General features: G+C 53.0%; 1 protein-coding gene across 4 annotated transcripts; it reads left to right on the top strand.

The window, feature by feature from the left end:
- Positions 1–8,210: 8,210 nt before the first annotated feature.
- LOC140492567 (protein mono-ADP-ribosyltransferase TIPARP-like) lies at positions 8,211–43,953 on the top strand. 4 transcript variants are annotated; one of them, XM_072591533.1, is made up of 6 exons: positions 8,211–8,436; positions 19,504–20,204; positions 29,080–29,242; positions 33,455–33,645; positions 34,680–34,946; positions 39,890–43,953. In XM_072591533.1, the coding sequence occupies exons 2-6, from the start codon at positions 19,519–19,521 to the stop codon at positions 40,338–40,340; spliced, it is 1,758 nt and encodes a 585-aa protein (XP_072447634.1). In that variant the 5' UTR covers positions 8,211–8,436; positions 19,504–19,518; the 3' UTR covers positions 40,341–43,953. The 4 variants fall into 4 exon arrangements, with proteins under 4 accessions (XP_072447634.1, XP_072447636.1, XP_072447637.1 ...); XM_072591535.1 differs by having other exon boundaries at positions 8,219–8,268; XM_072591536.1 differs by lacking the exon at positions 8,211–8,436 and adding an exon at positions 8,972–8,993.
- Positions 43,954–55,702: the final 11,749 nt, after the last annotated feature.

Here is a 55,702-nt window from a genome sequence, read left to right as displayed (position 1 = left end):
CCATCCATCGGCACTCCCTCAGCACTGACCCCTCAGACAGTGCGGCACTCCCTCAGCACTGACCCTCTGACAGTGCGGCACTCCTTCAGCACTGACCCTCTGACAGTGCGGCACTCCCTCAGCACTGACCCTCTGACAGTGTGGCACTCCCTCAGCACTGACCCTCTAACAGTGCGGCACTCCCTCAGCACTGACCTTCTGACAGTGCAGCACTCCCTCAGCACTGACCCTCTGACAGTGCGGCACTCCCTCAGCACTGACCCTCTGACAGTGCGGCACTCCCTCAGCACTGACCCTCCGACAGTGCGGCGCTCCCTCAGTACTGACCCTCTGACAGTGCGGCACTCCCTCAGCACTGACCCTCTGACAGTGCGGCACTCCCTCAGTACTGACCCTCTGACAGTCCGGCACTTCCTCAGTACTGACCATCTGACAGTGCGGCACTTCCTCAGCACTGACCCTCTGACAGTGCAGTACTCCCTCAGCACTGACCCTCTGATAGTGCTGCACTCCCTCAGCACTGACCCTCTGACATTGTGGCACTCCCTCAGCACTGACCCTCTGACAGTGCAGCACTCCCTCAGCACTGACCCTCTGACAGTGCGGCACTCCCTCAGTACTGACCCTCTGACAGTGCAGCACTCCCTCAGTACTGACCCTCTGACAGTGCAGCACTCCCTCAGTACTGACCGTCTGACAGTGCAGCACTCCCTCAGTACTGACCCTCTAAAAGTGCAGCACTCCCTCAGCACTGACCCTCTGACATTGTGGCACTCCCTCAGCACTGACCCTCTGACAGTGCAGCACTCCCTCAGTACTGACCCTCTGACAGTGCGGCACTCCCTCAGCACTGACCCTCTGACAGTGCGGCACTCCCTCAGCACTGACCCTCTGACAGTGCGGCACTCCCCCAGCACTGACCCTCTGACAGTGCGGCACTCCCTCAGCACTGACCCTCTGACAGTGCGGCACTCCCTCAGCACTGACCCTCTGACAGTGCGGCACTCCCTCAGCACTGACCCTCTGACAGTGCGGCACTCCCTCAGCACTGACCCTCTGACAGTGCGGCACTCCCTCAGCACTGACCCTCTGACAGTGCGGCACTCCCTCAGCACTGACCCTCTGACAGTGCGGCACTCCCTCAGTACTGACCCTCTGACAGTGCGGCACTCCCTCAGCACTGACCCTCTGACAGTGCGGCACTCCCTCAGCACTGACCCTCCGACAGTGTGGCACTCCGTCAGTACTGACCCTCCGACAGTGCGGCACTCCCTTAGTACTGACCCTCCGACAGTGCGGCACTCCCTCAGCACTGACCCTCCGACAGTGCGGCACTCCCTCAGCACTGACCCTCTGACAGTGCGGCACTCCCTCAGCACTGACCCTCTGACAGTGCGGCACTCCCTCAGCACTGACCCACTGACAGTGCGGCACTCCCTCAGTACTGACCCTCTGACAGTGCGGCACTCCCTCAGCACTGACCCTCTGACAGTGCGGCACTCCCTCAGCACTGACCCTCTGACAGTGCGGCACTCCCTCAGCACTGACCCTCTGACAGTGCGGCACTCCCTCAGTACTGACCCTCTGACAGTGCGGCACTCCCTCAGCACTGACCCTCTGAGTTTGCTTGGCATCAGCAAGTTACAGTGATAAGGAGGCAGTGTCGGGGCTGATGGAAATATTTTATTGGTGTGTTGGTGGGATATATTCATTGCTGGTTAGGCCAATGTTTAATATCCCTTCCTAACTGTTCAGAGGGCAGTTAGGACTCAACCACATTGCTGTAGGTTACCAATAGGTCTAACTGGTTAAGGACAGTAGGTTTCCTGACTGAGGTGGATATTTTCAAAATGACAATCCACAATAGTCCCCCCTGGACTGACGTTTCGATTCCAGATTTTTACCCAGTTCAAAATTCCTCAGCTGCCATGGAAAGGTATCTGGGTGGGGATGTGAATAGGAAGGGTTTAGAGGGATCTGGGCCAATTGGGACTAGACTGGGTTGGGATATCTGGTCGGCATGGACGGGTTGGGCTGAAGGGTCTGTTTGCGTGCTGTACCATCTCTGTGAGTCTATGCCCCAATGTGCCCAGCATATGGGCCTAGGGTTCTGGATCGCAGAGCCACGAGATCAGTCGCATGTCGATGTTTTCACATCCCTGCAGAGGTAAGGAGGGACACAGGGGGCAGGTGGAGTGGTGCAGGGCAGTGAGGCGAGCCCTAACAGGGCAGTGCGAAGGGCACAGGGGGAGTGGAGGGTTTCTGCTAGGATGGAAGGGCGATGAGCGGGGTGGAGGGTATCAAGGGAGGGCAGTTCAGGGGGAGGTTTATGGAGTGGGGGGTTATGGTGAGGAGAGAGGTTTAACACAAGGGCAGTCTGTGGGGGGGCGGGGGTACAGTGAGGGATAGCACAGGGAGGTATTGGGATCTTGTGTGCGGGATATCTGTCGAGGAGGGGGTATCTATCAGGGTGGCTCGGCCGTGCTAAATTGCCCAGAGTGTTAGGTGCATTAGTCAGAGGGAAATGGGTCTGCGTGGGTTACTCTTCGGAGGGTCGGTGTGGGTTTGCTGGGCCGAAGGGCCTGTTTCCACACAGTAGGGAATCGAATCTAATCTAAAAATCCCACAACACCAGGTTATAGTCCAACAGGTTTATTTGGAAGCACTAGCTTTCGGAGCGACGCTCCTTCATCAAATGATAGTCACTTTCATCAGGAGCAGCGCTCCGAAAGCTAGTGCTTCCAATTAAACCTGTTGGACTATAACCTGGTGTTGTGGGATTGTTAACTTTATACACCCCAGCATGTATAAACCAGATACCCTTCTCACAGATACCCCCCTCACTGTCAGTCGGCATCTGGGTTATACAGGCTGACTGTAAGGGTGGTATTTGTGAGGGGGGTACCTGGGGGATACAGGCTGACTGTGATGGGGTTATCTGTGAGGGGGTATCTAGGTGATACAGACTGATTGTGACGGGGGTATCTGTGAGGGGGTTATCTGGGTGACCCAGGCTGACTGTGAGGGGGGTATCTGTGAGGGGGGTATTTGGGTGATCCAGGCTGACTGTGAGGGGGGTATCTGTGAGGGGGGGTTTCTGGGGGATACAGGCTGACTGTGAGGGGGTTATCTGTGAGGGGGTATCTAGGTGATACAGGCTGACTGTGAGGGGGGTATCTGTGAGGGGGGTATCTGTGAGGGGGGGTTTCTGGGGGATACAGGCTGACTGTGAGGGGGTTATCTGTGAGGGGGTATCTAGGTGATACAGACTGATTGTGACGGGGGTATCTGTGAGGGGGGTATCTGTGAGGGGCGTACCTGTGAGGGGGGTATCTGTGAGGAGGGTATCTCAGTGATATAGACTGACTGTGAGGGTAATGGTGAGGGGGGTACCTGGGTGGTACAGGCTGACTGTGAGGTGGTATCTGGGTGATACAGGCTGATGTGAGGGGGGTATCTGTGAGGGGGGTACCTGGGTGATATAGGTTGACTGTGAAGGGGTATCTGGGTGCTACTGGCAGACTGTGAGGGGGGTATCAGTGAGGGGGTATCTTGGTGATACAGACTGTCTGTGAGGGGGGTATCTGGGTGATACAGGCTGACTGTGAGGGTGGTATCTGTGAGGGAGGTATCTGTGAGGGGGGTATCTGGGTGATGCAGGCTGACTGTGAGGCGGGTATCTGTGAGGGGTGTATCTGTGAGGGGGGTATCTGGGTGATACAGGCTGACTGTGAGGGGGGTATCTGTGAGGGGGGTATCCAGGTGATACATGCTGAATGTGATGGGGGTATCTGTGAGGGGGGTATCTGTGAGGGGGTATCTGGGTGATACAGGCTGACTGTGAGGGGGTATCTGTGAGGGGGTATCTGTGAAGGGGGTATCTGGGTGATCCAGGCTGACTGTGAAGGGGTATCTGTGAGGCCCATACCTGTGAGGGGGGTATCTGTGAGGGGGGTATCTCAGTGATACAGAATGACTGTGAGGGGGGTATCTGTGAGGGGGGTATCTGGGAAAAACAGGCTGACTGTGAGGGGGGTATCTGTGAGGGGGTATCTGGGAAAAACAGGCTGACTGTGAGGGGGGGGTATCTGGGTAATACAGGCTGACTGTGAGGGGGGTATCTGGGTGATGCAGGCTGACTGTGAGGGAGGTATCTGTGAGGGGGGTATCTGGGTGATACAGGCTGACTGTGATGGGGGTATCTGTGAGGGGGGTATCTGGGTGATACAGGCTGACTGCGAGGGGTGTATCTGGGTGATACAGGCTGACAGTGAGGGGGGTATCTGTGAGGGGGTGTCTGGGTGATACAGGCTGACTGTGAGGGGGGTATCTGTGATGGGGGTATCCGGGTGATACAGGCTGACTGTGAGGGGTGTATCTGTGAGGGGGGTATCTGGGTGATACAGGCTGACTGTGAAGGGGGTACCTGTGAGGGGGGTATCTGGTTAATACAGACTGACTGTGATGGGGGTATCTGTGAGGGGGGTATCTGGGTGATACAGGCTGACTGTGAAGGGGGTACCTGTGAGGGGGGTATCTGGTTAATACAGACTGACTGTGATGGGGGTATCTGTGAGGGGTGTATCTGGGTGATACAGGCTGACTGTGAGGGGGTATCTGTGGGGGGATATCTGGTTAATACAGGCTGACTGTGAGGGGGGTATCTGTGAGTGGGGTATCCAGGTGATACAGGCTGACTGCAAAGGGTGTATCTGGGTGATACAGGCTGACTGTGAGGGGGGTATCTGTGAGGGGGGGTGTCTGGGTGATTCAGGCAGACTGTGAGTGGGGATCTGTGAGGGGGGTAACTGGGTGATACAGGCTGACTATGAGGGGGTATCTGGTTATACAGGCTGACTGTGAGGGGGTATCTGTGATGGGGGGATCTGGGTGATACAGGCTGACTATGAGGGGGGTATCTGGGTGATACAGGCTGACTGTGAGGGAGGTATCTGGTGATACAGGCTGACTGTGAGGGGGTATCTGTGAGGGGGTATCTGGGAATAACAGGCTGACTGTGAGGGGGGTACCTGGGTGATACAGGCTGACTGTGAAGGGGTATCTGGGTGACACAGGCTGACTGTGAGGGAGGTATCTGGTGATACAGGCTGACTGTGAGGGGGTATCTGTGAGGGGGTATCTTGGAATAACAGGCTGACTGTGAGGGGGGTATCCGGGTGATACAGGCTGACTGCGAGGGGTGTATCTGGGTGATACAGGCTGACTGTGAGGGGGTATCTGTGAGGGGGTGTCTGGGTGATACAGGCTGACTGTGAGGGAGGTACCTGTGATGGGGGTATCTGGTTAATACAGGCTGACTGTGAGGGGGGTATCTGTGAGGGGGGTATCTGGGTGATACAGGCTGACTGTGAGGGGGGTATCTGTGAGGGGGGTTGTCTGGGTGATTCAGGCAGACTGTGAGAGGGTGTCTGTGAGGGGAGTATCTGGGTGATACAGGCTGGCTGTGAGGGGGTATCTGTGCGGAGGGTAACTGGGTGATACATGCTGACTGTGAGGGGGTATCTGGTTATACAGGCTGACTGTGAGGGGGGTATCTGTGATGGGGGGTACCTGGGTGATACAGGCTGACTGTGAAGGGGTATCTGGGTGACACAGGCTGACTGTGAGGGAGGTATCTGGTGATACAGGCTGACTGTGAGGGGGTATCTGTGAGGGGGTATCTGGGAATAACAGGCTGACTGTGAGGGGGGTATCTGGGTGATACAGACTGACTGTGAGGGTGGTATCTGTGAGGGGGGTATCTTGGTGATACAGGCTGACAGTGAGGGGGTATCTGTGAGGGGGTATCTGGGTGATACAGGCTAACTGTGAGGGGGTATCTGGGTGATACAGGCTGGCTCTGAGGCGGTTATCTGGGTGATACAGGCTGACTGTGAGGGTGGTATCTGTTAGGGGGGTGTCTGGATGATACAGGCAGACTGTGAGGGGGTATCTGTGATGGGGGGTCTGGGTGATACAGGCTGACTGTGAGGGAGGTACCTGTGATGGGGGGTATCTGGTTAATACAGGCTGACTGTGAGGGGGGTATCTGTGAGGGGGGTATATGGATGATACAGGCTGACTGTGAGGGGGGTACCTGTGAGGGGGGGTATCTGGTTAATACAGACTGACTGTGATGGGGGTATCTGTGAGGGGGGTATCTGTGAGGGGGGTATCCGGGTGATACAGGCTGACTGCGAGGGGTGTATCTGGGTGATACAGGCTGACTGTGAGGGGGGTATCTGTGAGGGGGGGTGTCTGGGTGATTCAGGCAGACTGTGAGAGGGTGTCTGTGAGGGGAGTATCTGGGTGATACAGGCTGACTGTGAGGGGGTATCTGTGAGGGGGGTAACTGGGTGATACATGTTGACTGTGAGGGGGTATCTGGTTATACAGGCTGACTGTGAGGGGGGTATCTGTGATGGGGGGATCTGGGTGATACAGGCTGACTATGAGGGGGGTACCTGGGTGATACAAGCTGACTGTGAAGGGGTATCTGGGTGACACAGGCTGACTGTGAGGGAGGTATCTGGTGATACAGGCTGACTGTGAGGGGGTATCTGTGAGGGGGTATCTGGGAATAACAGGCTGACTGTGAGGGGGGTATCTGGGTGATACAGACTGACTGTGAGGGTGGTATCTGTGAGGGGAGTATCTAGGTGATACAGGCTGACAGTGAGGGGGTATCTGTGAGGGGGTATCTGGGTGATACAGGCTAACTGTGAGGGGGGTATCTGGGTGATACAGGCTGGCTCTGAGGCGGTTATCTGGGTGATACAGGCTGACTGTGAGGGTGGTATCTGTGAGGGGGGTATCTGGATGATACAGGCTGACTGTGAGGGGGTATCTGTGAGGGGTATCTGGGTGATACAGGCTGACTGTGAGGGGGGTATCTGTGAGGGGGTATCTGGGTGATCCAGGCTGACTGTGAGGGGGGTATCTGTGAGGGGTTTATCTGGATGATACAGGCTGACTGTGAGGGGGGTATCTGTGAGGGGGTATCTGGGTGATCCAGGCTGACTGTGAGGGGGGTATCTGTGAGGGAGGTATCTGGGTGATCCAGGCTGACTGTGAGGGGGGTATCTGTGAGGGGGGTATCTGTGAGGGGGGTATCTCAGTGATACAGAATGACTGTGAGGGGGGTATCTGTGAGGGGGGGGTATCTGGGTGGTACCGGCTGACTGTGAGGGTGTGTCCGGGTGATACAGGCAGACTGTGAGGGGGGTATCAGTGAAGGGTATCATGGTGATACAGACTGACTGTGAGGGGGGTATCTGGGTGATACAGGCTGACTGTGAGGGGGGTACCTGTGTGGGGGTATCTGGAAAAAACAGGCTGACAGTGAGGGGGTATCTTGGTGATACAGACTGACTGTGAGGGGGGTATCTGGGTGATACAGGCTGACTGTGAGTGGGTATCTGTGAGGGGGGTATCTGGGTGATACCGGCTGACTGTGAGGGGGTATCTGTGTGATACAGGCTGACTGTGATGGGGGTATCTGGGTGATGCAGGCTGATTGTGAGGTGGGTATCTGTGAGGGGGGTATCTGGGTGATACAGGCTGACTGTGAGTGTGGTATCTGTGAGGGGGGTATCTGGGTGACACAGGCTGACTGTGAGGGGGGTATCTGTGAGGGGGGTATCTGGGGGATAGAGGCTGACAGTGAGGGGGGTATCTGGGGGATAGAGGCTGACAGTGAGGGGGGTATCTGGGGATCCAGGCTGACAGTGAGGGGGGTATCTGGGGGATAGAGGCTGACAGTGAGGGGGGTATCTGTGAGGGGGGTATCTGTGAGAGGGGTATCTGGGGGATAGAGTCTGACAGTGAGGGGGGTATCTGGGGGATCCAGGCTGACAGTGGGGGGGGGGTATCTGGGGGATAGAGTCTGACTGTGAGGGGGGGGGGGGTATCTGGGGGATAGAGTCTGACTGTGAGGGGGGTATCTGGGGGATCCAGCCTGACAGTGGGGGGGGGGTATCTGGGGGATAGAGTCTGACTGTGAGGGGGGTATCTGGGGGATAGAGTCTGACTGTGAGGGGGGTATCTGGGGGATAGAGTCTGACTGTGAGGGGGGTATCTGGGGGATAGAGTCTGACTGTGAGGGGGGTATCTGGGGGATCCAGCCTGACAGTGGGGGGGGGGGGGGGTATCTGGGGGATAGAGGCTGAGCCGCTCTCGGTTTCAGTGTGAAATCTCCCGGAGGCGGAGACTCTGCTCTGTCTCGGTATAAAAGCGCTCGGAGGCCGGGAACCAGGCTCTTAGGAAAAGGTTGGTCTCTCCCGGGCACCGAGCCACAGGCACGGAGCAGGATCCTGCCCTGGAGTGGACATACCCCGGCTCAGAGAGAGAGGGGGGGAGAGGAGGGAGAGGAGAGAGAGGAGGGAGAGAGTGTCCCTGCTCATCTGGAGATCGGAGTGACCCAGACAGACAAAACAGGTGAGAGACAGGGAGCGACAAAGGGGGGGAACAGAGACAGAGACAGAGGGTGAATGGTGAGAGTGAGAGATAAAGAGAGACCTCATCGGATGAGAAAAGGTGATAGTTTTAATGGGAGGAGGATAACTTGAGGAATAGAAAAGGGAAATGGAGGAAGAGAGAGAGAGAGAGAGAAACAAAGAGAGAGAGAGGTCTGATAGGAAGAGAGACAGAGAGGTAGAGTCAGAGAGGGGAGAGAGAGACAGAGGGGTTTACTGAAAGGGTCGTAGACTGGGTGGTCCATACGGGGTGTCAGAAGGGGGTACTGGATTCATTGAAGAGAGTATTCCCCCCCCCCCCGCCATATATTCCAGCTCCCTGTTCATTCACTGAATTCCACTCTGAGTCATCGGTCTTGTTCCAATCCCAGGCCAACAACAGGATCTCCTCAGTCGAAACAAAACTGGATTCCTTTTTCTTTAGAACATAAGATTTCCCCCTCCCCATCCCTCCTCTCCTCTCCCCTCCCCACCAGAGGGACTGGGCAAAGCTGGGAGGGCATTGAGAGGGCAAGAGAGGTATTGCCTGTGGGATATGGGAGGGATAGTGTCTGTGGGGTAATGGGAGGGATAGTGTCTGTGGGGTGTCGGGAGGGATAGTGTCTGTGGGGTGTCGGGAGGGATAGTGTCTGTGGGGTAATGGGAGGGATCGTGTCTGTGGGGTAATGGGAGGGATCGTGTCTGTGGGGTAATGGGAGGGATAGTGTCTGTGGGGTGTCGGGAGGGATAGTGTCTGTGGGGTGTCAGGAGGGATAGTGTCTGTGGGGTAATGGGAGGGATCGTGTCTGTGGGGTAATGGGAGGGATAGTGTCTGTGGGGTAATGGGAGGGATAGTGTCTGTGGGGTAATGGGGAGGATAGTGTCTGTGGGGTAATGGGAGGGATAATGTCTGTGGGGTAATGGGAGGGATAATGTCTGTGGGGTAATGGGAGGGATCGTGTCTGTGGGGTAATGGGAGGGATCGTGTCTGTGGGGTGTCGGGAGGGATAGAGTCTGTGGGGTGTCGGGAGGGATAGTGTCTGTGGGGTAATGGGAGGGATAGTGTCTGTGGGGTAATGGGGGGGATAGTGTCTGTGGGGTGTCGGGAGGGATAGTGTCTGTGGGGTGTCGGGAGGGATAGTGTCTGTGGGGTAATGGGAGGGATAGTGTCTGTGGGGTAATGGGGGGGATAGTGTCTGTGGGGTGTCGGGAGGGATAGTGTCTGTGGGGTAATGGGGGGGATAGTGTCTGTGGGGTGTCGGGAGGGATAGTGTCTGTGGGGTAATGGGAGGGATAGTGTCTGTGGGGTAATGGGGGGGATAGTGTCTGTGGGGTAATGGGAGGGATAGTGTCTGTGGGGTAATGGGAGGGATAGTGTCTGTGGGGTGTCGGGAGGGATAGTGTCTGTGGGGTAATGGGAGGGATAGTGTCTGTGGGGTGTCGGGAGGGATAGTGTCTTTGGGGTGTCGGGAGGGATAGTGTCTTTGGGGTGTCGGGAGGGATAGTGTCTGTGGGGTAATGGGAGGGATAGTGTCTGTGGGGTGTCGGGAGGGATAGTGTCTGTGGGGTAATGGGAGGGATAGTGTCTTTGGGGTGTCGGGAGGGATAGTGTCTGTGGGGTGTCGGGAGGGATAGTGTCTGTGGGGTAATGGGAGGGATAGTGTCTGTGGGGTAATGGGAGGGATAGTGTCTGTGGGGTGTCGGGAGGGATAGTGTCTGTGGGGTAATGGGAGGGATAGTGTCTGTGGGGTAATGGGGGGGATAGTGTCTGTGGGGTAATGGGAGGGATAGTGTCTGTGGGGTGTCGGGAGGGATAGTGTCTGTGGGGTAATGGGAGGGATAGTGTCTTTGGGGTGTCGGGAGGGATAGTGTCTGTGGGGTAATGGGAGGGATAGTGTCTGTGGGGTGTCGGGAGGGATAGTGTCTGTGGGGTAATGGGAGGGATAGTGTCTTTGGGGTGTCGGGAGGGATAGTGTCTGTGGGGTGTCGGGAGGGATAGTGTCTGTGGGGTGTCGGGAGGGATAGTGTCTGTGGGGTAATGGGAGGGATAGTGTCTGTGGGGTGTCGGGAGGGATAGTGTCTGTGGGGTAATGGGAGGGATAGTGTCTGTGGGGTAATGGGGGGGATAGTGTCTGTGGGGTAATGGGAGGGATAGTGTCTGTGGGGTGTCGGGAGGGATAGTGTCTGTGGGGTAATGGGAGGGATAGTGTCTGTGGGGTAATGGGAGGGATAGTGTCTGTGGGGTGTCGGGAGGGATAGTGTCTGTGGGGTAATGGGAGGGATAGTGTCTGTGGGGTAATGGGAGGGATCGTGTCTGTGGGGTGTCGGGAGGGATCGTGTCTGTGGGGTGTCGGGAGGGATAGTGTCTGTGGGGTAATGGGAGGGATAGTGTCTGTGGGGTGTCGGGAGGGATAGTGTCTGTGGGGTGTCGGGAGGGATAGTGTCTGTGGGGTAATGGGAGGGATAGTGTCTGTGGGGTAATGGGAGGGATAGTGTCTGTGGGGTAATGGGAGGGATCGTGTCTGTGGGGTGTCGGGAGGGATCGTGTCTGTGGGGTAATGGGAGGGATCGTGTCTGTGGGGTAATGGGAGGGATAGTGTCTGTGGGGTGTCGGGAGGGATAGTGTCTGTGGGGTGTCGGGAGGGATAGTGTCTGTGGGGTGTCGGGAGGGATAGTGTCTGTGGGGTAATGGGAGGGATAGTGTCTGTGGGGTGTCGGGAGGGATAGTGTCTGTGGGGTGTCGGGAGGGATAGTGTCTGTGGGGTGTCGGGAGGGATAGTGTCTGTGGGGTAATGGGAGGGATCGTGTCTGTGGGGTGTCGGGAGGGATCGTGTCTGTGGGGTAATGGGAGGGATAGTGTCTGTGGGGTAATGGGAGGGATAGTGTCTGTGGGGTAATGGGGGGGATAGTGTCTGTGGGGTGTCGGGAGGGATAGTGTCTTTGGGGTGTCGGGAGGGATAGTGTCTGTGGGGTAATGGGAGGGATAGTGTCTGTGGGGTAATGGGAGGGATAGTGTCTGTGGGGTGTCGGGAGGGATAGTGTCTGTGGGGTGTCGGGAGGGATCGTGTCTGTGGGGTGTCGGGAGGGATAGTGTCTGTGGGGTAATGGGGGGGATAGTGTCTGTGGGGTAATGGGAGGGATAGTGTCTGTGGGGTAACTGGAGGGATAGTGTCTGTGGGGTAACGGGAGGGATAGTGTCTGTGGGGTAATGGGAGGGATAGTGTCTGTGGGGTAATGGGGGGGATAGTGTCTGTGGGGTGTCGGGAGGGATAGTGTCTGTGGGGTAATGGGGGGGATAGTGTCTGTGGGGTGTCGGGAGGGATAGTGTCTGTGGGGTAATGGGAGGGATAGTGTCTGTGGGGTAATGGGGGGGATAGTGTCTGTGGGGTAATGGGAGGGATAGTGTCTGTGGGGTAATGGGAGGGATAGTGTCTGTGGGGTGTCGGGAGGGATAGTGTCTGTGGGGTAATGGGAGGGATAGTGTCTGTGGGGTGTCGGGAGGGATAGTGTCTGTGGGGTAATGGGAGGGATAGTGTCTTTGGGGTGTCGGGAGGGATCGTGTCTGTGGGGTAATGGGAGGGATCGTGTCTGTGGGGTAATGGGAGGGATAGTGTCTGTGGGGTGTCGGGAGGGATAGTGTCTGTGGGGTGTCGGGAGGGATAGTGTCTGTGGGGTGTCGGGAGGGATAGTGTCTGTGGGGTAATGGGAGGGATAGTGTCTGTGGGGTGTCGGGAGGGATAGTGTCTGTGGGGTAATGGGAGGGATAGTGTCTGTGGGGTAATGGGAGGGATAGTGTCTGTGGGGTGTCGGGAGGGATCGTGTCTGTGGGGTAATGGGAGGGAGAGTGTCTGTGGGGTAATGGGAGGGATAGTGTCTGTGGGGTAATGGGGGGGATAGTGTCTGTGGGGTGTCGGGAGGGATAGTGTCTGTGGGGTGTCGGGAGGGATAGTGTCTGTGGGGTAATGGGAGGGATAGTGTCTGTGGGGTAATGGGAGGGATAGTGTCTGTGGGGTGTCGGGAGGGATAGTGTCTGTGGGGTAATGGGGGGGATAGTGTCTGTGGGGTGTCGGGAGGGATCGTGTCTGTGGGGTAATGGGAGGGATAGTGTCTGTGGGGTAATGGGGGGGATAGTGTCTGTGGGGTAATGGGAGGGATAGTGTCTGTGGGGTAATGGGAGGGATAGTGTCTGTGGGGTAATGGGAGGGATAGTGTCTGTGGGGTGTCGGGAGGGATAGTGTCTGTGGGGTAATGGGAGGGATAGTGTCTGTGGGGTGTCGGGAGGGATAGTGTCTGTGGGGTAATGGGAGGGATAGTGTCTTTGGGGGTGTCGGGAGGGATAGTGTCTGTGGGGTAATGGGAGGGATAGTGTCTGTGGGGTGTCGGGAGGGATAGTGTCTGTGGGGTAATGGGGGGGATAGTGTCTGTGGGGTAATGGGGGGGATAGTGTCTGTGGGGTAATGGGGGGGATAGTGTCTGTGGGGTAATGGGAGGGATAGTGTCTGTGGGGTGTCGGGAGGGATAGTGTCTGTGGGGTAATGGGAGGGATAGTGTCTTTGGGGTGTCGGGAGGGATAGTGTCTGTGGGGTAATGGGAGGGATAGTGTCTGTGGGGTGTCGGGAGGGATAGTGTCTGTGGGGTAATGGGAGGGATAGTGTCTGTGGGGTAATGGGAGGGATAGTGTCTTTGGGGTGTCGGGAGGGATAGTGTCTGTGGGGTGTCGGGAGGGATAGTGTCTGTGGGGTAATGGGAGGGATAGTGTCTGTGGGGTGTCGGGAGGGATAGTGTCTGTGGGGTAATGGGAGGGATAGTGTCTGTGGGGTAATGGGGGGGATAGTGTCTGTGGGGTGTCGGGAGGGATAGTGTCTGTGGGGTGTCGGGAGGGATAGTGCCTGTGGGGTGTCGGGAGGGATAGTGTCTGTGGGGTAATGGGAGGGATAGTGTCTGTGGGGTAATGGGAGGGATAGTGTCTGTGGGGTGTCGGGAGGGATAGTGTCTGTGGGGTAATGGGAGGGATAGTGTCTGTGGGGTAATGGGAGGGATCGTGTCTGTGGGGTAATGGGAGGGATAGTGTCTGTGGGGTGTCAGGAGGGATCGTGTCTGTGGGGTAATGGGAGGGATAGTGTCTGTGGGGTGTCGGGAGGGATAGTGTCGATAGTGTCTGTGGGGTGTCGGGAGGGATAGTGTCTGTGGGGTAATGGGAGGGATAGTGTCTGTGGGGTGTCGGGAGGGATAGTGTCTGTGGGGTGTCGGGAGGGATAGTGTCTGTGGGGTGTCGGGAGGGATAGTGTCTGTGGGGTAATGGGAGAGATAGTGTCTGTGGGGTGTCGGGAGGGATAGTGTCTGTGGGGTAATGGGAGGGATAGTGTCTGTGGGGTAATGGGGGGGATAGTGTCTGTGGGGTGTCGGGAGGGATAGTGCCTGTGGGGTGTCGGGAGGGATAGTGTCTGTGGGGTAATGGGAGGGATAGTGTCTGTGGGGTAATGGGAGGGATAGTGTCTGTGGGGTGTCGGGAGGGATAGTGTCTGTGGGGTAATGGGAGGGATCGTGTCTGTGGGGTAATGGGAGGGATCGTGTCTGTGGGGTAATGGGAGGGATCGTGTCTGTGGGGTGTCGGGAGGGATCGTGTCTGTGGGGTAATGGGAGGGATCGTGTCTGTGGGGTAATGGGAGGGATAGTGTCTGTGGGGTGTCGGGAGGGATAGTGTCTGTGGGGTGTCGGGAGGGATAGTGTCTGTGGGGTGTCGGGAGGGATAGTGTCTGTGGGGTAATGGGGGGGATAGTGTCTGTGGGGTAACTGGAGGGATAGTGTCTGTGGGGTAACTGGAGGGATAGTGTCTGTGGGGTAATGGGAGGGATAGTGTCTGTGGGGTAATGGGAGGGATAGTGTCTGTGGGGTGTTGGGAGGGATAGTGTCTGTGGGGTAATGGGAGGGATAGTGTCTGTGGGGTAATGGGAGGGATCGTGTCTGTGGGGTGTTGGGAGGGATAGTGTCTGTGGGGTAATGGGAGGGATAGTGTCTGTGGGGTAATGGGAGGGATAGTGTCTGTGGGGTAATGGGAGGGATAGTGTCTGTGGGGTGTCGGGAGGGATAGTGTCTGTGGGGTGTCGGGAGGGATAGTGTCTGTGGGGTAATGGGAGGGATAGTGTCTGTGGGGTGTCGGGAGGGATAGTGTCTGTGCGTGTCGGGAGGGATAATGTCTGTGGGGTAATGGGAGGGATCGTGTCTGTGGGGTAATGGGAGGGATCGTGTCTGTGGGGTAATGGGAGGGATAGTGTCTGTGGGGTAATGGGAGGGATAGTGTCTGTGGGGTGTCGGGAGGGATAGTGTCTGTGGGGTAATGGGAGGGATAGTGTCTGTGGGGTGTCGGGAGGGATAATGTCTGTGGGGTAATGGGGGGGATAGTGTCTGTGGGGTAATGGGAGGGATCGTGTCTGTGGGGTGTCAGGAGGGATAGTGTCTGTGGGGTAATGGGAGGGATAGTGTCTGTGGGGTGTCGGGAGGGATAGTGTCTGTGGGGTGTCGGGAGGGATAGTGTCTGTGGGGTAATGGGAGGGATCGTGTCTGTGGGGTAATGGGAGGGATCGTGTCTGTGGGGTGTCGGGAGGGATAGTGTCTGTGGGGTGTCGGGAGGGATAGTGTCTGTGGGGTAATGGGAGGGATAGTGTCTGTGGGGTAATGGGAGGGATAATGTCTGTGGGGTAATGGGAGGGATCGTGTCTGTGGGGTAATGGGAGGGATCGTGTCTGTGGGGTAATGGGAGGGATCGTGTCTGTGGGGTGTCGGGAGGGATAGTGTCTGTGGGGTAATGGGAGGGATAATGTCTGTGGGGTAATGGGAGGGATCGTGTCTGTGGGGTGATGGGAGGGATAGTGTCTGTGGGGTAATGGGAGGGATAGTGTCTGTGGGGTGTCGGGAGGGATAGTGTCTGTGGGGTAATGGGAGGGATAGTGTCTGTGGGGTGTCAGGAGGGATAGTGTCTGTGGGGTAATGGGAGGGATCGTGTCTGTGGGGTGTCGGGAGGGATAGTGTCTGTGGGGTAATGGGAGGGATAGTGTCTGTGGGGTGTCGGGAGGGATAGTGTCTGTGGGGTAATGGGAGGGATAGTGTCTGTGGGGTAATGGGAGGGATCGTGTCTGTGGGGTAATGGGGGGGATAGTGTCTGTGGGGTAATGGGAGGGATCGTGTCTTTGGGGTGTCGGGAGGGATAGTGTCTGTGGGGTAATGGGAGGGATAGTGTCTGTGGGGTAATGGGGGGGTAGTGTCTGTGGGGTAATGGGAGGGATTGTGTCTGTGGGGTGTCGGGAGGGATAGTGTCTGTGGGGTAATGGGAGGGATAGTGTCTGTGGGGTAATGGGGGGGATAGTGTCTGTGGGGTAATGGGAGGGATCGTGTCTGTGGGGTGTCGGGAGGGATAGTGTCTGTGGGGTAATGGGAGGGATAGTGTCTGTGGGGTAATGGGAGGGATAGTGTCTGTGGGGTAATGGGAGGGATCGTGTCTGTGGGGTGTCGGGAGGGATAGTGTCTGTGGGGTAATGGGAGGGATAGTGTCTGTGGGGTAATGGGGGGGATAGTGTCTGTGGGGTAATGGGAGGGATAGTGTCTGTGGGGTAATGGGAGGGATAGTGTCTGTGGGGTGTCGGGAGGGATAGTGTCTGTGGGGTAATGGGAGGGATAGTGTCTGTGGGGTGTCGGGAGGGATAGTGTCTGTGGGGTGTCGGGAGGGATAGTGTCTGTGGGGTAATGGGAGGGATAGTGTCTGTGGGGTAATGGGAGGGATAGTGTCTGTGGGGTAATGGGGGGGATAGTGTCTGTGGGGTAATGGGAGGGATAGTGTCTGTGGGGTAATGGGGGGGATAGTGTCTGTGGGGTAATGGGGGGGATAGTGTCTGTGGGGTAATGGGAGGGATAGCGTCTGTGGGGTAATGGGAGGGATAGTGTCTGTGGGGTAATGGGAGGGATAGTGTCTGTGGGGTAATGGGGGGGATAGTGTCTGTGGGGTGTCGGGAGGGATAGTGTCTGTGGGGTGTCGGGAGGGATAGTGTCTGTGGGGTGTCGGGAGGGAACGTGTCTGTGGGGTGTCGGGAGGGATCGTGTCTGTGGGGTAATGGGAGGGATCGTGTCTGTGGGGTGTCGGGAGGGATCGTGTCTGTGGGGTGTCGGGAGGGATCGTGTCTGTGGGGTGTCGGGAGGGATAGTGTCTGTGGGGTGTCGGGAGGGATAGTGTCTGTGGGGTGTCGGGAGGGATAGTGTCTGTGGGGTGTCGGGAGGGATAGTGTCTGTGGGGTAATGGGAGGGATAGTGTCTGTGGGGTAATGGGAGGGATCGTGTCTGTGGGGTAATGGGAGGGATAGTTTGTGATGTGGAAGACATTAGTAGAAAGCAGCAGATCTCCTTAGTTGAAGGGTCAATAGAAAGGTGTCTTAATGTTAAGGTGAAAGGCAGGATTGAGGAAACCTTTACAGTAACAATCTGCAATGCAGGAGGGTTGGTGAGGCAGAAGACCTCACAATCTTTAAAAAAAACTTGGATGAGCACTTGAAGTGTCAAAATCTTCAATTCTATGGGTCTGCCGTGGCAGCGTGGGACTAAAGAAGGGAGCAGCAGACATGATGAACTGAAGGAGTTCTCCATAGAGTCAGAGAGATGTACAGCATGGAAACAGACCCTTCGGCCCAACCCGTCCATGCTGACCAGATATCCCAACCCAATCCAGTCCCACCTGCCAGCACCCGGCCCATATCCCTCCAAACCCTTCCTATTCATATACCCATCCAGATGCCTCTTCAATGTTGTAATTGTACCAGCCTCCACCACTTCCTCTGGCACCTCATTCCATACACGTACCACCCCCTGTGTGGAAAAGTTGCCCCTTAGGTCCCTTTTATATCTTTCCCCTCTCACCCTAAACCTATGCCCCCTAGTTCTGGATTCCCCGACCCCAGGGAAAAGACTTTGCCGATTTACCCTATCTATGCCCCTCATAATTTTGTAAACCTCTATAAGGTCACCCCTCAGCCTCCGACGCTCCAGGGAAAACAGCCCCAGCCTGTTCAGCCTCTCCTTTGTAGCTCAGATCCTCTAACCCTGGCAACATCCTTGTAATTTTTTTCTAAACCCTTTCAAGTTTCACAACATCTTTCCAATAGGAAGGAGACCAGAATTGCACGCAATATTCCAAGTGGCCTAACCAATGTCCTGTACAGCCACAACATGACCTCCCAACTCCTGTACTCAATACTCTGACCAATAAAGGAAAGCATACCAAATGTATGATTCTATGATTATCTGTCATATTATTGGGAGGGTTATTATCTATGAAGAGTATTACCTTAGAAGGATATTGCGATGAATAAAATCTGGGCGGGGAATTTTCAGAGAGGGGTATTGGTGGAATTATCTGAGAGGGGTATTGGGTGGGCAATTATCTGAGAGAGAGTAACGAGAGGCATACAATCGGAGGGGAGCTGGGGCAATTGTCTGAGGGGGTTTTGTTGGTTTCATTATGCAGGAGGGGTTTGGCAGGGGTATGTTCTGGGGGAGTGAGGGATATTCCAAAAAAGGTCCGGACTCCCAGAATTCCAGACTTGCAGACATCCTGAGCCTGTTGCATAAGAGAAGCCTCCCTACGGGCTGCAATCCCAACTTTGATTGTTTCCTTATTTTCTCTCTCTGCCTCTCTCCCTGATTGTCTCTGTTTCTGTCTCTCTGTCTGTCTGTCTGGCTCTCTCTCTGTCTGTCTCTCTCTCTCTCTCTCTCTCTCTCTCTCTCTCTCTCTCTCTCTCTCTCTGTCTCTTTCTCTCTCTCTGTCAGTCTCTCTCTCTCTCTCTCTCTCTCTCTGTCTCTCTCTCTGACCCTCTCTCTCTCTCTGTCTCTCTCTCTCTCTGTCTCTCTCTCTCTCTCTGTCTCTCTCTCTCTCTCTCTCTCTGTCTCTCTCTCTCTCTCTCTCTCTCTCTGTCTCTCTCTCTGTCTCTGTCTCTCTCTCTCTGTCTCTCTCTCTGTCTTTCTCTGTTTGTTTTTCTCTCTCTCTTTCTCTCTCTACCTTTCTCTGTCTCTGTTTCTCCGTCTCGCTATCTTTCTGTCTGTTTTTCTCTCTGTCTCTGTTTCTCTCTCTCTCTCTCTCTCTTTCTCTTTCTTGGTCTCTCTATCTTTCTCTGTCTCTGTCTCTCTGTGTCTCTCTATCTTTCTCTGTTTTGTTTTTCTCTCTGTCTCTGTCTCTCTCTCTCTGTAATTGGTTTGAGGTCACTGTTAAACAGGTTTGGTTCTCTTGAGCTGGCTGATGTTATTAGGATGTAGCTATCGAGAGAGGGTGAGGCTGCTCCCCCAGATTTCAAAAGGTTTCACTAACAGTAAGAGGAAGGTGACTGGATGAAAACAGGGCGGGAGAGATGGCAGGCTCAGTTTTAAATCAGGACCAGGTCAGCAGGAACAACCATATCATTGAGATTGGAAAGGTGGAGGAGAAAATCAGGGAAAAGTCATTGCTTACATTTCTTTTTGAAATTTCAAAGGAAGACTTGATGAATTAATTTAGTGGAGCGAGAGGGGATGTCATTGAAAGATTTAGGCGGGGCTGGACAAATTGGACAGAGGGGTGACGTTCCCCTCAGGCTGGGGGTTTCTCCAGAACATAGAACACAGTCTCGGGATACACAGTGGGCCATTTCAGACTGAGATAGGGAGGAAAGACTGGTTAAACTTTGATACTCACTACCACAGAAAGCTGTGGAGGCCGAGTCACTGAATATACTTCGGCAGGAGATAGATTTCTAGGCGTCAAGGTATCGAGGGGTATGAGGGTGCAACGCATCAAAACAAAGGATCAGCCTCGTGATCACGATGACCTCAAGCCAGAATGTGCCACTTGAATGTTCTGTGTTTCTATGAGAGAAAATTCATGTTTATTGAATTATATTCGATGTATATTTGAAGAAGGGAGCTCTGATGGTGGTGGGAGTTTCATGGACACCGTTGGGCTGGTTTACTATGTGGGAAAGGTGCTAATTAAATGCAGATTGTTGCTGGTTATTGAGTTTGCGTTTTGTTTCTGAAGGCACATCACAAGGTCATGGCGGGACACACGGTCAGTGATCCAATCCGTGCTGCTGATCCAGCCCACGTTGATCCCCTGGTCAAGATCTCACTGGTCAAGGCTCATCCAATGGACCGTCTGAGGAGGAGGAAGGACAGTGAGAGGCTTCTGCGAACACTCAAGCACCTGATCAAGAAGGAACGAGTGAGCGTGGTGCAGCCGTCGTCCCTGACGACCAGGCCTGGTTGTCTGCCGGGCCTAGCTGGCTTGGACAGCCTGGCTCCGGCTGCCAAGCAGCTGGACCTGCAGGCGTCCACCCTCCCGGGCCAGGGCTCGGCTGTGCCCCCCAGCTGGGACCTGCCGTCCACCGAGGCTGTGGAGGTGGAGCTGAGGGCGGCCGAGTCGCTGGGCCGGAGGACTCCCAGCTGCGAGGCCCCGGCCTTCCCCGAGGACGAGATGAGCCTGGACCGTCTCCTGGATGTCCTCACCCAGCTCCAGTACCACACGCGCCAGGAGGATGGAGTGTCCATCTGCACCCGGTTCCTGGAGGCCTGTTGCCCCGATGGCGAGTGCTGCCCCTACCACCACACGGCCCTGCCCTATCACTGGCAGATGAGGAGGGTGGTGACTCAGCAGTGGGAGAGCGTTCAGGAAGAGGGCCAGGAGATGCTAGAGAGACTCTACTGTGACCCTGACAAAGAGAAAGTCACCCTGCACTACAGGTGAGCTCTGAGTCACTGGGCTGTCTGAGCGCAGGTAGAATCCCTACAGGGTGGAAACAGGCCCTTCGGTACAACAAGTCCACACCGATCCTCCGAAGAGTAACCCACCCAGACCCATTCCCCTATATTCATCCCTGACTAAGGCACCTCACACTATGGAAAAAGTGAGGACTGCAGATGCTGGAGATCAGAGCTGAAAAATGTGTTGCTGGAAAAGCGCAGCAGGTCAGGCAGCATCCAAGGAGCAGGAGAATCGACGTTTCGGGCATAAGCCCTTCTTCAGGAATTCCTAAAGAAGGGCTTATGCCCAAAATGTCGATTCTCCTGCTCCTTGGATGCTGCCTGACCTGCTGCGCTTTTCCAGCAACACATTTTTCAGACCTAACACTATGGGGTACTTTAGCATGGCCAATCCACCCTAACCTACACATCCCTGAACACTATGGGGTTATTTAGTGTGAGGTAAAAACAATGACTGCAGATACTGGAAAGCAAATACTGGATTAGTGGTGCTGGAAGAGCACAGCAGTTCAGGCAGCATCCAACGAGCAGCGAAATCGACGTTTCGGGCAAAAGCCCTTCATCAGGTTATTTAGCATGGACAATCCACCCTAACCTGCACATCCCTGAACACTATGGGACAGTTTAGCATGGCTAATTCACCTGACCTACACATCTTTGGACTGTGGGAGGAAACCCACGCAGACACGGGGAGAATGTGCAAACTCCACACAGACAGTCGCCTGAGGTGGGAATTGAACCCGGGTCTCTGGCGCTGTGAGGCAGCAGTGCTAACCACTGAGCCACCGTGCCGCCCACATTGTGGGAGGAAACCCATGCAGACACTAGGAGAATGTGCAAACTCCACACAGCCTGAGGTGGGAATCGAACCCAGGTCCCCGGCGCTGTGAGGCAGCAGTGTGAGCCACCGTGCCACCCCAAGACCGTTTGGCCTGTCACCGGTGTGCTGGCTCACCCACACGGCTCACTGTTTTTCACCCCCTCCCCACCCCAGCCCACCCCGTCACTCAATTCCTCTGCAATCTCCTCTACCTCCACCCGTCAGGCAGCTCCCTCCAGATCCTACCCACTCCCTCCACCTGAGGGTTCCTCCCGGTCTGTCAGTGTTGCTCCTCTCAACAAACCCTGCTTTCCCCTCATTCTCACTCCTCCCTGTGATGGGAAGCATGTCTGCCTCATGGCTCTGTCCGGACCCCTCCTGATGTTAATCCCGTCAGTCATATCTCCCCTCTGCCTCTTCTTCATTAAGGGGAACAAGCCCAGCGCCCCCTTTCTACCCAGATCACTGACTGCCCTCGACCCCAGCACTATCCTCTTGACTCTTCTCTACGCCCTTGCTAACGCTTTCCCTCCCTTCCCAAAACCGCAGTGTTCCAGCCGAGGCTGGGTCTTTGCTTGACAAAGGCTCACCATCCCTTCTGGCTGTTGTATCCAGAGCCAGAATCCCGTGTCCAGTTGGGCTAGTGCTCTCGATTGGTGATGTTCCCTGCAAAGCGTTTGTGGAATGAATGATGGTGGGGTAGGTGAATGGGCCAGCCCCCTCACTCTGGACTGTTAACACCCCTCTTGATATAAGTGTGACACGGTGGCTCAGTGGTTAGCACTGCTGCCTCACAGCGCCAGGGTCCCAGGTTCGATTCCAGCCTTGGGCGACTGTCTGTGTGGAGTTTGCACGTTCTCCCCGTGTCTGCGTGGGTTTCCTCTGGGTGCTCCGGTTTCCTCCCACAGTCCAAAGGTGTGCAGGTCAGGGTGGATTGGCCATGCTAAATTGCCCGTAGTGTTCAGGGATGTGTAGGTCAGGGTGAATTGGCCATGCTAAACTGTCCCATAGTATTATGTACATTAGTCAGAGGTAAATGTAAGGGAACGGCTCTGGGTGGGTTACTCTTCGGCGGGTCGGTATGGACTTGTTGGGCCGAAGGGCCTGTTTCCGCACTGTAGGGAATCTAATCTAAACCCCTCCTGCATGCATGCACTTGTGCCTTTGTGAAGAGAAGACTGTAAAGTACAGGAATAGAATTTGGCCCATCAAATCTTCTCTGCCATTTGATCATGGCTGATACGTTTCTCCTGCCTTCTCTCTGTAACCGTTGATCCCCTCACTAATGAGGAACCTACCTGTCTCTGTCTTAAATGTGCTCAATGACTTGCTGTCCATAGGCTTCAGTGACAATGAGTGACACAGTTTAATCACTGATGCTGTTCGACATTGTGAACAATGTGACTGGACATGCGCAGAGTTCACGGGTCAAACACTGGGATGACCATTGCACGTCTTTTGCAACACACTGACTTCCAGTAGTGTTGGTCCCAGACCTCAGGCCATCGATTACCAGGAGGGAGTTTGAGTATTTCCTAAAGTCGAGTATAATGCGTCATATAAGGACAGTTCCATAACAGCACCGTGGCAGAAAGAGCAGTCCGAAGGCAGGTTTAAGAACACAGCCTGAAACTTCACTCTTTACTAAACCGTCCCAGTTCCTGTTTGATCATCGGAACATCCCTTGTGCGACCGAAGGGATAGCTCCAGCAAAGTTGTTAATGGGAGGTGGACTCCATACCCAGGTTAAACCTGATCTTCCCAGACCTGGGGCAGGGGGAGCGTAGGGGTGTGAGGGTGAAACGTCGTCAGGAACGCCGATGCCAGACACAGAGAGAGAGAGAGACGGTTTGCTTCTGGGGACGGGGGTTTGGGAGAGGAACGGTTGGGAATGGCCCTGTAGAGGCAAGAGGCACGGTCGATGCCAGGTCAGGTCCAGGCTGTGATGGTCCGGACCCCTGAGAATGTGGACCCAGTGAAAGCTGCAAACGGAGCGGGAGAAAACCATGCCTGGTTCCCCAGCGGCCTTTCCAACTGTTGGGGAACCTGTGGGTTCTCTCTCTCTCTCTGCGAAGGGTCAAAGAAACCTCGGAATCGGGGGATGGAGATGGCCGATATCGCTGCTTCAGTGCCATTGCCACCTGGAGTGGAGAATGAAATTTGTCCGAGGCACAAGAGACCAGCTACTGGTCTTCCACACTGTCCGTATCTGAGGCTGTGTTGCGGGAGCCTGACCTGGTACTAAAACAGCCCCAAATTAAAGAACTGGCCTCTGTCCTTGAACTCAGGGTTCAGGGGCAGGGGGAGTGGGGTGAGTGCAGTAATTGGGGTCAGCAGGTGGGCCACCATAGGAGTTCCCTGACTCTGGGGCTGTTAACCTGGTCTAATCAGGGAGCCCTGGCTGACAGGAGTGTCAGAGGCTCAGCTCACTCTGAGGGAGCTGGGGTCAGTGTTCAGGGCTCTCCATGTGTATACAAAGACTGACGTGGTGACGGGATAGCAGCCTTTGGGGAGGCATTTCAGAACAGTTGGGAAAGGAGGGAAGGAGGTGACACCAGCGAAGAGGGGAGGAGGGTCACTCGCACCTGGACGCTGGGAATTCTCGGCCACCCAGCTTGACACGGATACTGGGAGAGGCTACATTTCTGTAGCACCTGGGGACAGTGCAGCCCATTCCCCAGCCAATGATGTGCAGTCAGTGTGAGAATAAACCTGGTGGATCATTTTATGATTTGAGGTTCCATAGAGTGTGCAGTGATTGTCCATTTTTGTTTTAGTGGTTTTTGGGTTAAATGTCAGACCAAGATTCCAGAACGAACTTTGTAAACTGAATTTGGAATACTTCATGTTCTCCCACAGGGACAGGTGAAACGTCTTGTCTTGTCTCTGGGTGAGTTCCCTTTCCCAGTGTTCCTTCTTGGCTCCCACTGGAGCAGCAGAATTCATCCTGTTCCCTTGCCTACAAAGCCAATTCAGGAGCTGATTAATTGTGGGTCTCTGCCAGCTCTGACTTTGCTGAGACTTTAATCTGTGCTGACGTTAGAGACTGGTTTGTTTGGGTGTGGAGGGAGAGGTGGAGTTGAGATGACTTTCAGTTAGTCCCATTCCCTCTCAACCACCAACCTGTGCTCTCCCACAGCCCTGCACATTCCTCCCTCTTAATGATTTCTCCAATTCCTTTTGGAATCTGCTTCCTTCACTCCTTCAGACAGCCAGTTCCAGATCACGGCAACTCTGTGGGGATGAAATATCCTCTCTCTCCCCTCTCTCCCTCTCTCTCTCTCTCTCCCCCCCCTCCCCTCCCACCTCCCTCTCTCTCTCTCCCCCCTCTCTCTTTCTCCCCCCTCTCTCTCTATCTCCCCCCTCTCTCCAACTCCTGCTCTCTCCCTTCTCTCCCCTCTCTCTCTCCCCTCTCTCTCTCTCTCCACTCACCAATCCCTGGTCTGTTCCTGATCTGTGCCCCTCGGGTGACTGCCCCACTGTCTCTGGAGTCCGACACTACCAACACCAACAGATCTCATAAACTTGGCCTCGGAGCTTTGACTCCATTTCTCTCTCCATAGACATGGCCCAGACCTGCTGAGTTTCTCCAGCATTGTCTGTTTTTATTTAAGATATCCCAGCATCCACATTACTCTCTATTGAAGGGCAGTAGTTTCACCCTGTTAGTCTGATTGAATGCGCCTAATTATTGATCAGTTGATTTATTGTTGTCATGTGTACTGTGATAATGTGAAAAGTGTTGTTTTGCATGCTAATACAGGCAGATTACAAAGTGCAGCAGAGAAACAGAAGAGTGCAGAATATAGTGTTACAGAGCAGGTACAGAGAGAGAGAGAGATCAGAATTAACATTTGAAAGGTCTCTTCAGGAGTCTGATAACAGCGGGGAAGAAGCTGTTCTTGAATATGTTGGTATGTTTTCAAAGTTTTATATCTTCTGCCCGATGGAAGAGGTGGAAAGAGAATATAAGTGAGATAGGAGGGACCTTTAATTATGTCTCTGTTGTTGCTTTCCCAAACCAGTGGGAAGTATAGATGGAGTGTTGGTTTGTAAATCTCATCCTTTAAACTTCTCTGCTCTGAGGGGAACAATCCCAGTTTCTCCAATCTTTCCACATTCACTGATAGATTAGATTAGACTACCAACGGTGTGGAAACAGGCCCTTCAGCCCAACCAGTCCACACCGACCCTCTGAACAGTAACCCACCCAGACCCATTTTCCCTCTGACGAATGCACCTAACACGACGGGCAGTTTAGCAAGGCCAATCCACCCTGACCTGCACATCTTTGGACTGTGGGAGGCAACTGGACCACCCGAAGGAAACCCCGCGCAGACACGGGGAGAATGTGCAAACTCCACACAGACAGTTGCCTGAGGCTGGGATCGAACTTGTAACCCTGGTGCTGTGAGGCAGCAGTGCTAACCCCTGAGCCACCGTATCCAAAATCTACCCCCCCCTCCCCCCCCCCCCCCCCCCCCCCAGAATCACAGGGCATGAGGCAGGAAGGCCATTTGGCCCGTCACATTCCTCCTCTGGAGTAATTCATTCTCTGTCCCCATTCCTCGTCTTCTGACATTTAGGAAGTTATAGAAACATCTACGGCACAGAGTCTGTCCTGAGCACAATCCTGGTTTCCCGCAGTGTGTGGTCTTGGAGATAGCGGACTGTTAGCACCTTTGGGGCGGGTGCCAGCCTCTGCCACGCTGTCAGATGGCAGGCTCCAGACCCCAAAAATCCTTCAGGTGAAGAAATATTTCACCTCTCCTCCAATCCTTCGACCAATCGCCTACAACCTATGCCCCCTCAGTCACTGACCTTTCCGGGCTGGGGGCAATATCCCTTTATCCACGTCCTCACCTCTTTACAATTTGTACGTCTCAATTAAATCTCCTGTTCATTCAACCCCAGCTTGCCCAGTCTTTCCTGACATTTCCTGTAATTTTCCAATCCTGGGACATCCTCGTAAATCCCCTCCATACCCCTTGCCTATGCTATGCCATCCTTTCTGTAATGAGGTAACCCACAGCCCTCAGCCTGGGGCTGATATGGTGTTTTATGATTTCCTCCGCTCAGAGTGTGTTGCTGGAAAAGCACAGCAGGCCAGGCATTCCCGGTGAAGGGCTCCAGCCTGAGAGGTCAATTCTCCTGCTCCTCGGATGCTGCCTGACCTGCTGCGCTTTTCCAGCACCACACTCTCGACTCTGATCTCCAGCATCTGCAGGCCTCACTGTGTCCTGTTTTATAATTTCCAGCCTATCCTCCCTTGCTTTGGCAAGTCCTGATCAGGTAAACTCCCTCTCCAGGGCTGTGACGTTCTCTGTAAAGTGCAGGCCCCAGTCCTCCAGTTGAAGCCAAGGCTACATGTTTACTCAAGAGTTTACAGGACTTTTCTGGGTGTTTCTTTTGTCCTCTGTACATACTGATTGCATCTATCTCTTGACAACCCGCGATGTCCTGTTACCTTTCAACGTACTGGCCGTTCAACCCACAGTGGCACAGCGCTGTTGGAGTTCAGGAGACCGGGCCTAACGCCGGAGACAGTTCAAGATGGTGACCCATCAAGAGACTGGACCAATTTGGCCTGTACTCTCTGGAATTTAGAAGTACGAGGGGAGATCAAGTTGAGGTGCTCAAGCTGATAAAAAGGTCTGGATAAAATAGACGGGGAGTGGATGCTTCCTCTTGCCGGGCATTCTGGGACGAGAGGTCACAGTCTTGGGAGAAGGTGGGGTGGGGTAGCAACTTTAAAACAGAGTTGAGGAGAAACTACTCACAAAGGGTTGTGAATCCGTGGAATTGGCCATCCCAAAGTGCGGTGGATACTGGGACAGTGAGTAAATTTAAGGAGGAGTTGGACGGATTTGTAATTGGTACCAGGTTGAAGGGATATGGAGAGAAGGCAGGGAATTGGGATGGGGAGTGCATCAGCGATGATCAAATGGCAGAGCAGATTTGACCGGCCGAATGGCCTAATTCTGCTCCTATAACTTATGAATTTATGAATGCAAGCAAGGAATTGATCCCTTTTCCCACAGTCTCATCCCCTTTTCACCACAAAATAGTCACCATACTTTTCTTTTAGGAACTACTTTGGGACGTGGTTTGCTAATATTGCCCTTCGTTATTAGCCTGGCTTATCTTAAAATAATCCAGAGACAGCAGAGACACCGTTTTAATAATTTGTTAGAGAGAGGTGTATTCCCAGAGGACTGCTAGATAACTAATCCAATACTCCTGTTCAAGAAAGGAGACTGAAAGTATCCCGGGAAATGTAGACCAGTCGGATTCGACTTCGTGTTGGGAAGAACAATGGAATCTCTGCTCAAGAGAACAGAAAAGCATCAAGAAACCAGTCACCTTAGCAGGAGTAGGCCATTCAGCCCATCAATGACAAAGGGTGGGTTGGAATCTGAAGCTCGGTCCATTGTAAAAAAGAAACAGTCGAGCAATTTCCAGTCAGGCAGGAAACCACAACTAAAGCCCATCATTCAGCCCATCACGCCTGCTCTATCATTCAATATGATCATGGTTGACTGAACAATTCAATACCTTTTCCTCATCCCCATAACCCTGTACACCCCTGGGAATTGGAAATCTTTCAATCTCTACAAAGACTGTGCTTCCACAGCCCTCTGAGTCAAAATGAATTCTCCTCCTTTTTTGTCCTGACTGAGGTCCCCCCGGTTCCAGACTCCCCAGCCACGGGGAAACACCGTGCCTGCATCTACCCTCTCTATTCCTGTCTAATGTTGAAGGTACTGAAGTAAATGACAGTGGTCTGTGCGGTGTTGTTGGGCACCCTGCGCTGTTGGGTGAAGAGTTCTAGGAGTGTGACCCAGTGAGGGACTTGATGGTCATATCTAACAAACTTGTGTTGGTGTCCTGAGTGAGACTTCAGGGATACAGGAAAAGGGTGTGGGGCCTATAAATTCAATAAGGCCTGTCTGTAAGTTTAATAAAGAGTTGTCTGTCCAGTTAAAAACTCTCATTGAAGCTACAGACAAGACTTATTAGAACTAGTCTCTGGGGTATAAGGCCGGTCCATGTGTGGTAAGTATTTGGCTAATAAAGCCTATCACTAGGGTTAATAAGTACTGGCTTAATACATGGAGAAAGTGAGGACTGCCGATGCTGGAGACCAGAGTTGAAAATGTGGTGCTGGAAAAACACAGCAGGCCAGACAGCATCTGAGGAGCAGGAGAATCGACGTTTCGGGCATAAGCCCTTCTTCAACATCGATTCCTCCTGCTCCTCGGATGCTGTCTGGCCTACTGTGTTTTTCCAGCATCACATTTTTCAACACTGCCTTAATACAGCCTATCCACATTTAATAAATGCTTAGATTAGATTCCCTACAGTGTGGAAACAGGCCCTTCGGCCCAACAAGTCCACACCGACCCTCCATCTGACTAACGCACCTAACACTATGGGGTAATTTAGCACGGCCAATCCACCCTAACCTGCACACCTTTGGACTGTGGGAGGAAACCGGAGCACCCGGAAGAAACCCACGCAGACCCGGGGAGAATGTGCAAACTCCACACAGACAGTCGCCCAAGGCTGGAATCGAACCTGGGACCCTGGCGCTGTGAGGTGAATTTGGGTGAATAAATCTCTTGTAAACCTGTCTATAGGGTTAATAAGGTTTAAGGACAGCCTTTGGCTTGTTAAGGCCTGACTATATATAAAGCCTGTCGACAAGGTTCAGAGTGTGGTGCTGGAAAAGCACAGCAGGGTCAGGCAGCCTCCGAGGAGGAGAATCGACATTTTGGGCATCAGGAATGAGACCTGTGGGCCGGGGGAGGGTTGGGAGCTGAGATAAATGGGAGGGGGGGGGTTGGGGTTTGAGGGTTCCTGTCTATAGGATTGCTCTGTAGGACTCGTCCATAGGGTTCCCATTGCCGAAGGGCTACCTGTTGGATTGATAAGGTATGTCTATGGGGTTAAGGCCAGCCTTTCAGGTCAATAAGGCCGAAGGGAATTGTGGGTGGAGTCTGTTGTTCATGGTCACTTTGCTTTTCGCTTTAGGGATCGGAGTTTCACCGCAGACTTTGACCAAATGACCATTCAGAGCGAGACGTTTGACAGGTTAAGGCGGCTCAGCACCTCAGACATTGACCCCTCTGACATCTTCCGCACGACGTGGCGATACTACTGGAGGGACACGTTTGAGTGGAAGCAGTACCCTCAGGTACTGACCTTACTGGGACGGGAGGCGGGAAATTGCTGTCAGAGGTCGAGCTGGTCTTCAAGGGGATTTTGAGCACTGAACTGGGAGTGCGAGGAGGTTAAGGAGAGATTTGACAGAACCTGTTTTGAAATCAAGTGAGGAAAATCTTGGGTCAAGTCTTGAATGTGCTTTCACACATCGGTGTAAGGGACAGGAAGTTGTTCACCCCTTCATATCACCTCCTCGGAGGAATAAACTGTGTCACAAACCTGCGCAGTAATTTGGTTTAAATACAGATGGGTGCCCGGGGAATTATGCCAGTTAAATATTGCCCTGTCTGCTCCAACCCGCTGGGAAAGTGGAGATTTAAAATGCAGCATATGTTGGGTCGGGGCTGGTGTCTGAAAAATGTCATGGTAGTGTGAATGAGGGTGGAGTAGAGTTTGCACCCACACCAGGAAAATTCTAACTGTGGGTGTGTCAGGGGATACCAGTGAATTTCACCATGACACACTGCATAGTGATACCATTCCTGCCCCTGAGTCAGAAGGTACAAGGTCCGACTGCTGTACTGGAGAGATTGAGTGAGTCAGTCGTGTGCTATGGGGAAGACTTTTATGTCAGAGAGACCAACCCCAATGCAGGGGCTGAGGAAGGCTGTTAACCAGCTGAGGTTCTGTCCGGGACAACGCAACGACGTTTTCAGGAATGCGCATTTAGAACAAACGATCTCCACACCCCGGAAATGAATTTTAAACAATAGCCCGGCAATTCATCGGCAGTTCAGTAAAACTAGTGACCTTTCAGGCAGGTGGCTCAACAGTCTAGATTAGAGAGGTGCTGGAAAAACACAGCAGGTCAGGCAGCATCCGAGGAGCAGGGAAATTGACGTTTCGGGCAAACGCCCTTCATCAGGAATACAGGCAGAGTGCCTGAAGGGTGGTGAGGTAAATGAGAGGAGGGTGGGGGTGGGGAGAAAGTAGCATAGAGTACAATAGGTGAGTGGGGGAGGGGATGAAGGTGATAGGTCAGGGAGGAGGGTGGGGGAAGGTAGCAAAGAGTACAATGGGTGGATGGGGGTGGGATGAAGGTGATAGGTCAGGGAGGAGAGGGTGGAGTGGATGGGTGGAAAGGAAGATAGGCAGGTCGGACAGGTCATGGGGACAGTGCTGAGCTGGAAGTTTGGAACTAGGGTGAGGTGGGGAAGGGGAAATGAGGAAACTGTTGAAGTCCACATTGATGCCCTGCGGTTGAAGTGTTCCGAGGCGGAAGATAAGGCGTTCTTCCTCCAGGCGTCTGCTAGCTCACAGTTCTCTGATGGGACCTGGGTGCTGGGCCCAGCCTTTACTGGCCATCCCCAGTTGCCCCTTGGGGAGGTAGTAGCGAGTTGCCTTCTTGAACAGCTTGCAGGTCTCAGGATGTAGGGTCACATACCCACAATGCTGGGAGAGACGGGGTTCCAAGAGTTTGAGGCGATATATTTCCAAGTCTGTGTGGTTCAAGTGGGACCTTGCGAGGGGCTGGTGTTCCCATGTGTTCACCCATGCTCTTGTCTTCTGGATGGGGAGGGGTCACGGGTTTGTGGAGCCTTGATGGATTGCCATGGTGTATCTTGTGTGATGACACACCCTGTCCGTACTGTGAGGGAATCAATGCAGAGGGTGCTGGGTGTGATACCAATCGAGCGGGGTGGGGGGGCTGCTTTGCCCTGGATGGCGCTGAGCTTCTTGGAGATGCCCCCGTTCCGGTATTTCCCGTCCCTCTCCCGACTTGTGCCTTGTGAGTGAGTGACAGACAGGCGCTGGGGGGGGTCAGAGCTCGTGCACTGCCTTTGGAACCATCTTTCTTTATCCGGCCACTGCAATTCAGTTTGTGGTAAATGACAGCCTCCAGGATGAAGGGGTTTCACTTAATCCAATGCCATTGAACATTGCCATTCTTAAGAAAAGTTGCGTTTGACAAATTTGATCAAAGCAGTTGGGAATGGAACCGGAAGTGTTAAAGGTTGGATCCACGTGGGCTTTAGCAAGCCCTTTTGAAAAGGTCATGGCGGACTGGTCAAGAAAGGAAAGCTCGTGGGGTCTATAGTAAGGTGGCACATTGGATGCAAACCTGGCTGAGAGGCAGGAAGCAGAGGGTGATGGGAGAGGCATCTGTCTGTAACTGGAGGTATATTTGTGGTGTGGTTCTCAGGGACAAAAGATGTGCTAATACACTGAGGGAGGGCTCACAATGGATAACACAATGAACGTTGGGACCTCTATGTGTGTGTCTATAGATCCATGAAAATAGCAGGACAGGTAGTTAAGAAGGGGCGGCACAGTGGCTCAGTGGTTAGCACCGCTGCCTCCCAGCGCCAGGGACCCAGGTTCGATTCCAGCCTCGGGTGACTGTCTGTGTGGAGTGTGCACATTCTCCCCGTGTCTGCGTGGGTTTGCTCCAGTTTCCTCCCCACCGTCCAAAGATGTGTAGGTTAGGGTGGATTGACTGTGCTAAACTGCCCCATAGTGTTCAGGGATGTGTAGGTTAGGGTGGATTGGCCGTGCTAAACTGCCCCATAGTGTTCAGGGATGTGTAGGTTAGGGTGGATTGGCCATGCTAAACTGCCCCATAGTGTTCAGGGATGTGTAGGTTAGGGTGGATTGGCCATGCTAAACTGCCCCATAGTGCTCAGGGATCTGCAGGTTAGGGTGGATTGGCCGTGCTAATTTGCCTACAGTGTTAGGTGCCTTAGTCAGAGGGAAATGGGTCTGGGTGGGTTACTCTTCAGTGGACTGGTTGGGCCGAATCTAAGGAAAGTGGGAGACTTGCTTTTATTAGCAGAGGCATAGGATACAAGAGCAAGGGCACGAGGCTGGATCTGTATAAAACACTGGCGAGACCACTCTATTGCCTGCGGTTCTGGTCACCATGTTTTCAAAAAGATGTGATTGGACTACAGAGGGTGCAGAGGAGATTTACAGGATGTTGCTTAGGCTGGAGGGACTGAGCTCTGAGAAATGATTGGATAGGCTTGGTTGTTTCCCTTGGAGTAGAGAAAGTTGAATGGGGAACCTGATGGAGATGGATATGGTTAAGGGTCTGGGTACGAAGGCATTTTCCATTCATAGTGTAGGCAGCATAGGGTTGAAATGTAGGAAACTAAGAGGAGAGTCGAGGAGTCAATTCTTTCACCCAGAAGGGTGGTGGAAGTCACTCACTGCCTGAAAGTGTGATTTGGAACAGAAACTTGTGTCACATTTAAAGAGTATTTAGATATCCTTAGATTAGATTAGCTTCCCTACAATGTGGAAACAGGCCCTTCGGCCCAACCAGTCCACACCAACCCTCCACAGAGTAACCCACCCAGACCCATTTCCCTCTGACTAATGCACCTTACACTACGGGTAATTTAGCCCGAGGCTGGAATTGAACCTGGGACCCTGGCACTGGGACGCTGCAGTGCCAATCCTCCTGCATTATCTTGGCCCGCAGAGCTATGGGGCAAAGATGGTAAAATGGAATTGGTGCAGCCAGGTCTGTTGCAGAAAATGATGGGCAGAATGGCCTCTCTGTGTTCTGTAAAGACCGATGAGTGAACATCAAGGGACTGTGGTTAGATTTTGCTTTGTTGGATAGTCTAGCTGAGGCCAGTACTCCATACCAAATGAAGCCAGGTTTGCAAAAGACAGTTTCACTCTCTGGTGTTAACTGTAACTCTCTGGTGTTAACTGTACAGTGAGTCCCAAGACTGTGAATGCTTGAGAAATGTAACAAGGGCACAAAGGGTGTCACTTATCATTAGCCTGTTATTCAGAGTAACTAATAAGAATGTGGCACGGTAGCTCTGTGGTTAGCACTGCTGTCTCACAGTGCTAGGGACCTGGGTTCGATTCCAGCCTTGGGCGACTGTCTGTGTGGAGTTTGCACATTCTCCCCGTGTCTGCGTGGGTTTCCTCCCACAGTCCAAAGATGTGCAGGTGAATTGGTCACGCTAAGTTGCCCCATAGTGTTAGGTGTACATTAGTCAGGGGTAAATGTAGGTCTGGGTGTGTGCTCTTCGGCGGGTCGGTGTGGACTTGTTGGGCCGAAGGGCCTGTTCCCATACTGTAGGGAATCCAATCTAATCTAAATGTGGTAACATCGCAATTGGGAAGATGGTCTTTGTGTTTTCGATGCTTGTGTGCTCAGGGTCTTGCACTTTTTCTCTGCGTCACCGCCCAATGCCTCAGTCTCTGAATGTTGTCCTTGCAGTCACTCGCCCAGTACTTTGAGGAAGCCCTCAGACAGGGCATCGTGGTGCGGTACTTCATGATCAGTCAGAGTCAGCGATACAAGGTGGATCTCAACGCCAGCTACCAGCAGAACATCACCTCAGGCACAAAGAGAACCATCCGGAAACGGCCCCTCTTCCAATCAACCGTCACGCTCCTCCCCTACCTCAAGTGAGTGCCAGTGTTGATCTCCGTGATATTTCTGTTCCATTTGTAACGGAAGGGGGGTGCCCTGTTCTTTGTTGATTGGGACAATTGGATGAAGCTGTTTATCTGGGTGGGAAAAACTAAGGGGTGAGCTGATCGAGGGGAGGGGTGGGGTTTGTGAGGGGCAAATGCACTGAGAGTGTTCCCTTTTTGGGGAGATGAAGAGGGATCAAACCTATACATGACCCGTGTCAGATTGTGGAGGGTGGTGTTATGGTGGCAGTGGCACAAGGGGAGAAATCCAGAGGCTCCAGGTGAACACAGGTTCAAATCCCACCACTACTGATCAGATTAGATTCCCTACATTGTGGAAACAGGCCATTCGGCCTAGTAAGTCCACACTGACCCTTCAAAGAGTAACCTCCCACCAGATCCATTTGCCTCTGACTAATGCGCCTCACACTATGGGCAGTTTGGCATGGCCAATCCACCCTAATCTGGATTGTGGAAGGAAACCCACTCAGATATGGGGAGAATGTGCAAATTCCACACGGACAGTCGCCCGAGGCTGGAGTCGAACCTGGGTCCCTGTGAGGCAGCAGTGCTAACCACTGAGCCACCATGGCGGAATCTGAATTTGTTTATTAAATCTGGAACTGAATCTAGTTTTGGTATTGGTGACCACGACAACAGTCATTGATGGTCATAAAATCCCATCTGGTTCACTAATGTCCTTTTAGGGAAGGAAATCTGCCATCCTTACCTGGTCTGGCCTACATGTGACACTTAACTGCACTCTGAAATGACTGAATGAGCCATCCTGTTCAAAGGGAAATATTACCCTCACGAGGCATGCTGCCATTTTGTGTCAGGTTTACACAAGTGTTCCGTGGACCGGGTATTCCTGATGTGGGAGATGGACAATGTCGCAGAGAGGCACTGGGAGTTTCGGAAGGGTGCATTGTTCGGAATTCCACTAATCCCATCACTGGGAGGTTGGAGAGATTGCAAGCGTGAATGTTAACTGGCCAACAGCTAACAGGGAGTTATGTTTTCAGGACATTGTCTGGGTCATCTGAGAGAAACCCCTGTGTGCTGGATAATCCCTCGGCAGCTGCTCCCAATCCTGATGGTGAACATGGTTACCCAGAGACCTGGATCCCCATGGATCCCAATGTGGACTTTATCAAAGTGCCCATGTCACTGGATGACAAAGCCTATAGGGTGGTCTACAACCTATTCCACAAGACCATGCTGGAGACAAAATTCATCATCTTGAGCATATTACGGGTACAAAACCAGTTCCTTTGGGAAAAGTACATCAGGTTAGTGATGTTTATATTTAATCATACAAACTTCACTACCATATTTTTAAGCGCCTCCCTATCTCTGTCACCTCTAACACCCCCTACACCCCCTCCCTATCGCTGTATACACCCTCCAGCCCCTACCCCCCTCCCTATCTCGATAACCTCCTCCAGCCCCTACACCACCTCCCTATCTCTGTAACCCCCTCCAGCCCCTACACCCCCTCCCTATCTCTGTAACCCCCTCCAGCCCCTGCACCCCCTCCCTATCTCTGTAACCTCCTCCATCCCCCTTCACCCCCTCCCTATCTCTGTAACCCCCTCTAGCCCCTGCACCCCCTCCCTATCTCTGTAACCTCCTCCATCCCCCTACACCCCCTCCCTATCTCTGTAACTTCCTCCAGCCCCTACACCCCTCCCTATCTCTGTAACCCCCTCCAGCCCCTACACCCCTCCCTATCTCTCTGAACCCCTCCAGCCCCTACACCCCTCCCTATCTCTGTAACCTCCTCCAGCCCCTACACCCCTCCCTATCTCTGTAACCCCCTCCAGTCCCCTACACCCCTCCCTATCTCTGTAACCCCCTCCAGCCCCTACACCCCTCCCTATCTCTGTAACCCACTCCGGCCCCCTACACCCCCCCCATCTCTGTAACCCCCTCCAGCCCCCTACACCCCCTCCCTATCTCTGTAACTTCCTCCAGCCCATACACCCCTCCCTATCTCTGTAACCCCCTCCAGCCCTTCACCCCCTCCCTATCTCTGTAACATCCTCCAGCCCCTACACCCCCTCCCTATCTCTGTAACCCCCTCCAGCCCCTACACCCCCTCCCTATCTTTATAACCTTCTCCAGCCCCTACACCCCTCCCTATCTCTGTAACCCCCTCCAGCCCCTACACCCCTCCCTATCTCTGTAACCCCCTCCAGCCCCTACACCCCCTCCCTATCTCTGTAACCCCCTCCAGCCCCTACACCCCTCCCTATCTCTGTAACCCCCTCCAGTCCCCTACACCCCTCCCTATCTCTGTAACCCCCTCCAGCCCCTACACCCCTCCCTATCTCTGTAACCCCCCTCCAGCCCCTACACCCCCTCCCTATCTCTGTAACCCCCTACAGCCCCTACACCCCCTCCCTATCTCTGTAACCCCCTACAGCCCCTACACCCCTCCCTATCTCTGTAACCCCCTCCAGCCCCCTACACCCCTCCCTATCTCTGTAACCTTCTCCAGCCCCTACACCCCTCCCTATCTCTGTAACCCCCTCCAGCCCCTACACCCCTCCCTATCTCTGTAACCTCCTCCAGCCCCTACACCCCCTCCCTATCTCTGTAACCCCCTCCAGCCTCCATCTCTGCGCTGCTCCCAATTCCTGACACTCCTCCATTGGCTGCCATGCTGCCTGCGTCCGGAACTCTGGAATTCCCAACCTAGACCTCTCTTCTTTTCTATCTCTCCCTCCCTCGTCCTTTGAGACACTCATTTAAACCAACTTTTAATTAACTCACTGGATATCTCCTTATGTGGTAGAAGTGGGTACTCCAGATACTGGAGATCAAGGTCAAGATCAGTGAGGTGCTGGAAAAGCGCAGCAGGTCAGGCAGCATCCGAGGAGCAGGAAAATCAACGTTTTGGTCAGGAGCCCTTCTTCAGGAATCCTGCTCCTCGGATGCTGCCTGACCTGCTGTGCTTTTCCAGCACCACACTTATCTCCGTATGTGGCTTCGTGAAGGTGCTATGTATAGGAAAGTTGTTGTTATTTGGGTAGGTATTGATGGAAAGATTAAACCACAACAGGTAGAGCAGAGTCAGTGTTACTGCACAGATCTGATCTTGACAAGGGCTTCAGCTCATTGGAGCAATCTCTCACTGCCAAGGCTGAGTGCCCATGTCCCACTACAAACATCTTGAGGTCAGAACCCAGGCCGACAGTCCCAGTACAGTGCTGAGGGAGTGCCGCACTGTCGGAGGGTCAGTGCTGATGGAGTGCCGCACTGTCGGAGGGTCAGTGCTGATGGAGTGCCGCACTGTCGGAGGGTCAGTGCTGATGGAGTGCCGCACTGTCGGAGGGTCAGTGCTGATGGAGTGCCGCACTGTCGGAGGGTCAGTGCTGAGGGAGTGCCGCACTGTCGGAGGGTCAGTGCTGAGGGAGTGCCGCACTGTCGGAGGGTCAGTGCTGAGGGAGTGCCGCACTGTCGGAGGGTCAGTGCTGAGGGAGTGCCGCACTGTCGGAGGGTCAGTGCTGAGGGAGTGCCGCACTGTCGGAGGGTCAGTGCTGAGGGAGTGCCGCACTGTCGGAGGGTCAGTGCTGAGGGAGTGCCGCACTGTCGGAGGGTCAGTGCTGAGGGAGTGCCGCACTGTCGGAGGGTCAGTGCTGAGGGAGTGTCACACTGCCTTTAGATGAGATGTTAAATCAAAGCTCCATCTCCCCCTCTAGATGTGGCGATTATGTTGTTGGACTCACCACTACTATCTGGGGCATTATTGATCCTGAAGCACAGTCTCAGCACGAACAGCTGCTTTGATTGTTTGCAGCTTGCTGTTTGTAGATACTCACTGCTTCACCCCCTTGAGACTTCCCAAAGCCTTTCACATCCACCCTAACAGCTCTTGCAGCACGTTCGTGTCGTGAAATAGAAACGTCTTGCGTGGGGAATCATCCTGCAACCGGATTATGAGGAGAGAGTGAGGACATGCAGATACTGGAGATCAGGGTCCGAAAGTGTGGCACTGGGACAGCACAGCAGCATCACATTCCTGAGGAAGGAAGGGCGTATTTCTCAAAAAGTCGACTCTCGTGCTCCTCGGATGCTGCCTGACCGGCTGTGCTTTTCCAGCACCAGACTTTTTGACTGTATTATTGCCGGGTACAGCAGCCTAGGGATAAGAGCGTGCCCCAGCAAGCTCCTGGCCTGCTCATTACTCAGGCCCCACCTTAGGCTTTCTTAGATCCAGACAGTGAGGCGCTTGGGGATGCTGGGAAATGTCGTCCTCTATCCTATGGCCCACGGTGTAGAATGGGATTTGAACCGCACCACTCTGAGTCAGGGGAGAGTGAATGGGACCCCCCACCCACCCCCGCTCTGAGTTGGCACACAGCTTCCCCTTCACAGTAACCATGGCGACCGCACTCTCAAGTGCGACAATGGAGCCTGGCTGTGAACGCCTACGGTGGTTGAAGGCCCACTTAGGCCTGGTCTCTTCCATACACCTGGCAGAGACCCAAGGCAGGGAGAGGGCAATGGAGCGGGTTTGGGGGGGACTAATGTCCCTGGGGGGCAGGAATGGCCTCAAAAACCTCTGCGAGTAAACCCGGGCTGCCACATGCTCGCTGCATATTTTCAACGCCGCTCCCCTACACCGCCTCCCCCCCCATTGTAAAGTCAGGACTGCAGGTTCTCAAGAAGGCAGCTCACCTCCACCTTCTCAAGGGGCAACTAGGGATGGGGGCAATAAATATTGGGCCCAGCCAGCGACCCCCACATCCCACAAAATGAACAAAAAAAAGCCCTTCAATTTATTTAGCATGAGGCCTGGTCTGTCCGTAAGAAATCGGAATGGGGGAGGCTGTTCAGCCCTTCAGACCAGATGCACCGTTCAAAACCCTCAGGAATGATCTTCAACCTCAGTTCAATCTTCCTCATATCCCTTGATTTCCTCAGAGCACAGGAACTTTTTGACCTCCGTCTTGCGTATGTTCAATGATTGAGCTTCTGCAGACCTTTAGGGGAGAGAATATCAAAGTGGGGTTGGGGGTGGGTGTGTGGGATGAAGACGATTTCCCTCACCTCAGCCCTGAACAGCCACCCTCTGATCCTGAGGCCTGTGGTCTTGGGGGGGGGAGGGGGGCTGGTTGGGAGCCTCCCATTGTTGATTGACCCCGTCAAACCCACTGAAGAACTTGACGCGTTTCAATGCAACCAATTCTTGTTCTTCTAAAATCTGGAGAGCCCTGGAGCCCAGATTGGGTCCCGGGACAGGCGCGAGGTTTAAGGTGCGGGGGGAGGGCTACCGTTTAACAGAAATCGTCCAGGAAAGTCTTTTTTACTCAGGGGGTTACTGGGTGCTTGCAATGTGCTGCCCTGGGAGGTGGTCGAGGCAGATATGTTTGAGACAGACACATGAACAGACATGGAACAGAGGGCCGTGCAGGCTGATGGAGTTAGTTTACAATGGCATCATGGTCAGTACAGCCATGGCGGGCCGAAGAGCCTGTTTCTGTGCCTGAGTGTTCTCTGCTCTAGTACTGGGTGATACACACGCGAGGGTGACCTGATAGCGGTCTTTGATATTAGGGAGGGAGTAGCATTCACAAACAGTGATGGGCTGAAGGGCCGTCTTCTGCGCTGTCAATGTTTCTTTGGTAAGGAAGGTGCTGAGTTTAGTAACAAGGATACGGTGAAAGAGAGGGAAGCTGATATTAGAAACTGAATAATGGAACAGTCCACTGAGCCCGTCTGCTCCCTACTGGTGTTTCTGGTCAGCACAATCCCCCTGTGAACGGCTGTTCCTGAACTTCCCTCCCCCCACCCCCCACCCTTCACCGCCTGCCTCATGCGTTTATCCCCCTTAACGTATCAATGCCTGTGGGAGTGAGTCCCACGCTCTCCCCAGTCTCCGAGTGGAGAAGGCGTTTTGGCAGGGAATGGTGTGGAAAACGAGACATTGCTTTTTGTCTCTGTCTCTCTCTGTCTCTCTCTCTGTCTCTCTCTGTCTCTCTCTGTCTCTCTCTGTCTCTCTCTGTCTCTCTCTGTCTCTCTCTGTCTCTCTCTGTCTCTCTCTCTGTCTGTCTCTCTCTCTGTCTGTCTCTCTCTCTGTCTGTCTCTCTCTCTCTCTCTCTCTCTCTCTCTCTCTCTCTCTGTCTCTCTGTCTCTCTGTCTCTCTGTCTCTCTGTCTCTGTCTCTCTCTCTCTGTCTCTCTCTGTCCCCGTCTCCCTGACCATCTCAGTCCTTTCTTCACTGACAGGAAGAAGCAGTACATGGCTCGCAAGCTGTCGGAACGGGAGAGGGTGCTGAACGAGAGGCACTTGTTCCACGGGACCTCCGAGCTCTCCATCGATGGCATCTGCAAGCACAACTTTGACCCGCGAGTGTCCGGCCGACACGCCACCCTCTACGGCCAGGGCAGCTACTTTGCCCGGAAGTCCAGCTACTCCCACAGGTACGCCCAGCGTTCCGAGGAGGGAGTCCATTACATGTTTCTGTCCAAGGTCCTGGTGGGCAGGCACACCGTGGGCAAGCCACCCATGCGGAGACCTCCGGCTGTCACCCCCAGTGACCCCAGCAGTGACCTCTTCAACTCCTGCGTGGACAGCACTTACGACCCCCAGATTTTCGTCCTGTTTGACAATGACCAATGCTTTCCCTACTTTGTGGTAAAGTACAAAGAGGTGGGGAACAGCATCACCGTTAGATGATGGGTGGTCACCTCCAACTCTTCCCCATGACGATGCCAATGACAGACGCCAATAGTACCTCTCGCACACCCTCCCCTCCCCACCGTGTGGAAGGACAAGGGGCAGCAGATACATGGGAACGCTGCCGCACCCCCAACCCCGCCAGTTCCCCTCAGGATCCTGACTTGGAAATATATCCTTCAGTGTCGCTGGGTCAAAATCCTGGAACTCCTTCCTTCATGATACTCTCTCTCAGACTGCAGCAGTTCAAGAAGGCAGCTTGACCACCATCTTCTCCAGGATGTCAAAGATGGACGATGAATGCTGACACCCGCATTCTGCGAATATTGATTTTGGGTTAAAAAAAATAAACAGGGCGGGGCGGGGTTCTGTGATGGGGATAAGCGTCCGTGGCAATAGGGATGAACGAAATGCTGAGGCAGCCCTCCCTCTGGGTTCTGGTCCCCTTTCCTTTCAGTTTCCATCCCCCCCTCCCGGCCTCCCAATTTGATCGTTTGCTCTGATTCTTTGTTGCTACTCCCCTAACCCCTGACCCTGGCAACCCAGGAATCCTGTTTGGCTCTTTCCTCTTCTTAAAATCTTGCTACAACCACCGTGTGGTGTTTTGTTTGTTCGGGCCCTTTCTGCCTCTAGCTATCCCGGTCTTTCAGTCTCCTTGGGAACGGGAAGGGAGTACTACAAGCCTCTTGGGCCTTGCCCCAATATCCCGCGGGGTGTGAGGGCATCTGCTGTTCGGATCACTTGGTCGGTCACAGTGGATCTAATGTTCCATCTTAGCAACACGGGGATTAACAGCAAAGATCTAGTTTGATTTTGTGGCCATTCAGCACTGTGATCGTCAACTATCACAGGCGTTCCAATAAACCGATGGCTGTGATCAGATGGATGCAGGAAGGATGGTTTCCCCCCGAGCTGGGAAGAGGGGCTGGGGGGGAGAGTTCTGAATAAGCGGACCCAGCCTCCCAATAAGCAACTGAGCTGAGTTGGAATATCATCATTCAGAGGATAGTAAATCTTGGGAGTGCTCTACTGCACGTCCCTATGGAGGGTCCATCACTGAGTACGTTCCGAAAGGAGATCAACAGATTTTCCAGATGTTATGGCTATCAAGGGATAGTGCAGGAAATGGAGCTGAAAGACCTCAGCCATGATCATGTTGAATAGCAGAGCAAACCTGCTGGGTTCAATGGCTTGTTCCTCTTTCCCATGATCCTCTCTCGATCAGGCTTGGTGGGCCGAAGGGCCTGTCCCCACACTGTGGGGATTCGGTGGAACCCCCAGTGATAGAGAGACCCGAGGACCGGACTGAGCTCTTGCCTCTGAAACATGCCACTGCCACTACAGATTACTTACTGACAGTGTGGAAACAGGCCCTTCGGCCCAACAAGTCCACACCGCCCCTCCGAAGCACAACCCACCCAGACCCCTACATTTACCCTTTCACCTAACACTATGGGCAATTTAGCATGGCCAATCCACCCTAACCTGCACATCTTTGGACTGTGGGAGGAAACTGGAGCACCCGGAGGAAACCCCATGCAGACACGGGGAGAACATGCAAACTCCACACAGTCAGTCGCCTGAGGCAGGAATTGAACCCGGGTCTCTGGCGCTGGGAGGCAGCAGTGCTAACCACCGTGCCACTACGTTACAGCCGAATCCTGTCCTACGTTGCCAGTGTCGTTTTGGTTGCGGGAGTGCTGTTTCTTGGATTGAATGAGCAATCAGCCACCCTGCAGGAAGTGAAGTGAGAGTGCAGCGTTTCGGCCTGTTGGAGGCCGGCTCCACATCATAGCGCTGAGACGCTGCAGTCTCCATTGCCAGAGGGGGGGAGGGGGTTGGGCAGGTACCCGTGCAGGGAGGTACAGGAGGGCAGTGTGTGTGCTTTCTGGACTAGCACCCCATCTCCTCCCACCCCCAAAACACGGCGAATCCCTTTACCCCCTCCCACACCCTCAACTCCACCCCAACAATACTCCCCTACTCTGGATTTGGCAGCAGGATCATCTGCAGAGTGAGTTTCCGCACAGGGAGATCCCGAGTGTGCCTGTACTGGACTTGTCCTCCCATGTGGGTACCTTCCCCTCAGGTGGGAAACCGTCAGCCATGGCAGATTTCACATTCCCAGGACGTGTACAGGAATGGGACCTCGGAGCACCTGGCTGGACGTTCCCCATTTGGAGTCAAAGTCTCAGTGGGAATGAGGGCCTTTCAGAATAGGAGGTTGTTGGGGTTTTGATTTGGCTTCTCCAGTAATCCATCTATCACAGCTATAGTTGGGTGTCATAGGAGGAGGCCTAGGCCAGCCCAATGCTAAAGAGCTTTCTGATCACTCCCAACGTCCCCACAACCCATGCAAGTCCTTATATCTCCGATCTCCCCCCACTTTTTGAAAATTCCTGTTGGAATGCGCTTCCACTGTGTGAGGGGAATGCTTCAATGGCAATCTTAATATGGATACAAAGCAGTGTGCAGTTCATAATCTAGCTCAGGAGAGGAAATAGGGAGAGAGGCCAGGCAAGTAGGAGAGACAGAAGGAGCTAGACACAGAGAGAGAGAGAGAGAGATAAGTACAGAGGGAGCAAGAGACAGTGCACACCTCCTCAGGGAACACAGACGTAAAGCAGCTAGCTAGAGAGAATCACAGAGTCACCAAGATACCGACAGATAGGCACAAGGCACTGAGACAGTGAGAGACTGACACCGATGGAGTTAGACTGAGGGCTAGTTAAATCGGTCCTTGCAAAGCGCAGGTGCCTCCTCAGAGCTGTACCATCCCCAATCTGCAGCGGGTGGCGATGGAAATCTCGAAAGCAAGATGGGTGCAGTAGGTGGTTCCAACCGTGTTGCCATGGTCTGAGTTTGCAGCGGCAGGGTTACAGCAGTGACGGGAGTGAGGGGTTTTCGATCTGTAAGTCTCTGTGCTTAGAACATAGAACATTCCAGCGCAGGACAGGCCCTTCAGCCCTCGATGTAGTGCCAACCTGTGGAACCAATCTGAAGCCCATCTCACCTACACTGTTCCATTCTCATCCATATGTCTACCCAGTGACCATTGAAATGCCCTTGAAGTTGGCGAGTCTACAGCTGTTGCAGGCAGGCCATTCCACGCCCCCTACTATTTCTGACGGTTCAAAACATCTGGGTATTTTCGTCTGTGACTACTGGGCTGACAGCGTGGTTAGAGTCCATGAGATGGAGGCCTATCGGCCAATCAAGGTCATTACAGCTGTCTGTAGAGCTATCCAGTCAATCCCACTTCCCACTAGATCCCGAAAGTATCCATCTGATTTCCAGATGAAGTCCATCACTGTCTCCTGATGCTCCAGCCTCAGAGGCAGATGGGAGGACGGCAGCGTTGGACAGTGAAGATTCTTGAAGAGAGCAAAGCTGGTCTCTAAAATCAGTCTGCGAAGGATCATTGAAGGCAGCAAGACTATGGGAAGGGAACGTCGGACTTGATTTGATCAGAATTACCAATTGTGGGATGTCCGCAAGAAATGAAATTTTATTTATTCTGGTGTCTTTGTTCATAAAACAAAAGGATGCAAGAAATCCAATGTAATTTTTTTAAAGGTAGTGTTGTAAATAAAGCTCTGTTTGATTGACTAAAGTGAGTGTTTCCACGTCAAACTGCAGCTCTTCGGACCTCATGTGGGGATTCTTTTTGTCATGTTTGGATGATCAAGCCTGGGATATCTCAATCAGAACTTGTGCTCCCAATATCTCTAAGCAAGAGACCAGTCCTTCACTCCCAAGATATGGGTGCGTGTAATTTTGCATTACAAACCCCTGCAGATTGGGGTGGGGAGCAGGAATCCCTGTGCCTGGGGATCAGCGTGGCATGGACCATGACCTTTCATATCTTACGGCCTGGGTTCAAATGTCATCTGGACTCACTGGGGTGTGGGGAACATCACTGGATGGGACTCCCCCACCCACCCACCCACCCACCAAGCACAATTATTGCCTAACTTATTCACAATGGCTAGCTGTCGTTGTGGGGGGGGGGGGGGGGGGGAGAGGCGCTGGGACTCATTCTCACCTTAGGATCAGAGAATGCCCCCCCCAGTGACCCAGGTCCATAATCGATGCAGCAAACCCCAGTATTGAGGGTTTTGCTGCACTGTCTTTCCAATGAACCATGAAACCATGGTTTGGCCTACCCTTTTTGGGGCCAGAGCTACTGTTCAGAAGAAGGAAGAGTTCTATCCCCTTCAATCAGTTCCATTTGAAAGCTAGGCAGATTATCAGCTCGTGATCTCATTGCTGTCGGTGGGGGTTTGGGGCGACTATGTTGGCTGCTGGGTTTTCTGCATCAGGACAGGAGCTACATTTCAATAAAAAGTTTTTTTTAATCGGACTGTGACACGTTTTGGGAAATTCTGAAGCCTTTACTCATGGCCAGCAGGGATCCATTTAGAATCAGAGAGATGTACAGCATAGAAGCAGACCATTCGGTCCAACTCGTCCATGCCGACCAGATATCCGAATCTAATCTAGTCCCATTTGCCCCCGGTCTTCACTAGGCACAGGCGAGGGGGCAAATCATACCTTACATAGGTACGTCAGGGTAAAAGAACAGAGTGCAGAATATAGTGTTACAGCCACATGGAAGGGGCAGAGAAAGATGGCTTTGTGCGTGGGAAATCATGTCTCACAAACTTGATTGAGTTTTTTGATGAAATAACAAAGAGGATTGATGAGGGCAGAGTGGTAGATGTGATCTATATGGACTTCAGTAAGACATTCGACAAGGTTCCCCATGGGAGACTGGTTAGCAAGGTTAGATCTCACGGAATACAGGGAGAACTAGCCATTTGGATACAGAACTGGCTCAAAGGTAGAAGACAGAGGGTGGTGGTGGAGGGTTGTTTTTCAGACTGGAGGCCTGTGACCAGTGGAGTGCCACAAGGATCGGTGCTGGGCCCTCTACTTTTTGTCATTTACATAAATGATTTGGATGCGAGCATAAGAGGTACAGTTAGTAAGTTTGCAGATGACACCAAAATTGGAGATGTAGTGGACAGCAAAGAGGGTTACCTCAGATTACAACAGGATCTGGACCAGATGGGCCAATGGGCTGAGAAGTGGCAGATGGAGTTTAATTCAGATAAATGTGAGATGCTGCATTTTGGGAAAGCAAATCTTAGCAGGACTTATACACTTAATAGTAAAGTCCTCAGGAATGTTGCTGAACAAAGAGACCTTGGAGTGCAGGTTCATAGCTCCTTGAAAGTGGAGTCGCAGGTAGATAGGATAGTGAAGGAGGCGTTTGGTATGCTTTCCTTTATTGGTCAGAGTATTGAGTACAGGAGTTGGAAGGTCATGTTGCGGCTGTACAGTACATTGGGTAGGTCACTGTTGGAATATTGTGTGCAATTCTGGTCTCCTTCCTATCAGAAAGATGTTGTGAAACTTGAAAGGGTTCAGAAAAGATTTACAAGGATATTGCCAGGGTTGGAGGATTTGAGCTACAGGGAGAGGCTGAACAGGCTGGTGCTGTTTTCCCTGGAGCGTCGGAGGCTGAGGGGTGACCTTATAGAGGTTTATAAAATCATGTGGGGCATGGATAGGGTAAATAGACAAACTCTATTTTCCCTGGGGTGGGAGAGTCCAGAACTAGAGGGCATAGTTTTGGGGTGAGAGGGGAAAGATATAAAAGAGACCTAAGGGGCAACTTTTTCACACAGAGGGTGGTACGTGTATGGAATGAGCTGCCAGAGGAAGTGGTGGAGGCTGGTACAATTGCAACATTTAAAAGGCATCTGGGTAGATACATGAATAGGAAGGGTTAAGCAGAATATGTGCCAGGTGTTGGCAAATGGGACTGGATTTATTTAGGATACTTGGTCAGCATGGACGAGTTGGATCAAAGAGTCTGTTTCTGTGCTGTGACTCTATAATACCTTCATAAGTCTGATAACAGCGGGAAAGTAGCTGTTCCTGAATCCTTTGTTGTGTGTTTTCAAACGTTTGTATCTTCTGCCCAATGCAAGAGGGTGGAAAGGACTATAACCAGAGTGGGAGGGGTCTTTGTTATGTTGGCTGCTTTCATGAGGTAGGGGTGGTATATACAGGATCAACACGAGGAAGATGGATTTTTGAGATGGACTGGGCTGCATTCACACCTCTCTGCAATTTCTTGCAGTTTTGGGCAGAACAGTTTTTGTCTGGCGCATCCATAAAAAATTGGTAAGAATCATTGTGGACATTCTGACCTACCTTTTGTCAAGGGAAGGTCATGCCTTACTAATTTGATTGAATTCTTTGAGGAAGTGACAAGGAGGATCAGTGAGGACTAACCTGGAGTTTAGAAAGGCAATTTACAAGGTTCCATGGCAGAAGGTCAAAGCCCATGGGAGCCAGGGAGAACCTGTCTCCCTTAACAGAGAATTCAAAGACCAGGGTTATAGCTTAAAGATAAGTGGCAGAGGTTTAGAGGGGATAGAACCTAGAACATAGAACAATACAGCACAGAACAGGCCCTTCGGCCCTCAATGTTGCACCGACCTGTGAACTAATCGAAGTCAATCCATTCATCATCCATGTTTAAATGCCCCTAATGTGACTGAGTTAAAGACACTGGCATTTTTACACAGTCAGGAATTCGCTGCCCCACTTGGTGGTGGAGGCAGAGACTCTTTTAAAAGGAACCTGGAGCTGCAGCTTAAGGGCTGTACACCACAGGGCTGTGGGCCGTGTGCAGGAAGGTGGGATCAGAAAGGACATCCGGGTGTCTTTGGGTCGGCACGGACAAGTTGGGCAGAATGGCCCCCTTCCATGCTGTATCATTTCTTCAGTTCGATCATAGAGTTCTAGAGTTCCCTACAGTGCTGGAAGAGGCCAAGCAGCCCATCGAATCTGCAGCGGCACTCTGAAGGGCATCGCACCGAGACCCGGTTCCCCAACCTTATCCCTGTAGCCCTGCATTTCCCATAGCGAACCCATCTTGCCTCCACATCCCTGAACACTATGGGGCAATTTCCCATGGCCAATCCACCCTAACCTACACGTCCCTGAACACTATGGGGTAATTTAGCATGGCCAATCCACCCTAACCTACACATCCCTGAACACTATGGGGCAATTTCCCATGGCCAATCCACCCTAACCTACACGTCCCTGAACACTATGGGGTAATTTAGCATGGCCAATCCACCCTAACCTACACATCCCTGAACACTATGGGGCAATTTAGCACGGCCAATCCACCCTAACCTACACATCCCTGAACACTATGGGGTAATTTAGCATGGCCAATCCACCCTAACCTACACATCCCTGAACACTATGGGGTAATTTAGCATGGCCAATCCACCCTAAACTACACGTCCCTGAACACTATGGGGTAATTTAGCATGGCCAATCCACCCTAACCTACACATCCCTGAACACTATGGGGCAATTTAGCACGGCCAATCCACCCTAACCTACACATCCCTGAACACTATGGGACAATTTCCCATGGCCAATCCACCCTAACCTACACATCCCTGAACACTATGGGGTAATTTAGCACGGCCAATCCACCCTAACCTACACATCCCTGAACACTATGGGGCAATTTCCCATGGCCAATCCACCCTAACCTACACATCCCTGAACACTATGGAGTAATTTAGCACAGCCAATCCACCCTCACCCACACATCCCTGAGCACTATGGGGTAATTTAGCACGGCCAATCCACCCTAACCTACACATCCCTGAACACTATGGGGCAATTTAGCATGGCCAATCCACCCTAACCCACACATCCCTGAGCACTATGCGGTAATTTAGCACGGCCAATCCACCCTAACCTACACATCCCTGAACACTATGGGGTAATTTAGCACGGCCAATCCACCCTAACCTACACATCCCTGAACACTATGGGGTAATTTAGCACGGCCAATCCACCCTAACCTCCACATCCCTGAACACTATGGGGTAATTTAGCATGGCCAATCCACCCTAACCTACACATCTCTGAACACTATGGGGTAATTTAGCACGGCCACTCCACCCTAACCTACACATCCCTGAACACTATGGGGTAATTTAGCACGGCCACTCCACCCTGACCTACACATCCCTGAACACTATGGGGTAATTTAGCACGGCCAATCCACCCTAACCTCCACATCCCTGAACACTATGGGGTAATTTAGCATGGCCAATCCACCCTAACCTACACATCTCTGAACACTATGGGGTAATTTAGCACGGCCACTCCACCCTAACCTACACATCCCTGAACTCTATGGGGTAATTTAGCACGGCCACTCCACCCTAACCTACACATCCCTGAACACTATGGGGTAATTTAGCATGGCCAATCCACCCTAACCTACACATCCCTGAACACTATGGGGCAATTTAGCATGGCCAATCCACCCTAACCTACACATCCCTGAACACTATGGAGTAATTTAGCACGTCCAATCCACCCTAACCTACACATCCCTGAACACTATGGGGTAATTTAGCACGGCCAATCCACCCTAACCTACACATCCCTGAACACTATGGGGTAATTTAGCACGGCCAATCCACCCTAACCTACACATCCCTGAACACTATGGGGCAATTTAGCATGGCCAATCCACCCTAACCTACACATCCCTGAACACTATGGGGTAATTTAGCACGGCCAATCCACCCTAACCTACACATCCCTGAACACTATGGGGCAATTTAGCATGGCCAATCCACCCTAACCTACACATCCCTGAACACTATGGGGTAATTTAGCACGGCCAATCCACCCTAACCTACACATCCCTGAACACTATGGGGTATTTTAGCATGGCCAACCCACCCTAACCTACACATCCCTGAACACTATGGGGTAATTTAGCATGGCCACTCCACCCTAACCTACACATCCCTGAACACTATGGGGCAATTTCCCATGGCCAATCCACCCTAACCTACACATCTTTGGTTCTCTCATACTCAAATGTCTGCACCCTTTTAAAATTTATCATTTATTTTAATATCCTGTCCAATCTTTGAATCCACCAGCCCATTTTGAGTAATCGTCTGCTTCTTCTTTATATTTGATACTATATTTAACATTTTTTTAAATTAGGTTTGGTGAGACCTGTAACACATGGGTGGCTCAGTGGTTAGCACTGCTGCCTCACAGCGCTAGAGACCCAGGTTCAATTCCCGCCTCAGGCGACTGTCTGTGTGGAGTTTGCACGTTCTCCCCGTGTCTGTGTGGGTTTCCTCCGGGTGCTCTGGTTTCCTCCCACAGTCCAAAGATGTGCAGGTTAGGGTGAATTGGCCATGCTAAATTGCCTGTAGTGTTAGGTAAGGGATAAATGTAGGGATATGGGAGGGTTGCACTTCAGCGGGGCGGTGTGGACTTGTTGGAATCTAATCTAATGTCAATTCTAATCTGAAATATTCCCTTCAATGTCTGACACACAGCTAAATTCCAGAAAGAAATTGTGAGATTCTGTTCCTGTCACACTGTGCTGGGTTAGGGATAAATATTGGCCTGAGGACACTTCGGGCGGGGAGGGGATAGCCCTTCTGCCAGCAGGAAGCTGTTTGCGTGTGTGGGTGGTGAAATGCGTGACTTTGTGCATTTATGACATTGCTTGCCTATGTGTCTGAGCGGAAAATGAGTGTGTGTACGTGTGTGAGCGTGAGTTATGTGTGAGTTTGTTGTGCAGGAGTGTGTGAGCTTTTCTGCGGGTGTGTGAATTTGAAAGTGTGACAGGGCATGTGATTTGCGAGAGCCTGGATGTTTTATGAGTCTGTGTGTGTGTTCGCTTCTGTTTTTGCTCTCACAAAGACTCGCTTTTAATTAGCAAACTTTAAACAGGAACGACTGAAACTCCAGCTGTCAGGCTGGCTTGCCTGAAACCATTTTTGTGGGCGTTGAAATCTGACAGGAGTCAGTGCCAGGAGAAGATGAGAGTCTCGGCCAATTGTAATGGGAACCTATCAGTGTGTCTCTGTCTGTTCAGACCAGCCTGTCACGAATTGCATGATTCTTCTCTGTGGATGACGTGAGAACAGGGACATTCACAGAGGAACCTGAGGCGGCTCCTTTAAGTCTGCCTTGCACATTCTCAAATGCTGACACTTTCTTTCTATCAGTAGCGGAACTGGTGGTGAAACTGTGCCAGGATGGTGCCTGAAACTCTGGTGTCAGGGGAACAAGAGCAGCTGATTGGGTGATGTCAGCATGGCCTGGCCCCACACATAGCACCTTCGCTTCTGAATTACCGGATTGTGGCTTCAGAGTCCCTCCTGATACACCCAGTGACAAGTACTGGATTAGTGGTGCTGGAAGAGCACAGCAGTTCAGGCTGCTCGTTGGATGCTGCCTGAACTGCTGTGCTCTTCCAGCACCACTAATCCAGTATTTGATTTTCAGCATCTGCAGTCATTGTTTTTACACCCAGTGACAAGGCTGAGTGAGTGCCGCACTGTCAGAGGGTCAGTGCTGAGGGAGTGCCGCACTGTCAGAGGTCAGTGCTGAGGGAGTGCCACACTGTCAGAGGGTCAGTGCTGAGGGAGTGCCGCACTGTCAGAGGTCAGTGCTGAGGGAGTGCCACACTGTCAGAGGGTCAGTGCTGAGGGAGTGCTGCACTGTCAGAGGGTCAGTGCTGAGGGAGTGCTGCACTGTCAGAGGGTCAGTGCTGAGGGAGTGCTGCACTGTCGGAGGGTCAGTGCTGAGGGAGGGCTGCACTGTCGGAAGGTCAGTGCTGAGGGAGGGCTGCACTGTCGGAGGGTCAGTATTGCGGGAGGGCTGCACTGTCGGAGGGTCGTGGTCAGGGTTGGGAGCTTCTGGCGATCGATTGAACACAGATATCTATTACAAACACACCGATCCCCACTGCTTCTTGGACTACACCTCCATCCACCCCGCCCCCTATCACCTATTCCCAATTCCTCTGCCTCCGCCGTATCTGCTCCCAGGAGGACTAATTGCACCACAGAACACACCAGATGACCTCCTACTTCAAAGATCACTCTTCCCCCTCCCATGTGGTTGAAGTGACTTTATAGAGGTTTACAAAATTATGATGGACATTTGATAGGGTAAATAGAAAAATTCTTTTCCCTGGGGTCGGGGAGTCCAGAACTAGAGGGCATAGGTTTAGGGTGAGAGGGGAAAGATATAAAAGAGACCTAAGGGGCAACTCTTTCACTCAGAGGGTGGTACGTGTATGGAATGAGCTGCCAGAGGATGTGGTGGAGGCTGGTACAATTGCAACATTTAGGAGGCATTTGGATGGGTATATGAATAGGAAGGGTTTGGAGGGATATGGGCCGGGTGCCGGCAGGTGGGACTAGATTGGGTTGGGATATCTGGTCGGCATGGACGGGTTGGACCGAAGGGTCTTTTTCCATGCTGTACATCTCTATGACTCTATTCCCTCCAGTGCATCTCATCCACATCCCGCACCTCTGCCCTGGAACCCCACCCCTCCAACTGCAACAAGGACAGACCTCCACCACCCCTCCCCCCCCACCCACCCGGACTTCACCTTACACCTCACCAACCTCTGTATATATCGCATCGTCCGCCAACATTTCCCCCACCTACAAATGGACGCCACCACCAGAGATATATCCCTATCCGCTTTCCACAAAGACCATTCCCTCTGTGACTCCCTCATCAGCTCCATGCGTCCCCCCCCAACCACTCCCCCCCACCAGCCCACCCTCCCCTCCCAGCACCTTCCCCTGCCACCGCAGGAATTGCAAAACTGCGTCCACACCTCAATCCAAGGCCCCAAAGGAACCTTCCACATCCAGCAGTGTTTCACCTGCACGTCCACCCATGTCATTTACCGTATCCGGGTCTCCTCTACACTGGGGAGAGAGGATGCCTACTCGCGGATCATTTCAGAGAACATCTCTGGGACACATGCATAAACCACCCCAATGCCCTGAGGCCTAACCACTTTAACCCCTCCTCCCACTCCTCCAAGGATATGCAGGTCCTGGGCCTCCTCCAGCGCCACTCCCTGGAGGAAGAATGCCTCATCTTCTGCCTTGGGAACCTCCAACCATATGGGATCAATGTGGATTTCACCAGTTTCCTTATTTCCCCTCCCCTACCCTTATCTTGGTCCCAAGTTTCCAACTCGGCACCACCCTCTTGAACTGTCGTACCTCTCCATCTTCCTTCCCATCTCTTTGCTCCACTCTCCTCTCCGACCTATCACCTTTACCCCCATCTTTATCCACTCTCACCTTCCTTCCCCCCACCCCCACCCTCCTCCCATTTATCTCTCACTCCCCTTCGGCTACAAGACTCATTCCTGATGAAGGGTTTATGCCCGAAACGTCGACTCTCCTGCCCCTCAGATGCTGCCTGAGCTGCTGTGCTTTTCCAGCACCACACTCTCTCGACTCTGAGCTCCAGCATCTTCAGGGCTCCCTTTCCCCTTGGAACTGTCCAAAGCCAACCCTCCCTACTTCTGCCTCGGGGCAGAGGGACTCGCTGCTCAGAGATGATGGGTACCTTTACAGAAAGCTGTTCACGTCCACAGTGTTGGAGCTAAGCAATTGGGGAATAATTGTGAGCACAGCAGGAGGAATAAGCCCCTGAAGGTCTACTCCTTCAAGTCCCTGTACGATATGTTTTCTAAAGTCATTCATCGCTCAACACCCACAGCATGGGGTAGCTACTCCAGATCATTACCACTTGTAAAAACGCTCCTCCATCCCACTGCTGTAAATTTCCCAAAATCTTTACTGCTTCTTCTGGTGAGGTTAATCTCCACAGTAATGAAATTGGAGCTGTTCTCATCCGTGAGATTATGAGGGGGGGAGGGAAAATTCCCCCCCACATCATCCAAGGAGAGGTGGGGGGGGATGATTCGCTCTGGACTGTTTCACTATGGGCGAAGAGTTGGTTCTGATCGAGCCTCACCCACATCCGTAACCTATTGACAGACACCTTCTGAAAAACACGGTCCACTTTGTGTTAGCCCGAAGTGAGATTGTGACATGACGAATTGCTGGAAAGACATCCCTAATTGATTTGGCCAACACTCTCACGCAACAAGCTGCCCTTTGTTCAGTGCAAGAGGTGTTACCTGACAGACCAAAAAAATGGAGGAAGACATTTTTCCTCCAACTCATCGTGTTCTCCCTCATGTTCACTCGTTGATCGCCTCTTCACTGTCATTCCCTGTCTTCCATCTCCCCTCTTTCGCACTCTATTCCTGTAATTTTCTCCTGTCCTCTTTCCTTTTCTCTTGCATTTTCTTAGCCTCACTCTCTCTCTTTCTCTCTCTCTCTTTCTCTTTTTCCCTCTCTCTCTCTTTCTCTTTTTCCCTCTCTCTTTCTTTCTCTCTCTCCCTCTCTCTCTCTTTCTCTCTATTTCTCTCTTTTTCTCTCTCTCTGTCCCTCTCTATTTCTCTCTCTCTCTCCCTCTCTCTCTCTCCCTCTCTTCCTCTCTCTCTCTTTCTCTCTTTTTCCCTCTCTCTCTCTCTCTCTTTCTCTCTCTCTCTTTCTCTTTTCCCCCCCCCCCTCTCTCTCTCTCTCTCTCTCTCTGATTAGTTGCTCACTCTCAGGGTTGGTTAAACTAACTCACGTTAGGCCTTGGATTTCCGTGACTCCATGGTAACCACGCACAAAGTGAGTTTGAGATGAAGCTGAATTGGGGGGGGGGTGGTCAGGGAGAGTGCAGTTGAGCAGGGTTTGAGGGAGGGGAGGGTTGGATTGGGACACATCAGTTGGAGAAATTGAGGCCAGCAGATGCTGGAGATCAGATTCAAAAACAAATACTTTGAAGAGGTCGGGGCCAACTGTCCCAGACCTGCAAAGGACCCTTGTTGTTAGTCATCCTAAGGAGAATCCACACATTCAACAAATGCATTTACGCCTCCTCTCCAACCTGTCACCATCACCCCCTCCCATCTATCTCTCAGCTCCCTTGGGCCACCCCCTCATTCCAGATGAAGAGTTTATGCTCAAACATTGACTCTCCTGATCCTAGGACTCAGCCTGACCAGCTGGGCTTATCCAGCACCACACTTCTCAACTTTCGACAGATCAACACTGACTGAACCCAAACGTCTCCATAAAAGTAAAATCTCACATACACCCCCTCTCTACCTCTGTAAACTCCTCCAGCCCCTACATCCCTCCCAATCTCTCTAACAACCTCCAGCCTCTAAACCCCCTCCCTATCTCTGTAACCCCTCCAGCCCCTACACCCCCTCCCTATCTCTGTAAACTCCTCCAGCCCCTACATCCCTCCCTGTCTCTGTAAACACCTCCAGCCCCTACCCCCCTCCCTATCTCTGTAACCTCCTCCAGCCCCTACACCCCCTCCCTATCTCTGTAACCCCTCCAGCCCCTACACCCCCTCCCTATCTCTGTAAACACCTCCAGCCCCGACATCCCTCCCAATCTCTCTAACAACCTCCAGCCTCTAAACCCCCTCCCTATCTCTGTAACCTCCCCTCCAGCCCCTACACCCCCTCCCTATCTCTGTAACCCCCTCCAGCCCCTACACCCCTCCCTATCTCTGTAACCCTATCCAGCCCCTACACCCCCTCCCTATCTCTGTAACCCCCTCCAGCCCCTACACCCCTCCCTATCTCTGTAACCCTATCCAGCCCCTACACCCCCTCCCTATCTCTGTAACCCCCTCCAGCCCCTACACCCCTCCCTATCTCTGTAACCCCCTCCAGCCCCTAAACCCCCTCCCTATCTCTGTAACCTCCTCCAGCCCCCTACACCCCCTCCCTAACTCTGTAATACCCTCCAGCCCCTACACCCCCTCCCTATCTCTGTAACCCACTCCATCCCCTACACCCCCTCCCTATCTCTGTAACCAACTTGACCCCCGACACCCCTCCCTATCTCTGTAACCCCCTCCATTCCCTACACCCGCTCCCTATCTCTGTAACCCCCTCCAGCCCCTACATCCCCTCCCTATCTCTGTAACCCCCCTCCAGCCCCTACACCCCCTCCCTATCTCTGTAACCTCCTCCAGCCCCTACACTCCCTCCCTATCTCTGTAACCCCCACCAACCCCTACACCCCTCCCTATCTCTGTAACCACCTCCAGCCCCTACACTCCCTCCCTATCTCTGTAACCCCCTCCAGCCCCTACACCCCTCCCTATCTCTGTAACCCCCACCAACCCCTACACCCCCTCCCTATCTCTGTAACACCCTCCAGCCCCTGCACCCCCTCCCTATCTCTGTAACCCCCTACACCCCCTCCCTATCTCTGTAACCCCCTCCTGCCCCTACACCCCCTCCCTATCTCTGTAACCTCCTCCAGCCCCTACACCCCTCCCTATCTCTGTAACCCCCTCCAGCCCCTACACCCTCTCCCTATCTCTGTAACCACCTCCAGCCCCTACACCCCCTCCCTATCTCTGTA

The sequence above is a fragment of the Chiloscyllium punctatum genome, chromosome 21, assembly GCF_047496795.1.
Source record: "Chiloscyllium punctatum isolate Juve2018m chromosome 21, sChiPun1.3, whole genome shotgun sequence".
Taxonomy (NCBI): Eukaryota; Metazoa; Chordata; class Chondrichthyes; order Orectolobiformes; family Hemiscylliidae; genus Chiloscyllium; species Chiloscyllium punctatum.
This window is presented reverse-complemented; position numbering and strand designations above follow the sequence as displayed.

Coding starts and splice junctions, on each gene's coding strand:
- LOC140492567 (XM_072591533.1), top strand. CDS start 19,519: ATGGCGGGACACACGGTCAGTGATCCAATCCGTGCTGCTGATCCAGCC. Junction 20,205..29,079: donor AAAGTCACCCTGCACTACAG/GTGAGCTCTGAG, acceptor TTTTCGCTTTAG/GGATCGGAGTTTCACCGCAG. Junction 29,243..33,454: donor AGTGGAAGCAGTACCCTCAG/GTACTGACCTTA, acceptor TTGTCCTTGCAG/TCACTCGCCCAGTACTTTGA.